The sequence below is a fragment of the Entelurus aequoreus genome, linkage group LG11, assembly GCF_033978785.1.
Source record: "Entelurus aequoreus isolate RoL-2023_Sb linkage group LG11, RoL_Eaeq_v1.1, whole genome shotgun sequence".
NCBI lineage: Eukaryota > Metazoa > Chordata > Actinopteri > Syngnathiformes > Syngnathidae > Entelurus > Entelurus aequoreus.
This window is the reverse complement of record NC_084741.1, coordinates 56,836,980-56,909,068: the sequence shown is the minus strand read 5'-3', so window position 1 is coordinate 56,909,068 and position 72,089 is coordinate 56,836,980. Positions and strand designations below refer to the sequence as shown.

Here is a 72,089-nt window from a genome sequence, read left to right as displayed (position 1 = left end):
ACTAGACTATATGCGTCATTTAAAAATTTTTCAATGAAGATTCGAACAGTCCGGCCCTCGGCTTGTAGCTAAATTTTTTATTTGGCCCTCCGTCCATTTGACTTTGACACCCCTGATCTACAGAGACACTAATCCTCACCACCATGGAGAATAAAAAAACGTTTATTTCAGTACCATTATCACAGGGGTGGTGGTTCCTCTCTTTAAGAATGTGGGATCTCACTCATCAGCTTTCCTGGTAAGGTTTATTGAGGTGTACTAGAGCGGAGGCTATGCTGGATAGTCAAACTGCGGATTCAGGAGGAGCAGTATGGTTTTAGTCTTGCCGTGGAACTGTGGACCAGCTCTGTACTCTGTACTCAGGGTCTTCGAGGATGCATGGGAGTCTGCCCAACTCGCCTACGTGTGCTTTGTGGACTTGGAGAAGGCCTTCAACCGTGTCCCTCCGGAAATCCTGTGGGGAGTGCCCAGAGAGTATGGGGTACCTGACTGCCTGATTGTGGCGTTCCGCTCGCAGTCAGAGCTTGATCTGCATTGCCGGCAGTAAGTCGGGCCCGTTTCCAGTGAGAGTTAGACTCCGCCAGGGCTGCTTTTTGTCAGCAATTCTGTTCATAACTTTTATGGACAGAATTTCTAGGCGCAGTCAGGGCGTTGAGGGGAGCACTCCTTCAGACATCATGTTTCCTGCGGACACAAAAGCTAGCTTATCTCTTGCCGTAGTTAGCTTTTACGGCTAATACCGAAGCATGCCAATGTGTTACTACGATAGAAATAGAGTTCCTCAGTGTTCGTTCTTACAATAACAATGTCGGGACAGTTTGGTCAACATACAGGTTACGGAACGTAAATGAAGTATTGTTAAATGCATTTTTAAAATGATGTAGAGGTAGAATTGATTGCTCCCATTAGCTGAATTGCTAGCCACCAAGAGCAAGCCGATTTTTATATGTTAATAATCCATCAATCCATCCATCCATTTTCTACCGCTTGTCCCTTTCGGGGTCGTGGGGGGGCTGGAGCCTATCTCAGCTGCATTCGGGCAGACAAGTCGCCACCTCATCACAGGGCCAACACAGATAGACAGACAACATTCACACTCACATTCACACACTAGGGCCAATTGTTCGAAATCCAAAAATAAAAAAATATATAAAAAAGCTTTTGTCTTCTTGTCTTGTCTTGAGGCAAAAAGTCAGACATGGGAGGAGTTCGGGGAAGCCATGGAAAACGACTTCCGGACGGCTTCGAAGCGATTCTAGACCACCATCCGCCGCGTCTTCAGTAATGCGGACGCTGTATCGATCCGTTGTGGTGAAGAAGCATCTGAGCCGGAAGGCAAAGCTCTCAATTTACCGGTCGATCTACGTTCCCATCCTCACCTATGGTCATGAGCTTTGGGTCATGACCGAAAGGACAAGATCACGGGTACAAGCGGCCTAAATTAATTTCCTCCACCGGGTGGCGGGGCTCTCCCTTAGAGATAGGGTGATATGTGAGATATGTCTCTGCCATTCGGGGGGAGCTCAAAGTAAAGCCGCTGCTCCTCCACGTCGAGAGAAGCCAGATGAGGTGGTTCGGGCATCTGGTCAGGATGTCACCCGAACGTCTCCCTAGGGAGGTGTTTAGGGTACGTCCAACCGGTAGGAGGCCCCGGGGAAGACCCAGGACACGTTGGGAAGACTATGTCTCCCGGCTGGCCTGGAAACGCCTCGGGATCCCCCGGGAAGAGCTGGACGAAGTGGCTGGGGAGAGAAAAGTCTGGGCTTCCCTGCTTAGGCTGCTGCCCCCGCGACCCGACCTCGGATAAGCGGAAGAAGATGAATGGATGGATGGTCTTCTTGTCCCTCAAAATGACTGTGAACGATAAGCAACATTTTTTTTTTAAAGTGCAGTTCCCCTTTTAAAAAAATGGAAATAGTTTTTAACCAGCTCCTTACACTTCAGCACTTCACACTTCACAGTAAGAAATGTTGTGTGTGGAAAATGTACAATTACATATCTGGCAAGCCCAAAAAAATGGAGACTTGAGGCAGCTAAAAACTTAAATGAGGCAATAAAAATATACTGAGCTCAACTGTTGGTAAAATAGGAAAATTCCTCAGCATTGCACTCCCTAATTATTAGATTATTCCAAGAAGTGCATCACACAAACAAAGCTACGCCATTGCAGATGAGGAAGATAGTCTTAAATCAGGGATGTCAAACGTACGGCCAGCGGGCCGGTTCAGGCCTGCGAAAAGGTTTTTTTAGGCCCGCGTGGGGAGTTTGCCAAGTATAAAAATTAGCTGCTTTTTTTTTTTTTTTAAACGAAAGAAACTGCTGTTCTAAATGTGTCCACTGGATGTCACAATAGCAATTCTGTTAGGCAAGCAAACGGTTTATACCGGGGCCAAACAAGAGGTACATGAAACTTTTATGTCTTCTGCTTCGAACACATCGTTATTTGGCACCCTTGTTGCCCCAAAATATCTGTCAAACATAAGAAAAGTGAACTTAACCCTTTTGAATAGTTTTTACCTCCGTTTCTTACGATTTGTTGAGTTAGCACTGGATTGATACATGGACATGACAAAGGAGGTATTTGATAGCTAGAAGAGTTTACATGTTGTGTTTTTTGTTCAATCCCAGAAAGACTGTGACTTAAAGGCCTACTGAAACCCACTACTACCGACCACGCAGTTTGATAGTTTATATATCAATGATGAAATCTGAACATTGCAACACATGCCAATACGGCCAGGTTAACTTATGAAGTGCAATTTTAAATTTCCCGGGGAACTTTATGAACGTCTATGTATGATGACGTTTGCGCGTGACGTCAATGGTTGAAACGGATGTATTCGGACACATTGTATCACAATACAAACAGCTCTGTTTTCATCGCAAAATTCCACAGTATTCTGGACATCTGTGTTGGTGAATCTTTTGCAATTTTTTTAATGAACAATGGAGACTGCAAAGAAGAAAGCTGTAGGTGGGGTCGGTGTATTAGCGGCTGGCTGCAGCAACACAACGAGGAGGACTTTGAGTTGGATAGCAGACGCGCTATCCGACGCTAGCCGCCGACCGCATCGATGATCGGGTGAAGTCCTTCGTCGCGCCGTCGATCGCTGTAACGCAGGTGAGCACGGGTGTTGATGAGCAGATGAGGGTTGGCGTAGGTGGAGCGCTAATGTTTTTATCATAGCTCTGACGAGGTCCCGTAGCTAAGTTAGCTTCAATGGCGTCGTTAGCAACAGCATTGCTAGGCTTCGACAGGCAGCACAGCATTAACCGTGTAGTTACAGGTCCAGTGTTTGGTTCGGTGTCTCCTGATAGTAGTATTGTTGATCTTCTGTCTATCCTTCCAGTCGGGGCCTTATTTCTGTTGTTTCTATCTGCATTTAAGCACGATGCTATCACATTAGCTCCGTAGCTAAAGTGCTTCACCGATGTATTGTCGTGGAGATAAAAGTCACTGTGAATGTCCATTTCGCGTTCTCGACTCTCATTTTCAAGAGGATATAGTATCCGAGGTGGTTTAAAATACAAATCCGTGATCCACAATAGAAAAAGGAGAAAGCGTGGAATCCAATGAGCCCTTGTACCTAAGTTACGGTCAGAGCGAAAAAAGATACGTCATGTACTGCACTCTAGTCCTTCACTCTCACGTTCCTCATCCACGAATCTTTCATCCTCGCTCATATTAATTGGGTAATCGTTGCTCTCTCGGTCTGAATCGCTCTCGCTGCTGGTGTAAACAATGGGGAAATGTGAAGAGCCCTTCAACCTGCGACGTCACGCTACTTCAGGTACAGGCAAGGCTTTTTTTTATCAGCGACCAAACTTTATCGTCAATGTTCTCTACTAAATCCTTTCAGCAAAAATATGGCAATATCGCGAAATGATCAAGTATGACACATAGAATGGATCTGCTATCCCCTTTTAAATAAAAACAATTCATTTCAGTAGGCCTTTAAAGTTTAATCCTGGCTTTGTAGATACACTGAGACCAAGTCTTAGCTCATGGTGTTTTTGAAGCTGCACCAATTTTCTCAGAATTTTCAACAAACTTGAAGTGTTTCGTCCAGAGGATTAGTTGTGAGTTGTACGTTTTCAAAATGTGCTTGTTCTATTTTTGTCCAAAGTAAAACACAGAAAACAACCTGACGTTGTCTCTATTTTAAAGTTATCATGCCATGAGTCATACCAAAGACTATAAAAATGGGACCCATTACCTCCCTGCTTGGCACTCAGCATCAAGGGTTGGAATTGGGGGTTATAATCACCAAAAATGATTCCCGGGCGCGGCCACCGCTGCTGCTCACTGCTCCCCTCACCTCCCAAGGGGTGATAAAGGGTGATGAGTCAAATGCAGAGAACAATTGCGCCACACCTAGTGTGTGTGTGACAATCATTGGTACTTTAACTTTAACTTTTATGATTTTACCATTACGGCCCACTTGGGAATAGATTTTCCTCCATGTGGCCCCTGAGCAAAAATGAGTTTTTAACGCCCCTGTCTTAAATGGAGTCGTGGTTTTAAAAAGACATCTGCTGGTGTTTGTGAGTTAATGAGTGATACCCAGATGTCATCCTCTGGGACCAGACTATCACTCTTCTAGACTGGGAGAGTTAAAAAAGAAGCAAAACACAGTGTGGCGTTCGTCAAAGAAAAGGAAAAAGGCTGCAAATAAGTGATTAAAAATGTTTACCTTCATTGGAAATGGGACGCTGGTGGTGTTCACTGTAATAAGCGGGTTGGTAGTCATCCACATTAGAGGGAATAGTCCTCTGTGTGTGTAAACCACTTCTGTAAGCTGTGTGTGTGTGTTGTCAATATTTGCGCTAAATGCGGTTAGTTGGCTGCGACTGAAGCTCGCTTTTAATCTGACAGGGAGTGTTCCCATTACTTGTGTTGAGTCTTATTATTATACCGTATTTCAAAGGCCCAACAAGTGCAACCACAAAGAGGAAATGACCCAGGCGGGGGTTGTGCAGTGACAGCAATCTGTGATGTGCAGCAGGTTGTACAGTAGTGCTCCTACTGTACACAGTGGACGACAGTAAGTGGATAAGACGAGGAGTTCAGTGCGCTCTGCTCCACGTTCCCATCCCCGTATTCTATGCTCAGTTTGCAGATGGGGCACAAGTGACACATTTGTTCCAATGTAGGCAGCAATTATCGGAGACATGTTTTCATAATTTATTGTTATAATGAATCACCTCTTTGGCCTTTGAGTTGACGGAAATCTGGACTTGCATTGGTCAGCTACGAGGCTCGGCCAAAATGCACGTCAAAATACTTTGGTTGAAAAAAAAATATTGCCATTTGAAGTCTACTCTGAATGAATTAATCTCGCATATACATGTTTTTTCAGTAAAAGCAAATCGTCTATGACGGTTATTTTGCCGTGCAGCCCTTCTTTTCTTTTTTTTAAAGGAAAAATAAAGGAAAAGGATATTGCAAAATAATTATGTGCAAGACTGGAAATACACCACTTTCTACCTACAGTCTTCACACATATATAGTTCAACATACCCGCATGCTCTCGTTTGTATTCGTATACTCTTACTCGTAGAGTTGTCACGATACCAGTAGTCGATACTGATATCTGGGAAGCTTCAATATTCCCAATACTTATTAAATACCACAATAAAAAATAAAAACTGAGCCTATGTACTTTAAAATTAACTATTTCATTTAAAAGTCCTTCAAACTGTCAAGTATTTAAGAACAATGTGCTTCAACATCTTTTTGCAAATACTTTAGATTGCAGTACAAACTGCCAATAGGTAGCAACACATTCATAAAAGAACAGCAGTGTTCTGTAGCCTCACTGTATATATATATATATATATATATATATATATATATATATATATATATATATATATATATATATATATATATATATATATATATATATATATATATATATATATATATATATATATATATATATATATATATATAGTCAAGGTTTCTGTGGTTTATCCATTAAACAGTGCTCAATATCGGGGTAGAGCGGAATATACGTTAGGTCAGGAAAACACACAGAGGCTATTTCATCCCTACAAGCCTGTTACGCAGGTTTCTCTGCCCTTCAGCAGAGAAAGAGCAAAGAAAACTGCGAAACAGGCTTGTATGGATAAAACAGCCTCTGTGTTTTTTCCTGACCTAACGTGTATATATATACACTACCGTTCAAAAGTTTGGGGTCGCATTGAAATGTCCTTATTTTTTAAAGAAAAGCTCTGTACTTTTCAATGAAGATAACTTCAAACTAGTCTTAACTTTAAAGAAATACACTCTATACATTGCTAATGTGGTAAATGACTATTCTAGCTGCAAATGTCTGGTTTTTGGTGCAATATCTACATAGGTGTATAGAAGCCCATTTCCAGCAACTATCACTCCAGTGTTCTAATGGTACAATGTGTTTGCTCATTGGCTCAGAAGGCTAATTGATGATTAGAAAACCCTTGTGCAATAATGTTCACACATCTGAAAACAGTTTAGCTCATTACAGAAGCTACAAAACTGACCTTCCTTTGAGCAGATTGAGTTTCTGGAGCATCACATTTGTGGGGCCAATTAAACGCTCAAAATGGCCAGAAAAAGAGAACTTTCATCTGAAATTCGACAGTCTATTCTTGTTCTTAGAAATGAAGGCTATTCAACAAAATGGTTTGGGTGACCCCAAACTTTTGAACGGTAGTGTATATATACAAGTTGCTAATGTTGCTCTGGAGAGGGAAGTCCGGGGGTCTCTGCTGGAGCTGTTGTCCCCGTGACCCGATTCCGGATAAGTGGTTGAAGATGGATGGATGGATATATATACCATATTTTCAGGATCATAGTGCGCACTGGATTATAAGGCGCACTGCCGATGAATGGTCTATTTTTAATCTGTTTTCATATATAAAGCGCACTGGATTATAGGGCTCCTTAAAGGAGTCATATTATTATAATTTTGTTTCTAAATTAAAAACACTTCCTTGTGGTCTTCAGAACAGGTATCAGTGGTTCTTTGGTCAAAAATGTTGCATAGATTATGTTTTACAGATCATCTTCAAGACACTTTCTGACAGTCGCTTCGTTTTGTGGGCCGTCTTATTTACGTGGCTCACCTTCAGCAGCGTCTTCTTCCCGTCATCTTTGTTGTAGCGGTGTAGCGTGTAAGGACGGGAGTGGAAGAAGTGTCAAAAGATGGAGCTGACTGTTTTAATGACATTCAGACTTTACTTAAAATCAATAACGGAGCAGCATCTCCTCATCCGTGGCTCAATAATGCAATAATCGGAAATGTGTCCCATTAAAAACCGTCCGACCGGAACTCTCTAATAACTAAAGTTCCGTGGGTGAATAATGTAAACTCACTACACCGGTATGTTTTAGCGCTTTCATGGCGAGTTTACTGACAGATATAAGTAAGAACTTTACATTACTTTACATTAGAAATGGCAACAGCAGAAGATGAATGTCACATAACAAGAAAATAGAGAAAAAGAAGAAGCTTATCGACTACGGTGTCAGCACGGACTACAAAGGCGGACGATCACAATTGTTCAGGTTTTATGCAGATCCCAAATACAGATCAGCAGGTACCAGAAGGTAAGAAAAGTTGCTTTTGCATAATATTGCGAAACAAAACACCAGATAATATGTCTTACCTTATTTACACACCATAATAATACTTGTATGTTGAAGCACAGTACAATCCATCAAGCGTTGCGACTTAATAGCTTACCAAAGTCGTACTAAAGCATTTTGATAGATTTTTGAGCGCCGTGTGTAAAGATCCATATTTTCAAAGGAACATATCAAATGTTGGTGTTGTTTACTTGAGTCATATTGCCATCATAGTGCAGTCTACACGTATCTCTTATGTTTGACTGCCATCTACTGTTCACACTTACCATTACACCATGTACCAAATAGAATTGCTTCGAGGTCGGTAAGCAAAACCAGAATTATTCCTTACATTAGGCACCCAGGTTATAAGGCGCAGTGTCGAGTTTTGAGAAGAAAAAAAAAAGATTTTAAGTGCACCTTATAGCCCGGAAAATACGGTGTATATATAAATGCATAACAAATATGCTCATAAATAACGATAGTCAGATATTTCACTTTTTAAAAAAACAGCAGTGGCATGGAGCCTTCAAGTATATAAATACTAACATTATTCTTAATATTGTCTTAATATAGTGGTGGCATGACACCATCATGTCATTTGTAATGGAGTAAGCCAATAATATGGCTGAAACATATTAAAAGACACATGCTTGTTATCAGTATTTCAGCTTTTTTCCATTACATTATGCCGTATTGCTCTATTTTTCCTGTTTTTATTTTGTTCATTTTATTTCTACCACGTGCCACAAGTCCATAAAAAGAGCTGTGTTCTGCTAATGGGGACTGGTCCACATTTTGAACAACCCTGGTTAAATATTTCACCAGGAAGGCAAAGTGTTGCCAAATGGGAACACATTATAGCTCTTATTGTTGTGTTGGCGTCATTGGTCTGGATCACAGGATGCAGAGACAGCAGGCGAAATGTATTTATTAACCCACATTTTTTTAAAAGTGTCCCGCAAGTGAAAGATGTCATTAGTGATCATGACACTTATAGATGTGATAGAGTTTGTGTACGACGGTGGCAATACACACTATGTGGGGTTGTTTTTTTAATTTATTTATTTAGCCTTTATTTAACCAGGTAAAATACCATTGAGATCAAAGATCTCTTTTCCAAGGGAGACCTGGCCAAGAAGGCAGCAGCAAGGTTACATTAAAAACAGTAAACAACACATAAAACATCAAATTTACAACATAAAAACTTGCTCATATGACACATGTGCATACAGACAAGGTAGACTGCAATCCTTTTACAGAAGCTTTAAACTCATTTAATGTAACAAGTGTTTAAAGTTGAAGATTCCATTGTAGGTTATTCCAAGCCTTCGGTGCTGAAAACCTAAATGCTTTCTTGCCCAGTTCAGTTCTTACTTTGTGGACGACACATTGCAGAACATTCATTGAACGAAGATTGTGACTTCCTTGTTTGTTTGTTAAAAGACAAGACAGATAAGATGGCGTGATACCCAGAATGGTTTAGTTGATGAACACATACCAATGATTGAGGCGTCGAGCACATAAAGACGTCCAGTTGTGGTGGCGGCTCTCCAATCTCACTCGCATGACAAATATTCAGCCTCTTGTGACTGCTTCTGTTTTTTCCACTGAATAAATACAAGACACAATCCTTAATACTTTTATTGCTTGTGTCTACTCAATACTTTGCTAATTGGCAACACAGATCCCTTCTGCTGTCTCCTATTCTCTAAAAAAACCGAGATGATGAATTAAAAGTTGTAATGCATACTGCCACACTTCCATCATCATTTGTTTATGAGCGAGGGCAAACCGGAAGCGCCAAATCGACATTTGTGATAGTGTGCCACGAATAAATCAATATATGGCATTGGCTGATTTTTTTTAAGAGAGCAAGAATTCTTCAGCGCGGACTACTCCAGAAATGTGCGGGAAAGGTGATCTACAGTAAAGCAGCTATCATTTTTTGATTGATTGATTGAAGCTTTTATTAGTAGATTGCACAGTGAAGTACATATTCCGTACAATTGACCACTAAATGGTAACACCCGAATACGTTTTTCAACTTGTTTAAGTCCGGGTCCACTTAAATTGATTCATGATACAGATATATACTATTTTCATAATACAGTCATCACACAAGATAATCATCAGAGTATATACAATGAATTATTTACATTTTTTACAATCCGGGGTGTGGGATATGGAGGGGGGTGGGGGGGTGGGGGTGTAGGATTGGTTGGTATCAACACTTCAGTCATCAACAATTGCATCATCAGAGAAAGTTAGTTTAGGGTTGAAGTTGCCTGGAGGTGTTGTTTTAGTGCGGTTTTGAAGGAGGATAGAGATGCCCTTTCTTTTATACCTGTTGGGAGCGCATTCCACATTGATGTGGTATAGAAAGAGAATGAGTTAAGACCTTAGTTAGATCGGAATCTGGGTTTAACGTGGTTAGTGGAGCTCCCTCTGGTGTTATAGTTATGGCGGTCATTTACGTTAAGGAAGTAGTTTGACATGTACTTCGGTATCAGGGAGGTGTAGTGGATTTTATAGACTAGGCTCAGTGCAAGTTGTTTTACTCTGTCCTCGACCCTGAGCCAGCCCACTTTGGAGAAGTGGGTAGGAGTGAGGTGGGATCTGGGGTGGAGGTCTAAAAGTAACCTGACTAGCTTGTTCTGGGATGTTTGAGTCTAGATTTGAGGGTTTTGGAGGTGCTAGGGTACCAGGAGATGCATGCGTAATCGAAAAAGGGTAGAACGAGAGTTCCCGCCAGAATCTTCATGGTGCTTTTGTTGACCAGAGAGGAGATTCTATAGAGAAATCTTGTCCGTTGGTTGACCTTTTTGATTACCTTGGTTGCCATTTTATCAAAGGAAAGATTAGCCTCTAGAATGGAACCTAGGTAGGTGACCTCATCTTTCCTGGTGATAACAATGTCACCCACTTTTATAGTGAAGTCATTGACTTTCTTAAGGTTGATGTGGGACTCAAATAGGATGAATTCCGTTTTACCTAAGTGTATGGATAGCTTGTTGTCAGCGAGCCAGGTGCAAATACTATAGAGTTCAGCACTGAGGATTTTCTCCACCTGTGACTTGTCCTTGCCGGATACCAGCAGGGCAGAGTCATCCGCAAACAAAAACAATTCACAGTCACATGCTGATGACAAGTCGTTTATGTATATTAGGAACAGTAAAGGCCTTAATATACTGCCTTGGGGGACTCCACAGCTTACTGAGAGGGGGGGTGACACGGTGCCGTTCACCTCTACCACCTGTTTCCTTCCCTCCATGTAGGACTGCATCCAGCTCGATGAGGTTTTATCAAATCCGATTGCTCTGAGCTTATCTAACAGTATAACGTGGTTAACGGTGTCAAAGGCCTTCTGAAGGTCCAGCATGACCAAGCCGCAGTATTTTCCCGCGTCTACCTCATGTTTGATGTGGTCGGTCAGATAGAGAAGGCATGTGTCATTGTATTTGGTATCAAAAGTATTGGTATTTCTTTTTGTCCGGAACTGACTGAGTCGCTTGCAGCGTGACCACGGGATGCAGAGACAGCAGGTGGAATACAGTTAAAAAGTATGTTTAATGAACAACGAGAATTTAGTGCAGCCAGGGAGTTCACACTCTGTTCATTGAGACTCTGTAGAATATTTGTCTTATATTTAGTTTTTTAGATGTGTCCTTTTATCTTAATTTTAGCCTGAGTTTATTGTTGGTATTCTCATTATTTAATGTGTAATGTGTATGTTTTTTTTTCTGTGAGCTACGAGAGATACCTGAATTTTCCCAAAAGGTTGTTGTATGTATGGATGTATGTATCAATCTATCTTGCAGATCACGGATTGATGTAGTAATTTTAGAGTATACAGTCAATTGATAAATCAATGTCGTGGATGAATAGTTACACCTATAGTTAATTGTGTTGAAAAATATATTTAATTAAGAGAGATGATGGATTAGTCTGCATTACTGTGTTAATTTTGACAGCCCTGGTAATAACCTGACCTACGTCAATAATTTTAATATGTGGGGAAGTGTTTCGGCGGTTCAGTTTTCTAACAGCAGGTGCATTGGGGACATGGGTATTTTTTATCACCATCCGTGAACATAAGGCATTGCTCACCAAAACTGGGGCACTGTTTTCTCATGGGTGCAATGAATTCTTTGCCCACGTTGCTCTGAAACCTGGGTTCCAAATACAACACATTAACTATTGTCCCCGTTCCCATGAGGGCAATCGAGTGGCTATGTCCTTCCACACAGGATGTGACATGCGAATTTGCCCGTATGCTTTATGACTCGGGCTGAATCGTACTACACACCTTAAAAAAACATTACAAGCCGGGCAAATATTCACTCGGAGTGGTGCTTTTAGAGCCGTGGGCACGGGCGTTATATTGGGCTGGTGATCCAGCTGGTGCGGACAAATCTACAAGGATTCTTTTTTTCCCCCTCCTGACTCTTTGGCAATTCCACTCCATTCATTCCATTTTTATATGTACCGAGTAGCTGTGTTACTACCGGTTTCCAGGGAGAAATAATCAAAAACAGGTCTTATTAAAGTATATTAGGACCATTTGAAGTGGATATTATGTGCTCACTTAGGGCTGGGAAGGGATGTATTTGCATTGTGGCTAACACTTGTGGCTTCAAGAAGTGGGTGTATATTAGCATTTCACCGGTTCCAGGGGGGATATTTGCGTGCGTAAATAGCAGATTTTAGTGTGTATTAGTAAAGTAGGGGGTAACGGAGGGTCTCATTGTTCTGGAATGTTTAGCCTCCTACTATTATTTATTCAGAGCCATGAGTCAGAAACACAGTTGCCTCCACTTAGGGGGTATGTTGAGGAAATATTCATTCATTTATTTACACACTCAAGGAGTATCCGCCATGGCAAAGCCTTGGTGATTGGTCCCAAGTGGAAGTGGAAGTGTAGAAACCAGGGTATTGTACTTAAATTGGATCACTTTTTTAAGCTCAGGCCTGCAATGCCCCCTTTGTGTTACAGCAAAGTCTTCATCAGCAGAGTTTATTGGTCAATGTGTGGGTTGTTCAAGTGTGTTGAATTAACTCTATTGCTGCAGAGGAAAGTCTTGCCCTCATGTCAGTAACGCTGATTGTGTCGCTGCGTAGGAGTGGATGGAGCCGGATGATCACCAGCTTTTGCTACGGAGTGTGACCTGTGGTGGAGTTTCTGGCGCACGGTCTGCTCCCGCCTGGTGCCGGTTGAAATGAAGGACGGTGCAAGAGTGATGACTCATTCGTCGGTTACAAGGCTGGAACTATTGTGGTGAAGCGCAACATTAACAGAAAGTCTCTTCCAAAGTTCTATTTCTGCATGTCAGCTATCCGGATTCATCCGGATGTATTATTTTCAAGGGTCTACGGAACTTTATTGTCATAACAGCACATATGGGACACATGAGATCAGAATCAGAATCAGAATCAGACTCAGAAATACTTTAATAATCCCAGAGGGGAAACTAAGATGTTCAGCACAATGCCATTCAAGAGCAGACAAACATTACAGGGAGACAGAACTGGATCGCTGACGGGTCTGCCAACTTCCAACGCCCCTTACAATAAAGGCGAGAAACAGGTAAACGCTGGGGGTAAGAAAAAAAAGAAAATCAGTCTAAGCCTGCGCCCCTGGAGATGGGGTCCACACTGAAGCCAAGGGAATAAAAAACTCAAAGCCATAGCGCACATAAACATGTGTGTAAGAGGGAAACATCAAAGAATACAAAGGACATTAAAGACATTAAAAGAGTAGAGCTGATGCAACCAGCCACTTCTACACACAGCTACAAAAGTAAAACAACAACAAAACAAAAAAAAACATATACACTGTGGTGGCCTCTGTGGTGTTCCACGCCATCGCCTGCTGGGGTGGGGGGAGCATGGCCAGAGACAGGAGCAGACCCAACAAAGCAACCAAGAGAGCCGACTCCACCCTCGACTGCCCACCAACTCTCGGCCAGTGTCCAGTCCGCATGGATGAGCGAGGATACGTCCAAGGAGACCGAGATGTCTAAAACTTGCTCTTTCAGCCAAGACACTGTGAAGCTTGTCCATCCCGGCGCTCAGCGCCAGCTCCGCAGCCCTGTCTCTTCATCCGCATCTCCTCCAGTCTCTCCAAACGGACTCTTGTGTGGCAGAGACCAAGCAGCTGGTCTCCATGACCAAAAGGCTCCAGGGAGGCAGATCCAGAAGTTCACAAAAAAGCACCGCAGAAGTCACGAAAGTGCCACCAAAGGGTCCCGAACCAAAAGGCAAAAAAAACAAAAAAAAACACATGAAAACAGGAGGGAAACAAAGTCTGCGGGCTACAGAGCGTTTTTTTATTCGGGCCCCAGAGTACCAGTAACGATTAGAGATGCTAATTCAGTGGAAGCATTTAAGTCCAATCTTAAAACGCATTGAAACACCTAAGCCTTTAAATAGCCCCCTTTTTAGACCAGTTGATCTGCCGTCTCTCTATTCTGCTTTGCCTCCCTCTGCTACGTGAAAAGATAATCAGGGGGCCACGGATCAGTTTCCACGGAGGAGGCGCTAGCTTTTCCAAGTCGGGACCCGGGACGGACCGCTCCTCTGCATCAGTTGGTGACGTCTCTGCGCTGCTGACGTGTCTACATACAAGATGATCCCCTGCTGGCCTCACTATGGACTGGACTCTCACGTTATTAACCATATCCACTTGGCATCCAATGTACCCGTCACCATCAGCGGTCTCGTTGGTTTCTCGTTGTTTCCAGTGGGTTGAGTCTTTTCTTGCCCTGATGTGGGATCAAAGCCGAGGATGCTGTTGTGGTTTGGGAAGCCCTTTGAGACATTTGTGATCAGGGGCTATATAAATAAACTTTTATTGATTGATTCACAGAAATAGATAAACATGCTTTAGCACTTACCACAAGGAAACGCTTTTGTGTCTCAGTCTGTGGGGTACAAATATGGAGCAGCGTGAGCGACGAGATTGAATACTGTTCTAATATTAGGCACTTTAAGAAATTGTACAAATCTAGCATTTGTGTTAGGTATGGTGAGATCTAGGCTTGTTTTTTTAAGATTAAGATTAAAGTACCAATGATTGTCACACACACACTAGATGTGGTGAAATTTGTCCTCTGCATTTGTCCCATCCCCTTGGGGAGCAGTGGGCAGCAGCGGCGTCGCGCCCGGGAATCATTTTGGTTTTGAATGTGATTATGAAGGTACTTTATGATATATTGAGCTATTGTAAACACTTTAATCTGAGCAAATCGGGTTATGTAAATCCAGGTAATGTGATAAAATGTGGTTCAGAGGAAACAGGATGTTAGAAGTTAAAGTTTAACTATGGAAAAGAGTTGGGATTCAAAAATGTCATACTTCTTCCCATTACCCTTTTGAGATAGGGTACATTTTTGTGAAACAATAAAACCATTGTTATTGAGCACTGTTCTCTTGATATATGTATGTATATTATGTACTACATGTATGCTATGGAACTGACTATAACATACTCAATAAACTGATTGATTGACAGATTGATTGATCCACAACCTTATATTTTTGGACTAAATATAGAGAGAACAAGCAACACGTTTTAAAAGCTGTGCTAAATGGATCCAAGCATCAGGCAGCAATATTGCTAAGTACTAAACAAGAAATAAAAACTACAAACAAAATGGAAATATGAACTGAACTGAACTTACTGTACAATGTCTGCTCTCACTGGGATGCCGACTGATGAGATGTTCATATATTCCCGTTTAGATGAAGGAGAAATCATGAAAAAAAACTAAAAGTTACCGTAGACAAACGTCTGTTCATGTCTTGCTTCCAATCTCCGGGTATAAGTTGGATGTCACAGATGAACAACTTCTCAGTTTTTGGCTACAACCTTCTTTTACCCAGGTGAGAGGTATGATTTATCATGTAGAATTAATTTAGAGGCGATCATGATGTTGTAGGTCAGTATGTCAATATGTCCACGCTGTAGCTGTAGCGTATGGTTCTGACTTATATCCCTCAGCAGACTCGATATGAAAGCGCTAAAAACAACAACATGGTTGACAGGGCAAAACACAGTCGAAGTGTAGCAACGTAAATAAGACCACAAATAAAATGGCGCATCCTGAAGAAAGTGGCTGGAAAACGGTCTGTAAAACATCATCTTTTCAAAATTTGGACCAAAGATCCACCATTAAATGTTATGTAGCCCGCAAGGAAGTGTTTTAAAAGTAGAAAAATAAGCACCCCTTTTAATTGATGCAAAGCTTGTTGTTTTTGCACCAATCCATCAGATGTTCTATACCTCTCTCTACTCTGACTCATTGTTGTCTTTGAGGCGTCCCACTACTGCTGTGTCGTCCGCAAACGTCACAATATGACAGCTGGGGTGTTTAACAGTGCAGTCATAGGGCAGTGGTGTGAAGAGGTGAGGGCTCAGCACGCATCCCTGAGGGGAGCCAGTGCTGAGGGGGATGTCCTGACAGTCTGATGGTCAGGAGTTTTATGACGAGGCTGCAGGTAGATTCTGTGAGATACATGCTCACAATGTTAATCAGACCCGTTTAAAAAGTTCTATGTTACCATCTTGAATATGTGTGCCTGCAATATTTTATAACCTAATCGTTTTAAGCATATGTGGTGTCTTATATAGTTCGTCTACATAATTAAATGTTATGAGACAACTGTTGCCAATTCAAATAAGCATTTCTCCTGGATTTGAATGAAATTATATAGGACACAAGTTACCAGAGAGAAAAGTTCCGATCATACCTTTACCCTTTAGAGATAGATAGTAGTGATGTGCGGGTCGATACTGAAATATTGATACCACCGATACCAGATCTTGATGCTATAATATCGATTCTCATATAAAAAAAATCTATATTTTTGTAGTTCAGGAGTGTCCAAACTTGTTCTACCAAGGGCCGCATACTGAAAAGTCAAATTATGTGAGGGCCATATTGATATTTTTTATTTAAAAAAATGCTAATAAGAGTTAGAGTCAGCTTTGTATTACTGGTTACCAGTGGCGTGCGGTGAGGTTAATGTCTGGTGAGGCACTGCATCATCACAGTCAGATTTACAAACATATGAACCCTAAAGAGTATCTTATTCACCATGTGACTGGCAGCAGTTAACGGGTTATGTTTAAAAGCTCATACCAGCATTCTTTACACAACTGTAGCACACAAAAAAGCACATTTAATAAAAAAAAACATTATTATGGTCTTACCTTTCTTGCTGGACATCCACACAGCCAGCCTTTGCGTGTGTACCACGCCGTTTGAAAAGAACGGGTCTACTGTCCCGAAGTCAAAAGCAAACCTTTTAGCTCCGGCGTTGGTCTACCTTAAATTATTACCTCCTGCTTCGATTGAAAGTCCAGTTTAGAAAACTGTTTTATTTTACATATGTAATCCTCCATGTTTTTAATAAAAGTCCAGGCGAGAGGAAATAAACAATCGCTTGCAAACTTTTTTTTTCTTTTTTTTTTTTTTCTTTTTTCTTCTGCGGCCGAGGAATGATCTCTGGGATCACTACCTCCCTCTACCACCAGGAGGCCGGATTACTGCGAGCCTCAACCAGTACGTCTTTTGCAGCAGATTTATGAATGCTCAGCACAAGAAATACGTTACACACATACAGTTTTTGACAAAATACACTGTACATTATATACCTCAGCTAACTAAACTATGCCATAGTTTAGTTAGCTGATATAATTCATATAGCAATACAGTCTCACTGCACAGCAGCTCAGCAGTTAGCCGAGTCATTGCGCACAATCCATGTTTAGGCACAAATCAGTGACGTGCCTCAACTGGCTGCTGATCACCGCACCGTCTCTTCTCAGTATTTGAACGGCAAATGTGAAAATAAAAATAAAAATAATCTAAAACTGGTGAAGTTAAATGGAAAATAACTTTAGTATAAGCACTGGATACATACAACAATTTAATTTTTCTTTTTTTCTTTTTACATTTTTTTTCTTTCCATGATGGCAGGGGAGGCCTCTAGTGACTGCACGCCACTGCTGGTTACTAAGTACATTTCAGCTTTTTCTCATTACATACCAAATGTTTTGCTCTTTTTTCTTACATTTTAATGTTCTTTTTCCCTAATTTAGATATTAAAACTACAATTGTTTAACTGCACAATCTAGTGTGTCAAAGATTCTGCGTGTATGAAAATATTAAAGTTCAGTTACACATTTAACAGTGTCTATTATAATTCATAAGTTATTTTATTTTATTTTATTTTTTTAAATTAACTAACTAAACGTTTTGTATATTTTAGGTATATTTTATTTTGATTTTGGTATTTTTTTATATTTTAGATCAGTGGTGTCTAATTTTTTTCCACCAAAGGACGCATACTGAAAAGTTTGCGGGTGGTGCATTTTGATCTTTTTTTTTTACTTAAAAAAAAATCTAAAAACAAATATTATACATATTTAAAGACTTTAAATATATAAGACTAAACACTTTATGTTGTAGGTGACTAAGTATATTATGTGCAAAATATCAGCTTTTTTTCATCCCATTCCAATGTTTTGCACTTTTCTTACATTTTTACTGTTTATTTGTTTAGATAAATATGGTATTATTTGAAAATACACAACTTTTTAAATTTTAGCAGACACATTTGGTATATTTGCACAAAGTATCTGTACTGGATATGTATCGCTGACACCAGCCTGAATTTTACTTGGTATCGCATCGGAATGAAAATCAGTGGTATCACACATCACTAATAGATAGCGATATGCAGTAGACTGGATTTATATTCCACCTTACACTTACATTTTAGCCAGCTCACCGGCAATCTCTGAAAAGTCTGAAATTATTCAAGCATAACATTTCCCCGATAAAATACATATTTATGTTCAGGATTCTTAAGCGGGGTACCCACAATGACAATCAGGCTGTTTTGTCCTGATTTTCCCCTTCTGACCAAAGACAGCAAACGCTCGGATATTAAATTGTCTTATAAGATTGTCTTGTTGTCTGAGGTGTGTTAAGAGCAAATGTGTCCCATTAATTGACTCTAAAACAGGTCAAGGCCGACAATCGTATACAATAAACCTATTCGATATTTACACACAAAACGCTTCATGTCTCAGTCTGACTTTAAGGAACGCCAACACCCCTCGAGACATCTCTCCGTGAATTGTGAAGGAGAGTAGCAAACCAAGAAGTTTAAAAAAGCATCGGGGATGTTGAACATTTACTCCCCTCTCGCTCGCACAGTAGATTCTAAAGTCTGTGTTCACACTGTCTCCATTATTTTTTTCCACAATCTTTTTTTGTTTGTTTTATTTTTCGTTTGAGATTACTGGGATTTGTGTAACGGTACAGTGGGAGAAGGAGACGCCACGGAGGCATGGACGTCTTTTGCTTGCAGCGTATTTATTGAAATAAATATATAGAAATCAGTGGCGTGCAGTCACTAGAGGCAGGGAAGGCGGGGCCTCACCTGCCATCATGGAAAGAAAAAAAAAAAGTAAAAAGAAAAAAAAATTAATTAAATTGTTATATGTATCCAGTGATTATACTAAAGTTATTTTCCATTTAACTTTACCAGTTTTAGATTATTTTTATTTTTATTTTCACATTTGCCGTTCAAATACTGAGAAGAGACGGTGCGGTGATCAGCAGCTAGTTGAGGCACTTGTGCCTCACCATGTATTGCGGACTCGACTAACTGTTGGCCTGCTGTGCAGTGAGACTGTATTGCTATATGAATTATATTATACATTTCCATAGTTTAGTTTGCTGAGGTATATAATGTACAGTGTATTTTGTCAACAACTGTATGTGTGTAACGTATTTTTAGTGCTGAGCATTCATAAATCTGCTGCGAAGACGCACTGTGAGAGGTTCGTCTCATAACCCCGCCTCCTGGTGCCAAGCACCTCCGCCGCAGAATGCACCGCCCGACGGGAGCGCCACACCAACCAAAGCCCACACCCAAACCCTCCACGTGCAAGACCGAATCCACCCCAAAAAAGTCACTTAACAAGAAGCCAAAAAGTGCAAAAACAACAATGCTCGCGCTGCAGGAGCCGCGAACGACCGCAGGGACACAACATTAGGTACACCTGCACTGCAGGTTCATATGTTTGTAAATCTGACTGTGATGATGCAGTCGTGCCTCACCAGACTTTAACCTCACCGCACGCCACTGATAGAAATGAAGTGTGTGATTAAACCAAATGTAAACGGTGTGACTATGTGTAGCAAGTATATGAGTGTTACCAGGTAGTGTTGAAGGTGCGTGTTGAGATCGATGCGGAAGTCCAGAAGGGGCAAGGCAGGCTCAGAGGTCCAGGGACAGACAGAAGGTCAGGGGCTGGAGCGAGGTGTTGTGGTCCAAAGGCAGGCGTGAGGTCCAGATCCAGGAAGGCAGCAGAGAGTCCAGAGAGGATCCAGGGAGACGAGACACACAGCTCGAAACCAGGGGATGACAGAGGGTTGCTGGATGACAACACAAGACAAGACATAATGAGCACGACGGAGGGGAAACACAAAGGAAGCACATGAGTAAGGAAGTAAGAGACGTGTAACGCAGGTACAAGTAGCTATGTTCTGGCACTGGAATGCAAGATACGCTGGCTTTTGAAGGCAGGAGACTCATCAGCATCAGGTGTGTTGATTGCAGAGTGAGCAGAGGAATGCCCGTGTCCGGCACAGCAGACAGAGAGGCGGCAGGTGTTTGAACCGTAACAGTAACCTATTCAATTTCAGTTCCCCCCTACATACCCTATCATCAATTTGAAATGTTTTGATTACAAATATAATACAACATAGGAGTGCTGTACGAATATCTTTAGTTTGTAACTTAATATTGTGTATTTTTTGTATGTATTTAATCATTTTTCATGGCACAAGTATACAAGAGTTAACAATGAACAGGCCTCTAATTGCTGCCTGGCTGTGTTTTGGTTGGTGTGTGCTCATGTGGTTATGAGTCAATGTATGTGTGTGTTGTGAGGCAGCTGAACAACAAAACCCCTCTCCTCTCCTTTACAATCTCGTTGTGTGGTTTGGCAGCAGTTGTGCTCTTGCAGAGGCGAATAACGTGCATCTGTCTGGGCGGAAGTCAAAGTCCCCCCCCCCCCTCCCGCGAGGATACATGAGTTTGGTAATGCAACAGGAGTCTGCCAGACTCCAGTCAAGTAAAGAGCATGTGGACATCGCGCAAATGAATGTGTGTGTTTGTGTGTGCGTACATGGACTTGTGTGTCTGCGAGTGAGGGTGAATTAAATTGCAATTACACCGGCTTAAATAGCAACCACAGTGTTGCCGTTGTTCAGCTTGTCACTTGCAATATTGTTGACCCCGTTCTGTGTTGTCTCACCATTCATAACTCCGTCGGACTGTCGGTGTCTGTGTATTCCCAAACACATTTCACATTTAGCCAACACCAAACCACGTATTTGACCTTTGCGGTGATTGTCGCTATGACAAATAGCCCGGTCATACTGAACGCAGCACTGCAGGGTTCGTACGGGTGATTAAAAACCTTGAAAATGCTTGGATTTTAATGGTGGTGTTGGATAAACAGAAGTTTACAACAGACATTCAACTTTCAAAACACACAAATGTGCATGAGAATTTCTGAAACTTGTGGACGACAGAGCAGACAGCAATAATGATAATATCAATAATCATTATGATAATAATATTAATACAAATGATATAATGATGATTATGACGATAATGATAATAATATTAGAACTATGCACCCATATGTGTGTGAATTGGCCACATGTGTAAACAATAAACATGCCAGCAGATGGAGCACTTTGTTGGTTAAACTATGCAGGTCTTTAAAGAAATACAATCATGTGTGCTTATGGACTGTATCCCTACAGACTGTATTGATCTATATTGATATATAATGTAGGAACCAGAAATATTCAAACAGAAATAAACAACCCATTTGTGCGAATGAGTGTGAATGAGTGTAAATGGGGGAGGGAGGTTTTTTGGGTTGGTGCACTAATTGTATGTGTATCTTGTGTTTTTAATGTTGATTTAATTTTTAAAAAATTAAAAAACAAACAAAAAAAACAAAAACAAAAACAAACAAACAAACAAACAAACAAAAAAAACAAACAAAAAAAAAAAAAAAAAATATATATATATATATATATATATATATATATATATATATATATATATATATATATATATATATATATATATATATATATATATATATATATATATATATATATATATATATATATATATATATATATATATATATATTAGTTTTTTATTATTATTTCTTGTGCGGCCCGGTACCAAGTGGTTGGGGACCACTGATGTAGGTAATACACTAAGCCAAAATTGACATTCTTTATGAATAAGAATACAATGATTTTAACTTGTATAGGCACATATACAATATCTCACAAAAGTGAGTACAAATGTCAACCATTTTTACTACAGACCACCTTTTCATGAGAGAATATTAGGCTTGAACATATTTTAGAGTAGTCAGTGTTGAGCTGATATACAATGAATTGAAAACAGAAGAAAAAAACGTTTCTATAGTAATACCCTTCAGGAGTATTAGTAATGTTTACTTGTCTTCAGCAGAAGGTTTTTTTTTTTCGTTTTTTTCTCTGATTTAAAGGCTAAAATATAACTTGTTGTGTTTTCTTTGCAGTAATGCACGTGCACTTTGTTGAGGCTGAATAAAACCTGTTTTGCTAATTTTGTGTGCCATGCTGGTCAGATGCTTTTCACAGTCTTTTTGTTTATACTTGTTCATTGATTACATTTTCTTCAGTAAATTTCCCTATACCAATTTACAATAATAATTACAGAGGGAAAATCAACAATTTATTGCAATTTTTACTTTCTCCCACGATTGTATTGCAACAAACACATAAAAAAAACCTGCACATTCCATTGCAATACATTTCTCTCATGTTAAAAAATGTTTGATTGAAGATATCTTAAGGATATTTTTTACTCATATAAAACATTTGATGAAACAAGTATTCATGTTATGTATTATTTGTATTTTATTTTGAGAGTTTATTATACTTTGTGATTATATATTAAATATACTGTATAATATAATATATCATATACTAAATTAGTTTTTTTTTAAATAAGGTCATCATGTATTTTGTTGTTGAAAAAGAATCAGATTATTTTATCTCATTGATGGGGCAGGACATTTAAGATTTTGCTTCTTTCTGCTCCTCTTCCGACAAACACCATGTTATTTTCTTTTTCCTTATCTACATTTTTATTGTATGGATGGAGAGTATTTTTTGGGTGTTCAGATCGAAATAAAAAAGATGTAGATAAAGCACATATTGTTTGATTCATTGAAATCCTGTTTTTTTGTGGAAGATGGTTACAAAAAAAAACCACTTAAAACATTGATTACAAATTCATATATCCACAAGCGGATGTAGGATTCATGAAAAAAAAGTTTTTGAAATTGCTGCTGTGAAATCAGACATTTAAGGTCACCACAATTTAAAAAGTCCCAGAGGGTCTGACTTTATGTTAAACTAAGTTTATTGTTTGACTGTTCTATGTGATAAATGACTACATGATTGCAGTAACGTCTGATGGGTTGATTGTTTTCTATATTCTTTAACCTTTCTTTGCCTTTCAAAGTTTTTTTTTTTTTTTTCAACTTTAAGTGACGTTTTAGTGTGACAAATCTTTGGTATTTATATTCCTTCCGGCTGGTTTTGCCTGATCATGGACATTAGAATGGGTCTAAATCACTCGGAATGATGCATGGAATGTGCTTTGGGATTGTTTATTCACAGAACAATGCACTTTTACTCATTGTAACAGGGAAAATAAACAAAATAATACGAGAGTAGATTATTACGTTGCTGCAAACCCACATACATTGCAGCATTTGTTTAATAAGCCTGTTTGTTTTATGGGCTGATTATCCTGATTTATGAAAGACACATGACCACTTGCTTGTCTACTGAGCATTATTCTGTTTCTTTACAGTTTTTTGGCCAAATGTGGTAAATGTGTTTCTTTCAGATGCAATTGCTGAAAGTATTCATTTGGAATTGCTTGGCTGGTTATGAACAGTATTACTGTCAAAAAAAAAGAAAAAGTTTTCTATTGACTTTATCATTGACACTGTTCTGCTTCAGTTACAACTTTATGTGCAATGAAAGTCATATGTCAGGTTCTTATGTAACTCCACACTTTCACACACAAAATCATGTGAACGTGCACGTAACAAATGACGTAATGTCAGTTAATAACCACATTTGCAGTTTTGTTTTTGTCTTTTCAACTTTAATTAGCCATACATATTGTTTTGATAGTCAAGACATCACCTGAACAGTTAGTTGGGATACAGAAAAACAACAATAAATGGGTAAGGCTATAACAAAAAGAATAAATAAAAGAATACAATAGAAAGAACCAACTCCTTACTTTTCATTTATGCAGTTACAGTAGGAAGGGGATCATATGGCACCATTCCTTGCGGTATACCTAACACATGAAACATGACGGGTGAGGGGGGGTGCACTATCCACTTTAGTCGCCAGATGGCAGAAGAGCGTTGCATATCTTAAATTGTGTTTTGTGGCAATTCCAACTTTGACCACAGTGTCACTTGCTATGTAGAGTGTCACTTTCCATCATTTTCAGCAGACTTCTTTGCAAAATGATTAACCCCCCCACCATCCTCTCACATGAGATCCACCCAGGAACGGGACTATATGAATCCCTTCCCTACTCTATCTTGTACACTTGAAGATGGTCTTTTTTTCTCCAAGCACACAACATTAGCTCCCTATTTGTCTTTTAGTACACTATTAATAATTTATGCAAGTGCATCCGCAACAACGAAACGTTGTAATTTCCGGACCACATGTAATAATTTCTTCTTCTTAACATTAGGATGTATCCTTTTGCAGATGACTGAAAGTGCAACAGCTCTGTTGACTCATTGCTCACTAGAGTGTACTGCTTTCAAGTTCTGGCCTGCAACACTGCACAAACTTCCCAGCATTCCTTTTTGTTCTCCAGAGCGGACATTTCCTGAAAGATCTGGTGTGTTTCCCTGCACACACCATGATGACAATACTAAGTTTTATTCATGAAATATATTTCATGAAACTCAAGAACACTGTACAGAGTGAGAAGACAACAGTTACATGTAGCATGCAATAAAACAAGGGGAAAATAAGATTAGAAATAAATAAAAAATAAATAAAATAAATAGTGCTGTCAAAGCTAACCCTTTAACTCATGCAATTAATCACAAAAGTGTGCGGACTAATCGTGCAGTTTATTTATTACGCAATTCATCCTGACCGCAAATGACCTTTTACCTTAACTAGTCATGGTTACCTGCACTGCAAAAAGTCAGTGTTCAAAAACAAGAAAAAAAAGAAAAAAAAATTAGGGGTATTTTATTTGAACTAAGCAAAATTATCTGCCAATAGAACAAGACAATTTGGCTTGTCAAGACTTTCCAAAACAAGTAAAATTAGCTAACAAATGAACTCAATGAACCCCCAAATACCTTAAAATAAGTATATTCTCACTAATAACAAGTGCACTTTTCTTGGTAGAAAAAAAAGAGAGACCTTTTTGCTCAATATATTGAAAAATATTCTTAAATTAAGTAAATGCTAGTGCCATTATCTTGACATAATGATATGCGCTCGGCATCATGATTTTTTTTTCATGCTTGAAGTAAGAAATTATTACTTTAAAAAAGTACTTTTATACTTGTGAGTGTTGATGACACAGCTTTGCAACAGTTGATATTCTAGTTTCAAGCATGCTTTACTCAATATAGGTCATAAAATCTGTAATATCTTACTGAGATAATTTAGGACCAAAACCCTTAAAATAAGTAAAACACTCTAACATAAAATCTGCTTAGTGAGAAGTTTTATCTTATTAGACAGAAAATAAGCAAACATCACCCTGATTTGAGATATTTAATCTTACTTGGGTTTCAGTTTTTGCAGTGTGAATAGTGTGTGTTGTTATACGGTCAGTGAACAGGTCAGTGCAAACGTGAGTAAAAAGACTGACTGGTGTGTTTGGTGGACGATCTCACTTCCAAATACCCCAACATAACTTTAGAGAACACTGTGACCATGTTTTGAACAACTAAATCATACATTCAAGTGAAATATCTTGGTGTATGACATTCTGCCCGTAAAATTGCCTTAGTGCCAATGTCTTTTTTTAAAGTTTTTAAGGAATAAATAACTGGGATTAATCGCTATAAATCAAAATGCAAAAGTCTGACTATTCTGATTAAAAATGTTTGACTAAAATAAACAGAAAATAAAGACTAAAAATTAAACAAGATACATTAGCATACTAGGATAACAGAGCATAAGTATAAGTCTCTCTCAGTTCACTTAAAGGTGCCATATGTAATAATTTCATGTCAATTCATCATTTAATAGCCCTGATATGTCAAAAGGCATTAATAAACCATGTACTTTTCGAATACCTCTATAACTGATAACGATAGTTCAGCCGGGATATGCTAATTTCAAAATTCGATTTACAGCCCCGAAATCTTGTTACTCTTTTCATTTAAAGGTCCCGCCCTCTACCGTTTGACCAATTAGAAAGTATGTGAGTGTGTCACATTCAGGTCACAAGCTAAACGCCGCCCTCTTCGTCTGGCTACTGACACTGGTAAAGTTAGTAAACATGTCAGACCTTAGTAAATCTGAAAGGCCTCGTTATAATTCTCAACTTATTCATGACAAAGCTAGGAACAAAATGAGGATTTGTATCGGGGATGCCATTGAAAGATGGATATGATTGAAGGCGGAGAAGATTTTTTCATCTGACACCAAACTTGCTAATTTCCTCCTTGATAGGTAAGTAAGGCATTTACGTTTTCTTATGACTTGTAATAAATGGAATTGGTCATTTCGTATGTAAACTATATTGTCTAATACAGTCTATGATCTTGTCTAACAAAGCTAGTATGTTCGTTCAACGAATGCTTAGCATGCTAGCCCGGTCAATGAGACATCGACATATAGGCTAACGGGGGAAATATATGCTTGTTAGCCTGTATGTCGATATGTAATTTAACTGACAGGGCAACAAATCTTTCGACAAGTAAAACCTATGTGGATATGGGAAATATCAGTACCTATTTCGTTCTCATTATGCGAATACGCTGAGGAAATGGGTTCTAATATTAGCATGGCTGTCATGGTAATGTGAAACGTATGGAAACAGCCAAATCACATGATCAAATAATTCTTTATTCGTGTTTTCATATTGTGGACTACATGTACCAAATTATATGGCAATCTGAAAGGTTTGAAACACGAACATATAGACATACCTGGGTAAAATGTCTCATCTTTAGTTTTGGGCGTACATTAAGCTGCTAAGCATACTCTACTTACTTTCACAAGTATAATCATTGCTAGTGTTGGTTGTAGTTTGTTTTAGTCTTTGTTTTCTGATAGTGCTGACAGTAACCATATGATTGTCATTTGTTGTGATATTGTACGCAAGTATGATGTACTTCTTCCTGAAAATAGCCTAATTTCTGTGTAAAATGTGTTGGTTATAGATTTGTTATTGACAAAACGTTTGTCTATTCAGCTATTATGGTACCAGCACCTCAACCCTAGTAAGAGGCAGTGTCAAAGTTATTCTAGATTATAAATCATACCTTTCATCCGGATAGTAGGAGGATTTAGCCATGAATCTAGAAGTTGTTCATCTGTAACGTTCAGTTTATACCCGGTAATGGAGAAACACACACTACAACAGTAGTCAACAGTGTCAGCAGGAACTCGTTTAACTCTTTGTCGTTTGGAATAAAATCAGTCGTCATTAAAGTAAGAGCAGACATTGTACAGTAAGTGATCGTTGTATTATGTTTGTAGTTTGTATTTCTTGTTTAGCACTTAACAATAGTGCTACATGATGCTTAGTGTGTCACTAAAGCTGGACCTGTTTAACAGAGCTTCTAAAAATTGTAGCTCACCCTCAAACATATAAGATTCTGGACCATTATTTGTCCCACAAAGTGTGTATGATTTGCATTGTTGCTGGTGGGGAAGGGATCTGTGGTTCCCACCTCTACGCCATGCGATCACGTGTCTGGCTAGCTCATTATCTCTCAAAAATAGCTCAGGTATCTCTGTGAGATTGATACTATTTTGATCAGATCTATTTATTCGCAAACTTTGGAAGTCGTTTGGTGTCATATATCAGATATATATTATAATAGCTTCAATATAGAGGCAACTTGTTTTTCCATTCTACTGGCACTTTAAAATGTAGACGTTTTCCCCCCTCATTTTGTACATGGTACGCAATTTAAAATACACGTTAAAAAGCCAGACAAAGGATATGTTTCTAGCTTGTGTTTATTATAATAAACAATCAAAGTCAGCATTTATTCTCTTGTTTGGTGGAAAAGTTGTACTTGACGTTATATATGTGTATAATGTAGCTTTAACGTAGCCAGCTACTTTTGCCATGTAGCTTGTAGTGTAACTTGCTACAATTCTCCGGGGATAGCTTCCCCTGTAGCCTAGCTACATTTAATTGAGAATAACTTGTAGCTGAGCTTACCACATTTCCCAAGTAGCTTGCCCATCACTGTACGCAACTTTGTGTTAGAAATGGCAACAGCAGAAGATCTATGTGCATGTAGGAGCCAGTCTGCCCCACAAAAAGATGATAACCAAAAAGAAGGAACTTACTGACTACAATGGCAGAGCTCTTCAGGTCATACGTTACCATACAGGGAGATATCTGCTGATGTCACACTTGGGAAAAATATCACATCCATTAGCCAAATTCCAATCGGCTCGTTTGGAGGAAATATGTTTCAAAATTGTTTTAAAAATATCTCTGCCCTGCCTCTAGTTAAAGTTAAAGTTAAAGTACCAATGATTGTCACTGTCACTGTCATTGTCACTGTCACTGTCAATGATTGTGATGACATGTGTCCTCTGCATTTGACCCATCCCTTGGTTCACCTCCTAGGAGGTGAGGGGAGCAGTGGGCAGCAGGGGTGGCCACGCCCGGGAATCATTTTTGGTGATTTAACCGCCAATTTCAACCCTTGATGCTGAGTGCCAATCAGGGAGGTAATGGGTCCCATTTTTATAGTCTTTGGTATGACTCGGCCGGCGTTTGAACTCACAACCTACCGATCTCAGGGCGGACACTCTAACCACAAGGCCACTGAGTTTGATTTGATTTGATTTGAAATTGTTGGGACTTATGCAGATCCCAAATACACAAAAACAGGTACCAATAGGTAAGAAAAGTTGGTTTTGCATAATAGGTCCCTTTTAATAAATAACAATACACAACCTCTATTTCAGCATGCTTTAAATATTATAATAAATGTTCTTTCTTTTGATGATTTAAAAGCAACCATGCAAAAAGTTGTATTATGTAAATGCTTTAAAGCCTGGAAAGTTGTTTTGATATCCTTTGGTACCGTTACCCTGGATGTAACAGTATTGTTTTTTGGAATAACAACTCCTGGAATTGTACTTTATCTTTAATTATCTTCTAGAAGCTTCACTTGCCCCACGTTTGTTGCCTAATAGTCTCTCAGGAGTTCCTAATCTGCACACTTTTGTCATTGCCAGATTATTACCTCCACCAAGCGCTACAAGGAGGTACTATCACTTTGTTTTTGTGCAAGATGATGCCAAAATGACTTCAAGTTTTGTTCAAAACGATGTGAAGGAGTACGGCATATGCCAAGGAAGGACTCCATTACATTTTGGCACAGAACCAAATAGCTGCTTCAACTTTTATTCATGGATTTAATCGATTTTTAGTAACAAACAAAAACAAGTTTTAAAGATCGGCTGTCTCGAGCTTCCTCTGCTCCTGCCTGCTTTGTTTCTCTTAACATAAATTACACAAGCACTCTTGGTGCCTTTTGTATTTAGCCTTGGTGGATATTTTACCATTGGAATCGAATCAAATTTAAAATACAGATGTTGGTTTTTTAATGTTGCAGTATGGCTGGACTGTATTGATTATCATTTATTTGGCACTTGTTCCATTTCATACACGGCAAATTATTTGCCACTAGCCAAGATTCAAAATGTTATTTTTAGAAATGTACCTGGTTTTAAGAGCTCATTACTTATTTTAGTCATTAACTAATCTTAATTTTAGCATGAACAATTGTATTTTTCTATTCTAAAATGTTTAATTCTAAAATCCTCAAAAATTTTACAATCGAGAAAATAATAATTCAGTAAGATATTTTGTTTTTTCCACATAAATTGTTTAAATATTCTGCAACATCTTGAGGATGCTTAATTTAAGAATTGCAAGTTAAATATTGCTTGTTTTCAGAATACAATACTTATTTGTAGCTTAAAAGTCCTGCTTATTTCTAGATTAATTTTAATCATCAAGTAAAATTGTCCGTCCATGCAGTGAGTTAATTTCACTAGATTTTAGTATTTTTTTTTCTGACATGTAGTCCTTTTATCTTAGCTCTTTATTGCAGTGTAGAAAGTCCAAGACTTATAATTACAATTTGACAAATCAATTTTAGATTAAAATAGAATTGCATTTGAGACCCTTGGTATCCATTGACCACACACTAAATGTATCGATAAATCAACGATGCAAGACCTTACTTGCTTCACTAAATTTATTATCACTCAAGTTAACACAGTATAGTCTATAGTAAATATCAGAGAATTGAACAAGATAACAAATAAACAAAGATCAGGAGAAATATGAACATAATTGCTCAGAATCTGCAACACAGTCCACAAACACCACGTCGGCAGCAGTTGCAACAGAAGCGACATTTGAAGGCCCTCTTCTGTCTGTTGGTATACGGCATCTGTGTAACAAAAAACAACATATGTGAATAAGGTGTTCCCTTTTGCTAACATGTTGGAGACAAATCCATCCAAGTTAGTCAACAGACCTTCCAGGATTCCTCAAAGTTCTCCTCGTATGCAACAACTGGACTGTCACTGTTCATCACCTCCTCCAGCTCTTGTGTCTGTTCATCAATTGAACATGTTCATAAATAAGCATGTCTACTTTTCTTCAATAAGTCATGTTGATACTCACTCCACTGGCTGAGCTCTCCTGAAGATAAATACAGGCCAGAATAATGGCCACTGCAAGAACAACACTGAGAGTCTTCATCTTGGATCGATTCGAGTTGTTCTACTCTGAGAGTAAAGCAAGTGGATTCTTCTGGTCTTGTTGATCCTGTCTGATGGAGGACTTTGCTGAACATGCTCCTATTTATACTCACTTTGACCATGGTTGCTTCATCACGGGCTGACCCTGCATCCAGGAATGAATGTGTGATTATGAGAAGCACACTGGGGATTTCTCACCTTATGACAGTGGATCATTCTTCATGCATGTGACCTGTTTTTATAAATAAACCTAATATACAGTGCAACATTTTAAATATTTAAATGTAGTGACTTAAAAAGAAAGACTTACGACTTGATATTTTGAAATCTAATGTGAGTTTTGAAATGCGATGCCTTCAGTGAAACAACAGGAACAAGGTGGTGAACTGTCCTAATCATCTGTGTAGAAATGTATTACGTTGTTGTGCAACCTGAGAAACCATCTTCACTTTGCCAACTTTACTGTTGGTCCACAACATTTTTGGTGATTTGTGTGTAAAAGCAGTGCCATCAATGTACAAAACCCGTGAAGTTGGCAGGTTGTGTAATTTGTAAATAAAAACAGAATACAATGATTTGCAAATCCTTCTCAACTTATATTCAATTGAATAGACTGCAAAGACAAGATATTTAATGTTCGAACTGAGAAACACATTTTTGTTTGTGCAAATAATCATTAACTTAGAATGTAATGGCAGCAACACTTTGCAAAAAAGTTGGCACAGGGGCATTTTTACCATTGTGTTACATGTCTTTCCTTTTAACAACACTCGATAAAACTTTGGGAACTGAATAGACTAATTTTTTAGTCTGAAGCTTTTCAGGTGGTATTATTTCCCATTCTTGCTTGATGTACAGCTTAAGTTGTTCAACAGTCCGGGGTCTCCATTGTGGTATTTTAGCCTTCATAATGCGCCACACATTTTCAATGGGAGACAGGTCTGGACTACAGGCAGGCCAGTCCAGTACCCGCACTCTTTTACTACGAAGCCACGTGGCCTTGTTGAAATAAGCAGGGGTTAACGTTGCTTGGATGGCAACATATGTTGCTCCAAAACCTGTATGTACTTTTCAGCATTTTTGGTGCCTTCACAGATGTGTAAGTTACCCATGCCTTGGGCAATAATACACCACAGATGCTGGCTTTTCTACTTTGCGCCTATAACAATCCGGGTGGTTATTTTCCTCTTTGTTCTGGAGGATACGACGTCCACAGTTTCCAAAAACAATTTGAAATGTGGACTCGTCAGACCACAGAACACTTTGCATCAGTTCATCTTAGATGAGCTCGGGCCCAGCGAAGCCGGCGGCGTTTCTGGGTGTTGTTGATAAATGGCTTTTGCTTTGCATATTAGAGTTTTAACTTGCACTTACAGATGTAGCGACCAACTGTAGTTACTGACAGTGATTTTATGAAGTGTTCCTGAGCCCATGTGGTGATATCCTTTACACACTGATGTCGCTTGTTGATGCAGTACCGCCTGAGGGATCGAAGGTCACGGGCTCAGCTGCAGTGATTTCTCCAGATTCTCTGAATCTTTTGATGATATTACGGACGGGAGATGTTGAAATCCCTAAATTCCTTGCAATAGCTCGTTGAGAAATGTTGTTCTGAAACTGTTCGACAATTTGCTCACGCATTTGTTCACAAAGTGGTGACCCTCGCCCCATCCTTGTTTGTGAATGACTGAGCATTTCATGGAATCTACTTTTATACCAATTAATGGCACCCACCTGTTCCCAATTAGCCTGTTCACCTGTGGGATGTTCCAAATAAGTGCTCGATGAGCATTCCTCAACTTTCTCAGTCTTTTTGCCATTTGTTGCAGGCATCAGATTCCAAATGAACTAATATTTGCAAAAAATAAAAGTTTTCCAGTTTGAACGTTAAGTATCTTGTCTTTGCAGTCCATTCAATTGAATATAGGTTGAAAAGGATTAGCAAATCATTGTACTATGTTTTTATTTACGATTTACACAACGTGCCAACTTCACTGGTTTTGGGTTTTGTATATTGTTGCTGTTGATTTTGTAGTTTTATGCCAAACATCAAGGCAGTGTTTATACATACTGGAGCTGAAGATCAGTGGTAAATGTCAAGAGTCTTTGTTGATTAACTATAGTAACCATAAAATACGCTAGATAAAGAGAGTTCCCTTTGGGTTATCAATGTTGCTAATTTTAGTGTTCCCCAATGTTCTTAACACTTGAATTCCACAGAATGCGGAAATGGCTGCAGGACGTCAGGGCCTCCGTGGCTGACTTTTCCGTTTTGCATCAGCGCACTAAGAATAAAATCAGGTAAGTCAAGATTTGAAGGCATAACTCTTACAAAAAACTAAACATTAACATGATAGGAATGCATGGTGTTGATAACTAACGACAAGCAACTAACATAGCGTTGGTACATTAACATATGATGGTTAGCTAGTTCAGCATTGTCAGCCATGTTGTCTTTGATCTAAGCCGTTATTATTAGTAAATGGTGGTCAAATACGAGTGAGAGTTAATGTTATTCACTAGGGCTAGGCTACTCTGTACTCGGACTCGGATATGGGGGCATACATTACGCTCTCGGGTACAAAGTAGCGGCCATAGGTAGTGTTGCTTTTTTTTAGTTTATACCACACTGTATTGATGATTTAACATGATTCTTACATGTATGTCTACTTAATGTGTATAATAATGTACTTTTCCTTGTGGGCTTAGTTTTACAGTAACTTCATTGTTAATGTTAGACACTTAATTATATATTCAATTTACAATTACCAAATTTCACATTCCATTAAAAAGTGTCCCTTGAAAGAAAATATATAACTGTAATTTTGTGTTACAGGTAAATGGTAAAAAAAAACATGGATGGCTGCAAGTATCAACCATTTCCTATTGCTGGGTTGCACAGTGACCCATACCTTCCATCTGAGAACATAAAATAAGGGGGGCAACCTCAAGGTCACTATTTGGATCCCAACAATAGTGCATGTAATAAGAAAGCCGTTACAATTTTTATTATTTTGTATAAATTGACCAAATGTTTTTCTGCATTGTTTCTTGCATATTTGGTGAAGCCAGGACAATCTTAGACTTACTGAATCATTTCTGAGATACTGATACTCAAAATACACATGTGATCTGTATGTGAAAAAACATTTTGTTTGAGTTCATTAATCTATTTGTATATTACAAGTTTCATTAACACAATTAAGTGTATTCAAATCATGGAATAAGTGTATCACTAATACAGTTATGTTGGTCCTGTAGGTTTCATGTACTGTTGTAGAGTAAGTTGCTGTTGTGAACGTTGTGGCTTTGTTTAGCCACTGTAAAATGCCCAGTCATGTACATCTGTAACAAAAACAACCTAACTTCATTACTGCAAGTTACTCAGCAACATAAGCATGTTGCTGATAAAGTTAGAGGTTTTAAAATTCACTAATAGTACACATACAGTTGGGCCTTCTATAGTGCACTAATGTAGTGATGTAAGACATTAAACAATATCAACATTGAAACTCTGAGACAACAACCAATATGGCCAAATAACAGCATTACCCAGCTGGCACTTTAACCTGTATTCCAAGCTGAAACAATGCTGAAACTCAAGGATCTGGATTCTCTTCCTCCCGATTTGGTCCAATAAACGCTTTCAACTGCTTCTTTCATATTGTCATTTTTAATGTTTCTGTCTGAGAATTATTGAGGGTGATCCTTCTAAGCAACATTTTTATTGATGCTAGCTGGGATGCTCCATCTTGCTCTCCTATTGTTTTTGTTCTTGTCTAATAATTGACTGTACTATTCTTTCCTACATGTTTGTGAGATGCTGGTTAGCTTGTTCAGCTATGTTCTGTACCTGTTTTCTGTCTCGACAGATCTTTGTGTTATACAGTAATTGTTCTACACAATATTTTTTTCTTGTTACAAACATTTTTCTGTCTCTTTGTCATCCATTGTTGATTGTTCTTCCCCTGCTTCTTACTAAGTTGTTTGTCATAAAGCATCATTAAAGCGGACGTGCACAGGAAGCATGGAAATGTGAATCATCCATTCTTGAAAGCAAACACAACAATTACAATCAACCAGCATCGAGGGGCAGGTGACACAGGGCTATACACCCTCTTGATTAGGCCTTCTCTGTTGCGAATCCCAAACTCTGGAACAGTCTCCCTCTCCATGTGAGACAGGCACCTTCTTTGGCTACTTTTAAGACCCTTCTTAAAACCCATTTTTACTCACTGGCTTTTAACCCAGCATGAGACTTTGAACTGTTTAAACTGTTTTTAACTTTTTAACTGCTTTTTATCTAACAAATTGCTCTTAAGATCATTTGTATTTGCTTTTTCTGTGTGTATTACCTCTTTTTAAATGTTATTTTTTAGTATGTCCTTTGCCTGTATTTATTTGTGGTGTACAGCCCTTTGTTCTTCAACTGTGGTTGTTTTTAAAGGGCTTTATAAATAAAGTTGGTATGGTAGGGATAAAGTCATTGCATGACAACGAAAAAGAAATAAGAGCACTGGACAGGAATTAAACACCAAACACATGAAAACACAAAACGCATGACTAAACTGTCAGGAGCAATCCTGACAATTATCAGACGAGAGAAGCACTCGGAAAGCAGAGACCTCGGTCATCTTCCAATATGAAGAATAATGCTTAAAAAGACCCTGAATCCAGATGGCATTCTGGATCACCCCAAAATCGAATCACTTGTTCTTCATCCCATTTCTGGCTCGTACATGTACATGCATCCTCAGTTGTTGCCATTTCTAATAAAAGGAGCATATACAGTACAGGCCAAAAATTTGGACACACCTTCTCATTCAATGCGTTTTCTTTATTTTCATGACTATTTACATTGTAGATTATCACTGAAGGCATCAAAACTATGAATGAACACACGTGGAGTTATGTACTTAACAAAAACAAGGTGACATAACTGAAAACATGTTTTATATTCCAGTTTCTTCAAAATAGTCGCCCTTTGCTCTGATTACTTTTTCGCACACTCTTGGCATTCTCTCAATGAGCTTCAAGAGGTAGTCACCTGAAATGGTTTTCACTTCACAGGTGTGCTTGAAGCTCATCGAGAGAATGCCACGAGTGTGCAAAGCAGTAATCAGAGCAAAGGGTGGCTATTTTGAAGAAACTGGAATACAAAACATATTTTCAGTTATTTCACCTGTTTTTTGTTAAGTACATAACTCCACATGTGTTCATTCATAGGTTTGGTGCCTTCAGTGACAATCTACAATGTAAATAGTCATGAAAATAAAGAAAACGCATTGAATGAGGAGAAGGTGTGTCCAAACTTTTGGCCTGTACTGTAGTTCGAACTAGTATCCGTCAGTAGACAACATGGCTGACAGGGTGGAGACGCAGTCGAAGTGGACGCACGTAAATAAAACCGCACAGAAAACGGCGCCTCCAGAAGAGACGGTCAAAAAGCGTCTTGAAGATGATCTGTAAAACATAATCTATGCAAAAGTTTGACCAAAAAAACACCATTACATGTATTTTAAATGTTGGAAAAAAATCATAATATGACTCCTTTAAAACACAATTGTATACAAGATGTATAAGTAAGGTGTTCCCGCTCAGTTTGGGGGTCCTTAGTCTGGAAAACGTTGAAGACTCCTAGTAAATAAGAATAAATAATCAGTAGGCCAGTATTCATATAGAATAACCCAGTATACATGTGTTTTTATTTAAGTGGTAGAAAGTATGGTTACGTTTTTTTGGCACACTTAAAAGTCATTTTGAGAAGAATACACGTTGAAAAACAAATCTTGATTTTTTTTTTGCCACTACTAGGTGGGCTAAACAGAATGTTACCCCCAGTGCCCTGGTCCACCTGATACCTTATTTAAAACCCACAATCACAAATCTTGGTTTTAAGTTTGACAATGATATTAAATTGGAACAGCAGATTAACTCTGTTGTACAATCTAGTTTTTATCGTCTAAGACTTTTAGCAAAAATTAAATCAGTTTGGCTTTTAACGACTTTGAGCGGGTAATTCATGGTTTTATTTCATCACGTTTGGACTACTGCAACTCCCTCTACGTTGGAACAAGGCTTCAATTGCTCGAATGCAGTTGGTCCAAAATGCTGCTGCTCGCCTTTTAACTGGCTCTAAAAAACATGAACACATTACCCCCATTTTAGCATCCCTTCACTGGCTCCAAGTTCATTTTAGAATTCATTTTAAAATATTGCTTGTTTTTAAATCTCTTAACGGATTAGCGCCACAATATATGTCGAACCTTTTAAAAATGTACACCCCCACCAGGTCTCTAAAGTCAACTGATCAGTTTTTTTCTTGTCGTCCCAAAAACACGTTTAAAATCCAGAGGTGATCATGTATTTTCTGCGGTGGCTCCAAAAATTTGGAACAAAGCATTAAGCCAATCGTCTGTCATCTGTATAAGAGCAGTGGACATAGAGTGGCCTGTTCTATATCAGTTGCTAGCCCATTTGATTGAAAGTAAGCTTCAATTTGTGCATACACACATTTCTCCAGTATTTTACTTAAACCAGGTAAAATGCTTATTGGTCTACAATTGCCCTCATTAAAAGCCAATTTGGTATCCTTATGTAGAGGAGTAACCGTTGCCACCTTCCATATCTTTGGACACAGGCCGACTTGTAAACATCTATTAAAAATATGACAAACAGGCACGGATATGATACCAGCAGTCATTCTCAGTAACTTACTATCCAATTTGTCTATACCAGCTACCTTGTTGTCCGGAAGAGAGTGTAGTAACTTCTCAACCTCGCTGACTTCAACCTGATTAAAATTGAATTCACAACCCTTATAATCCATTATAATATTCCTAATAAGGTCAGTTGATTTGTTGTTATTGGATGTATGCATACCATGCCTTAATTGAGATACCTTGTCAACATAATAGTTATTAAAATGATGATGGTTGGCCTTATTTTATCCTTGCAGTACTAATGTGTAAAGCAACTGAAACTAAAATATAGAAGATGCATAACACAGACCCAAATATATATTATTTTACAAAAGTACCAGTTCATTGATTGCACATGTACTAATCACATCTGATGTTGATGATCCAACAAAAACTATTATTCAACACAATAAAACTGTTTTAAGAAATGATGATTTCATAAATGTTGTTGCAGGACTTAGAACCTGCAGCACACTCCACAAACACCAGGGGTGCAGCAGCCACTCCGTATCCATGAATTGATTAACGTGGACCCCGACTTAAACAAGTTGAAAAACGTATTCGGGTGTTACCATTTAGTGGTCAATTGTACGGAATATGTACTGTACTGTGCAATCTACTAATAAAAGTTTAAATCAATCAATCAATCCAGTAATAGATGACATTACTCTCTGTGTGATGATGGGAAGTACACTGGGAATTTCTTACTTTAAGGAAGTTAAAAAAAAACAAAACACGTTTTACCTGTTTTTCCCTGATAATCTGTCCCAATGTCACATCTATATAATCACTAAAACAGAAAAACAGTTATAATCATATCACGTGTTCTATGTTTGAATAATGGTTAAGACAATAGAAAAAAATAAATAAAAGTTGTATATAGTATTTCACATTTTTGGCAACCATTTTTACTACAGTATACAGTGAGGAAAATTATTATTTGACCCCTCCTCCCACTGTGTCTTTAAATCAAACCCTTAAATCGCCAGAAACAGTCCAATATTTTTGAGTACATTTATTTTAACCAACACAACAGATTATTAATGAAACAACATGAAAACACAACAATTTGTGTTTGATTGACTGTAATACATATTTGATACTTAAGTAAAACAAGACTTTGCACTTTATGGACAAACTCTTGTTGGCAATCACAGAAGTCAGAAGTTTCTTGTAATTGTGTATATTTCTGTTCTGGTCCATATGTCTTGACACGAAATCTCCAATTTAATGTGTCCTTGTTTAATGTTGATCAAAACATATCATCCATCAATCCATTTTCTACCGCTTTTCCCTTTCCATATCATGTCTCGTTAAAATTAGAACATCCCAACATTAAGGAACTATCTTATTAGATATTCTTAAAGGATGATACAATAGAAATGAAATTATATTTTTCACATATTTAAGTAATACTCATACTATGGATATGAAGCCCTTCTCGGTGGATAGTAAGTCTATAATCTAAAATAATTTCAAGCTTAATTTCGATAGTATTGTCCATTGAGATACTTTGTACATTGTAATACCATGGTTGCTGTTATGTAAGGACTGTTCTCAGTCTTGTGAGGTATTACATTTGTTTAGATATCCAAATGTTTATTAAGTGTACATGAATTGACAAGATGTTTTATGGTTATTGATTTTTGTCTAGTTGAGGACAAAATGTTACTAACGGAACTGATATGATATTGGGAAACTGACTATTAGTGGATAAAAACAGATCATAAATATAAAGATCCTGATGTAGGATCTGAGGATGTCATTGTGGCTTGTGCAGCCCTTTGAGACACTTGTGATTAAGGGCTATATAAATACACTTTGATTGATTGATTGACTGAAGAATGATCCACTGTCTGTAGGTAAGACATTCCCGGTGTACTTCCCATCATCACACAGAGAGTAATGTAATCTACTACTGGATGCAGGGTCAGCCCGTGATGAAGCAACCATGGCCAAAGTGAGTATAAATAGGAGCATGTTCAGCAAAGTCCTCCATCAGACAGGATCAACAAGACCAGAAGAATCCACTTGCTTTACTCTCAGAGTAGAACAACAAGAATCATTCCAAGATGAAGACTCTCAGTGTTGTTCTTGCAGTGGCCATTATTCTGGCCTGTATGTATCTTCAGGAGAGCTCAGCCAGTGGAGTGAGTATCAACATGACTTATTGAAGAAAAGTAGACATGCTTATTTATGAACATGTTCAATTGATGAACAGACACAAGAGCTGGAGGAGGTGATGAACAGTGACAGTCCAGTTGTTGCATACGACGAGAACTTTGAGGGATCCTGGAAGGTCTGTTGACTAACTTGGATGGATTTGTCCCCAACATGTTAGCAAAGTGGAACACCTTGATCACGTCTGTTGTCTTTTGTCACACAGATGCCGTATACCAACAGACACAAGCGAGGCTTCAAGTGTCGCTTCTGCTGTGGCTGCTGCACCCCTGGTGTTTGTGGACTGTGCTGCAGGTTCTAAGTCCTGCAACAACTTTCATGAAATCATCATTCATGTGTCATTTTTTTAAACCACTGTCATTGTGTTGAATTGATGTTTTTGTTACATCATCAACATCAGATGTAAATTGTACATGTGCAATCAATAAACTGGTACATTTTCAAAATAATATATATTTGGGTTTATTTTATGTATCTTTTTATTTAAATTTCAATTACTTTACAAATTAGTGAAGCTAAAATGAAATAAGGCCAACCATCATATTTGCTTTGGGGGTCAGTAGAATGCTTACATTTGGATAAAATAAAAACAAACATGAAGATTGCTGTAATTTTGTTTGTATTTCTGTCTTTTAAGGTTAAAGTTAAAGTACCCATGATTGTCACACACACACTATTTTTGGTGATTTAACCCCCGTTTCCAACCCTTGATGCTGAGTTGATGCTTGTTTTTTGCCTTATTGTGCCAGAACATATTTTACATACATGGTGCTGGAGTACTTCTCCTCTTCCGAGTTTGTTGTAATTTATTTTATTGTTAATACGACTAAATATTTCAATACGATTTAAGAGGTGACAGACATATGCAATAGAGATGAAGAAAACCCTTCATTTAATTTCACCATCAAAGTTTGGCAAATTAGGTATTCAGTAAATATTCACACATACATGTTGCATGACATTTCAATCAATCAATCAATCAATGTTTACTTATATAGCCCTAAATCACGAGTGACTCAAAGGGCTGCACAAGCCACAATGACATCCTCAGATCCCACATCAGGGCAAGAAAAATCCTAACCCAATGGGATGACAATGAGAAACCTTGGAGGGGACCGCAGATGTGGGACAATCTTACCTCTTTGTACCTGCTGATGTGTATTTGGGATCTGAATAAGTCCTGAAAATTTTAAGTCAACGATGGAGGCATTGCAGAGATATTTATTAAACAATCTTGCCTTCCTTCATTCTTCCTCAAAACAAGCAGTTTTCCAAAAAAAATTATCGATATATGGTATAAATGTACTCAAAGTGCTTTGCGCGCGTCTGCCATTGTAGTCCGCGACCTGGTCGATAAGCTAATTTTCCACTATTCTCCTGTTGTGGGGAAAACTGGGCTGTACACGGACATACATCCTACGCTGTTGCAATTTCTTTTTTTTCTTCTTGCATTATCTTTTTCTTTTTTTTGGCCTGTTCAGCTACTAAGGCAAATCATATTGTTGATATAGATGCCCATATTTGCTGTACAGATGTACTTTACAAAAGAAAAGTGTGAGTTACTTCTCTTGTTGCTTTTTTGTATTTGACTTTTAATTTGTTAAATGGATTTATTAAATTTTTGGTGCAGGAAGGGATAGAAATCAGAACAAAAAAAAGGAAGACAGAGGGGGAAATTGCAGGGACAAGAGGAGGATAAGACAGAGAGACAACAAGAACAAAAACAACAACAACTTAACAGCATCCGGTAATACGATATGTACAATTGTGATACAAAAAATATATAGCAAAGAAGCAGTTAGTAAAGTTATAACATAGAAATAGCAATGGACATTATTGCACTACAAACGGAACAATAAAAATACCAATAGATAAAACACTATTGATAATGCATAATAATAATAATTACTTAAGTATCAACAATACAATAGTTTCAAAAGCAACAATACATTAATGCAATGAAAACTAATTGAATTGCTGTCATTTCTAGTACTAAGTAGTGTTTAGTTCAAACTTATATCTGTCAGTAAACTCGATATGTAAGCGCTAAAATCTAATCAAATCAAGTCAAACATTATCTATATAGCACTTTTCATATAGAGGCAAGTGGCAAACACTAAGTGTTGTACTAAAGAAAACAAAAACAAAAACAAACACACACACACACTTACAGCATTATTGACAATAACAAAGTAAAAACAAAACATGGCATACCACTGAGTATTTGAGGAAAAAACGCCACCTTTGAGGCGTCCACACTGGAGAATAACTAAAATTAACACCGTTCAAAAAACAAAAATATATTGAAAAAACATATGCCCCATGTATATATATATATATATATATATATATATATATATATATATATATATATATATATATATATATATATATATATATATATATATATATATATATATATATATATATATATATATAACTATTTATACAGTAAATAAGACCTCCCACCAAAAAGTGTGTAGAAGGTCTGTAAAACATAATCAATGTAAAATTTAAACCAAAGATCCCCATTACATGTTATGTAGACCACAAAAAAAGTGTTTTAGATGTAAAAAAAAAATCATAATATGACCTTTTAATACGCCTTATTATGTTATGTTAACCATGCTCCTGTTGATTCTTACATGGTCCCTGTTGCTTTATCAGGTACTGGATGTACTGCGCCTGCATGCAGGAATAGATTGCATCAGTGTCTGTGTTATAACACTGGGAATTCCTGGCCTTTGAGCAGGGATTTATCTTTGTTTCCCGTAAGAGTCTGTTTCCCTATATCCCACCAGTTCAATTAGTCACTTAAAACACCTATGTCAACCTATCTTAACCTATGTCAACCATATCACATGTTCTGCAATAATGATGGACGTGAAGAGTCAAAAAATGATGAAGAAAAGGTGATATGGGAATGGTGAAGAAAATTATGTTGTGCGATAACATAAATCCTGTCACTCCTGTTGGGGCTTTAGAGTATATAAAATATATATATATATATATACATATATATATATATATATATATATATATATATATATATATATATATATATATATATATATATATATATATATATATATATATATATATATATATATATATATATATATATATATATATATATATATATTTATATATTTTTTTAAAATTTCAAATATGCAAAAAAACAAAAAAAGAGCAAGCCTGATATCCAATACAGTGCTATAGCCTTAACAGCCATCATAACAAAATGAAAACAATGGAGAGTATGATGCAGGTTCTGAGAGGTTCCTGCTACAACCATATTAATGTTATTTATTGCGCTCAAATAAGGCAAAACCTTGCAAAAACTAATCAAAATTATAATATGCCTTAAGTGTTTTGTCTAAAACAAATGCTGCTAAGGCAACTGTCCCCAAATACCCATTTACCTTCTTCTCAAATTAGTTTTGCATCCTTCCTTGGCAGATGTCTGCAACCGCCGAGGGGGATTTCTCTGGTTTTGACTGTGGGCCACGTCTCCCGTGGCACAAGAGCAAAATGGACCGTTGACATCTAAATCATATTTTATTACGCGTATGACGCACAACATTGCTTCTGAGGACAAGCAAGACCTTAGCAAAGGGTGCACATGTTCAGTGGATGTAAATAAACTGGAAATCTTCCAAAAATTTGACAGAACTTTATGTGCCTCGTCCTAAAAAGATTAACTAATGAACAGACAAAACACGATTTAGAATATGGAAAGAAGTTTCGCTTGAGGAAATACTTTATTAATACTGAATGACTAATATTGTGATTAAAAGTTTCAGCTTACTATCTGTGCATCGTTTATAATTTTAATGTGCATAAGAACATAAGACACAAGGACATAAGAATTTATCGTGTTGGGTATTAATAAAATTCAGCAAAATAAACCAGGGGTTGGTAACTTTTTTGACCTCGGGGCAACAATCTTTCCACTACAGAGGAGCCCAGAGCCCACTCAAATTTGAACACTGAATTAGTAAGGTTTCTGCCCTCAACTATCAATCTTGGCGCATGTCCTCTTTTCATAATACCTGCTTCCCAACTGCTCTGTTTTGAAAAAGAACCATGTTTCTTTACACTGTATTGCAGATGACATTCAAATATACAGTCGTGGTCAAAAGTTTACATACACTTGTAAAGAACATAATGCTGTCTTGAGTTTCCAATACTTTCTACAATTCTTATTTTTTGTGATAGAGTGATTAGAGCACATACTTGTTGGTCACAAAAACATTCATGAAGTTTGGTTATTTTAGGAATTTATTATGGGTCTACTGAAAATGTGACCAAATCTGCTGGGTCAAAAGTATACATACAGCAATGTTAATATTTGGTTACATGTCCCTTGGCAAGTTTCACTGCAATAAGGCACTTTTGGTAGCCACCCACAAGCTTCTGACAAGCTTCTGGTGGAATTTTTAACCACTCCTTTTGACAAAATTTGTGCAGTTCAGATAAATGTGTTGGTTTTCTGACTTGGACTTGTTTCTTCAGCATTGTCCACAGTTTAAAGTCAGGACTTTGGGAAGGCCATTCTAAAACCTTAATTCTAGCCTGATTTAGCCATTCCTTTACCACTTTTGATGTGAGTTGGGGGTCATTGTCCTGTTGGAACACCCAACTAAGCCTCCTTTTTCATTGTCCCATTTAAAGCACCAGTTCCATTGGCAGCAAAACAGGCCCAAAGCATAATACAACCACCACCTTGCTTGACGGTAGGAGTGGTGTTCCTGGGATTAAAGGCCTCACCTTTTCTCTTCCAAACATATTGCTGAGTATTATGGCCAAACTGCTAAATTTTTCTTTCATCTGACCACAGAACTTTCCTCCAGAAGGTCGTATCTTTGTCCATGTGATGTCAGACATGTAACCAAGTATTAACATTGCTGTATGAATACTTTTGACCCAGCAGATTTGGTCACATTTTCAGTGGACCCATAATAAATTCGTAAAAGAACCAAACTTCATGAATGTTTTTTGTGACAAACAAGTATGTGCTCCAATCGCTCCATCACAAAAAATAAGAGTTGTAGAAATGATTGGAAACTCAAGACAGCCATGACATTATGTTCTTTACAAGTGTATGTAAACTTTTGATCGCGACTGTATCTGCCTGTAACAGCAAGTGATTGCCCGGCCACCATGACTACTCTGCGGAACTGTCTTTGCAAAAATCAAACAGTATCTTCAACGTGCTTTGTACCTCCATTTTGCATAGTTTTCCCGATGCTTCTTGTTCAGTATTTTTTGTGCACTTCCCTGCCGCACTATGTTAAATAAATAAATGATAAATGGGTTATACTTGTATAGCGCTTTTCTACCTTCAAGGTACTCAAAGCGCTTTGACAGTATTTCCACATTCACCCATTCACACACACATTCACACACTGATGGCGGGAGCTGCCATGCAAGGCGCTAACCAGCAGCCATCAGGAGCAAGGGTGAAGTGTCTTGCCCAAGGACACAACGGACGTGACTAGGATGGTAGAAGGTGGGGATTGAACCCCCAGTAACCAGCAACCCTCCGATTGCTGGCACGGCCACTCTACCAACTTCGCCACGCCATTTTTTTTGCACTTTGCCTGCCGATACTGACCAACAACACTCACGCCGATACATAACCAATACGAAACATAACAATGATTTTTGAAATAACTTCACTAATTTGTTAGAAGTAAAAAAAAACTGACAAACAACCCTTTGCATATTGATGTTTATTGGGATTATACTGATTTATGACAGCACTCATTTCCAGGAATCACCAGTTGCAGCAGAGACCACACCATCTCGGACCTTGACCACAGCAGTTACAGCACCAGCGGCAGGCTCTAACATTGTGCTGGAGTTTCTGTGTAATGGAAACATTCATCTGTGCAGATATGACATGAAATTAGACAGGTTATTTAACATTTATCATTCTATTCTATCTGTTCAATAATCCCAGCCTACCTTTGATTTGTCTGCCTGCATCTCAAAATGGTCAACATCGGCACCGCTTCTCGCTGCTGCTACATTGTCCTCCTATTTATGAAAGAGGAATATCTCAGAGTTGTGACAGAACTTTTGTAGGTCATTGAGAATCAGGATCATGCACTTACTTCAGAAAAAGACGAGGCATAGCTCTCCTGAATTAAACTAAACGCAAGAGCAATGATGACTGCAACGGCAATGCTGAATGTCTTCATCTTTGGGACTGCGAGGGGTTTGAATTGTTGAGAACGCAACAACTTGTAGTTTCTGCTTTTTTATGGCTAAGCTCGAATAAGTTTATTCCATTCAATATCTGTATATCTGCACACCGCTCGCAGTATTTATCCACTTCTACGATGGACTTTGCCTTGATCCTTGCTTGGAACTGGCAAGGGGATTTTTCTGGGTTTGACTAGGGCCATGTTGACAGTGACCAGGACAACAATTCAAAGGCGCCATTAAGCGGCAACTGCAGTTGAGGAGGGCCAAATATTTTTTTTTACATGCAGCCTAGAAGTTCTGGGGACCCACACACCCAGGGATGCAGATATTGCAGCAAAGAATAAGAGTGATTTAGAGCAGGTGTTCTTAAACTTTTTGACCTCATGGCCCAACCTTTCCACTACATTCAGTAGGGGCGCTGGGCCCACTCAAATGTTAGTAATCTTATTCTTGATTTTAGTTGTATTAAATAATGATATATAACTTACCTACAAATTAACAGGATAAACCTTGTAAAATTGTTTGAAAGCATGTAGAATAGAATAGAATACAATGCCTTTTATTGTCACTATACACAGGTGCAATGAGATTAAAAGCAACTCCAGTATCAGTGCGAAAGTCTACAAAATATGCAAAACATAGGAAGAAAAGAAAAAGAAAAATAGTGCAAAAGGAGGTAAGGTGCACAGTCCAGTCCTGAGAACGATTTATGTTCACTATTCACTGTGTTGTTTACAGGAAATAAATAGTATACTATATACATATATACAGAAGCATTCAGATTGTGGTTGGAAAGTAAGAATTGTACAAAGAGAGGTGCTACACTATATAATCAGTGCCTATGAGAGTTCACCGTGGTTATCACTTTAGAGAAAAACATTTTCTTGAGCCTGTTTGTCTTAGATTTGGTCATCTCAAAGATTATTACCAAGGCTTGGGTCAGGATTATTACAAAAATAAATGCAAGGACTCATAAAAGGCAGGTCTGCAAGTTTACACAGACATAAGTTGAACCTCGTAACGTAAACGTAAAGTAGCGTAGTAGAAATTATCCACATCAGTCCCAAAATGTAATAACTTTTTCCTTATCCCACTTCGAGCATTTCCTGAAAGTGAGAAGAAACCTTTTGAGTAATTTTGCTAACTAACTGATTGATTTTACATATGTTTGTGTTTTTGTCCTCCCAAAAAATAAACAAAGCTGCAAAGGAACAAATGGAGTTTTGTGATTTCATATTGATCCAAACTTGCATATTATTCAAATGTGACTGAACATCGCAGCACCATTAAATCCTCAATAGACTATTTTTATTAGCTCCCAAATCTTCTTTATTTGCTTTAGCTTGTGTTTTCATGCTAACGTGCCTTTCATTTCGATCAATATTCTCCCCAAACAAGTCGGGAAGCTCATACTCATCGACCTGTCTCGCCTGGTCTTGGTCACTGACCCCGTCTGTCCCTGTGTGTGTGCTTAAATTTAAGTCTGTCCTCTCTTTCCTAACTCATTTTGGATCCTTACCAACTTTAATTTTAACAAATGACCATATGTATGACAGCCTAATTGCTACTAAATCCACCGTATGAAATATTCCCAGTGATTATACGGTAATTTGGCCTCTGAGAAACAACATCCAGTCCCACAAGTAGCCTCATGTTTTGATTATCGCCTCCAAACCCTATGATATTGTTTCTTTGTGCCAGTAAACGTTGTATGTACTGTACAGCAGTATGTTCATCTTTTCGGAAGCTAATCCTGTTTAATAGTGCAAAACATTCTGAAACAATTCTGGGAACTTTGCTAGAACAGCAATAACATCCATTATGAGACCATTATAATTATAGCAATACATGTTTTCACTAAGTAATATAAGAAACACAACATGGCCTGTTATTGTACTGGTGGATTGTATTGCGAGAGATTATTTGGTTTCTTTAAAGGGGCATTGACCATTTAAAGAACATCCATCCCTCCATTTTCTACCTCTTGTCCCTTTCAGGGTCGTGGGGGGTGCTGAAGCCTATCCAACCTAGTATAATATCATAAAGATATTATTTCCCAATAATATTGAGATATGACTTCATGTTTGACAATGCACTGTACTGCAGCAATTCAAAAACCAATGTAGATGGAAGTGAGATACCTAAATGGAATGGACGCAGTAATTTTACACTTAAATACTGTCATGAACTCACATGAAAGTTTGGACTTTATTTTTAGTGTCTTTTTATGTGTATAATTTCCTGTCCAGTGCTCTTTTCTTTTTTTTTCCACTCCCCTTTTTTACTCTCTGACTTATTTTGTCTGAGGGCTGACTTCATTACTGTCCTTGATTGGCAAACAGGACACACCAGCCCCTGGTTGCCAAAAAAGGATGCTTCATTGTGGATCATTGTGCTTTGTACCTCCATGTTGCATAGCTTTCCCTACGCTTTTGTGACTGTTTAGCCTTCTTTGTGCACTTCCCTGCTACACTATGTTTTGTTATGAAATATATTTTACCTGCATTTTGCCTGCCCATCCTGACCAACAACACCCACACCGAAACATAACCAATTCTCCACACAACAATGATTATTTAAATAACTTCACTAATTTGTCAGTTGAAAAAAATCTTTGAGAAACAACCCTTTGCATATCCAGGTTTATTAGAATCATACAGATTTACGACAACATTCATTTCCAGGAATCACCAGTGGCAGCAGGCCGCATACAATGTCGACGTCTCGACAGCACTCATTTCCAGGAATCAAAAGTCGCAGCAGACACCACACCATTCCGGACCTTTACTACAGCAGTTACAGCACCATTTGCAAAGTCTAGCATTGCGCTTGAGTTTCGGTGTAATGTAATTGTCCATCTGTGCAGATAATACATGAAATTAGAATGATTATTTAACATTTTTCATTCTATTCTATCTGTTCAATAATCCCAGCCTACCTTTGGTTTGTCTGCTGGCATCTCAAAATGGTCAACATCAGCACCGCTTCTCGCTGCTGCTACATCTTCCTCCTATTTATGAAAGAAGAATATCTCAGAGTTGTGACAGAAAATTTGTAGGCCAAATGGAGCATCGGGATCATGCACTTACTTCAGCAAAAGACGAGGCGTAGCTCTCCTGAATTAAAATAAATGAAAGAGCAATGATGACTGCAACGGCAAAGCTGAAAGTCTTCATTTTTGAGAATGCAGGTGGTTTAAATTGTTAAGAACGCAACAACTTCTAGTGTCAGTTGTTTTATGGTTGAGCTCGGATGAGTTTATCCCATTCAATATCTGTATATCTGCGCACCGCTCGCAGTATTTATCCACTTCTACGATGAACTTTGCCTTGATCCTTGCTCGGAACTGACAAGGGGATTTCTCTGGCTTTGACTTAGGCAATGTTGACAACAATTCGAAGGTGCCAGCCACTCAGTGGCAACTGCAGCCAGGGAGGGCCTTTTTTTAAATTTCATGCAGCCTAGGATTTCTGACACTACCCATATCCACGTAGGTTTTATTTTTTGAAAATATACTTTTCCGTGTCAGTTATACTAGCTTTGTTAGACAATATCATAGACTGTATTGGACAATATAGTTTACATACGAAATGTCCATTTCCATTTATTACAAGTAATAAGAAAACATAAATGCCTGACTTACCTATCAAGGAGGAAATTAGCAAATTTGGTGTCAGATGAAAAAATCTTCTTTGCTTTCTTTTTTTTTTTTTTTTTTTTTTTTTTTTTTTTTTTTTTGTACAAATATGATGGTAAAAGTAATAGCAAATAAGCAGTTAGCGAAAATTAAAAAAAAAAAATAAAATACAGAAATGACAATGAGCATTATTACACTAAAAATGGAGCAATATGAATACCAATAGAAATAGTGCTATTGATAATAAACAATACCAGTACTTTACCTTTATTATCAACAATACAATTGTTCAAATGCAACAATACATATACGTAATGATAACTTGAGATACGAAAGAATGCAGAAAAATGGAGGGGAATAAAGAGAAGCAACCTTAACCTTGTAGATTGTTATAGTAACTATAGGTTAAGCTTTGTCAGTGTGCCATGTGTTATACCCAGTTTACCCTAGGGCAACAACGTTAATATATGTTTGCTGAAACATGATTACGTGCATGAGTGTATGTATGCATATGTACTTGTATATGTACAGTATGTGTATGTGTGCTTGTACAGTGAATGTATATGTACAGTATGTGTATACAGTATGTGTGTTTGAACAGTGAATGTATATGTACAGTATGTGTAAATGTGTGTTTGTACAGTGAATGTTTATGTACAGTATATGTATGTGTGTGTTTGTACAGTGAATGTATGTGTAGTATGTGTATGTGTGTGATTGTACAGTGAATGTATATGTACAGTATGTGTATATGTATGTTTTTACAGTGAATGTATATGTACAGTATGTGTATACAGTATGTTTGTATAATGAATGTGCGTGTGGATGTACGAACTTTGAGTGTGTAAATATGTACTGTATTTATTTGTATATGTATGTGGGAGCGTAGGTACCTACGTATGTCTGTATGTATGTGTGTGAGTATATGTGAATTTGCATGTACAATACATTTGACTCCCAGTGTGTGCGGGAGCCAGAGTACGGCCCCATCCTCCCCGAGAACCCATCCCACAAACAGTAGGTGTGGTGCCCAGGGAACCAGGGGCCACCGCCCCCACGCAGCCAAGCCGGACAGCGACAGGAACCCCAGAGCCTGGCCCACCGTGCCGCCCACAAGGGCCAGCAGCAGGCCGCAGACAGACGCACCCGGCAGAGGACAAGGCACGAGAAAAACAGGGGGAAGCCAGACCCCAAGCCAGCGAGAGACCACACCCCACACGGACAGAAAGGCGGGATGCCCCGCCCGAGGGGCCCGGAGACCCCCCGCAACCGGACGGGAAGACCGCCCCCACCCCATCGGCAACAGGGCCCCCACGAGCCCCCCCCCACCCCCGGAGAGCGCGGCGAGGCCAGCCCACGGCCACCCCACCCAAGCCGGCCGCCACAGGACCACCCAGCACGGGGCCACGGGAACCACCCACCCCACCCGCAGGGACCCCAACGATGGAGATGGAACAACCAGCAACCGCCCCGCCGAGTCCCCCCCCCTGAGGTAGGGGAATAAATAAATAAATAAAATAAATAAATACATAATAATAATAATAATAATAATATTAATACAATATATTTTTTTAAAAAAGGGGGAAAAAATAAATAAATAAATAATTAAATCTATTTATAAAAAAAATAAATAAATAAATAAATAAAAAAAGAATTAAAAGAAGATCACAGACATGCTGACACACAAGGTCGCTACCCCAACAACTGGCCGACTCGCAGCACCTCGGAATACCCTGCAGCACCAAGCCACCACAGTAGACGCAGGGACCAGACCCAGCAGGCCCCAACCAAGACGGGCACCCGGAAGGGATGGACGGCGGGACCCAGGAGCTCCAGACACGCAGTCCGGATGCAGTAGCCTGAGGCGCCGACCCCCACCCGACAGGCAGGCCCAGAACGTACCCCCAGAAATATACATACATATATATATATACATACACATAAACATACACATGTACACATACACACACATACACATGCATACACATACACATATATATACATACATACATACATACATACATACATACACACACACACATACACATACTTAAACACAGTTTGTCAGCCCCGACAACCACCACGCGCGCGCGCTGCCACCAGTCACAACATCAGCCACCCCCCTGCACCAGACCCAGCAGCCACGGGCGCCCACACCACAAACAAACGGCAGCAGAAACAGCAGCCACAACACCCACAGACAGCCAGCACCACCCAATCAAATCAAAGCGATCAAAAAAAAACCGCGACCGGCAACCACACGCCAACAGGATCACAGATACCAGCCAGCGCCAGCCCGCCAGCAAGCCCAAACGCCAACACGCAAACAAGAGACACCAACACCCCCCCCCCCCCGCCAAAAGACCCCACCACCCCAACCCAAACCCGCACAAACACACCACCGCCCAAACAACCGAGACACAGTATCCAGACCAGACACGGGCGCCGCGCCGCCACCACATCAAGTCGCCAACAGAGACCCCACAGCGCAAGGTCGGGCCACACGGGCACGGACCCCACCCAACAGGAAGCGAGACCCGCGCGACGTCACACACAAATAAATAATAAGATTAAACAAAAATAACAATAATTTTAAAAAAAATAAAATAAAAAAATAAAAAATAATAATAATAAAATGAAATACAAATTACATTAAAAATAACAAATACAAATAATTAAATAAAATAAAGTAAGTAAATAATAAAAATTATTTAAAAAAAATAAAATAAAATAAAATAAAAATAAATAAATATATATATACATATATACATACACACACATACATACATATACACATACACATACATACATACACACATACACACACATATATATATATATATATATATATATATATATATATATATATATATATACATACATATATATACACATAAAAAAAAAATAATAATAATAATAATAATAATAAATTAATAAAAGCCTGGCAGGCCACCAGAACGCAGTCCCCGGAATCCGCGCCGGCCGACGAGGCAATCTTCTTTGCTTTCAATAATCTCCATCTTTCAAAGGCATCTCCGATACAAATCCTTGTTTTTTTCCTGGCTTTGTCATGAATAAGTTGAGAATAGTAACGACGCCTTTTAGATTTACTAAGGTCTGACATGTTTAGTAACTTTACCAGTGGCAGTGGAGGGCGGGCCATCGAAATGAAAACAATTACAATATTTCGAGGCTGTAAATCTAATTTTGAAATAAACATACCCCGGCTGAACTACTGTTATCAGTTATAAGGGTATTTGAAAATAACATGATTTACTAATGCCTTTTGACATATCATGGCCATTTAATGATGACTTGACATTAAATGATTACATATGGCACTTTTAACATTGAATTAGTAATCTTGCTCTTGATTTTAATTGCATTCGATAATTATCTCTAACCTACTTACAGCGTACAACCTTGTCAAATGATAAGGAACCATGTATTAATCACTAAAAGTTATATTTATTTACCACATAAACCTAAGAGGCTTAGGTCAAGCTGATTACAAAAATAAGTACTAATCAAATATACTGCATAAGAAGGGACTCATAGATAACTGATGAAAAATAAATGTACATTCAATTATGTAAAATATGTCAAATAAATCAACTAAATTAATAATAAATATGTTTCTTAACTAAAGTGTCGATAAAATTAAATTGCAATTGAAAATAAAACTTCACCACTTTAGTCATAATTGTATGTCTTCTTCTGTTTGTTTGATATTGTCATTACTACCAAAAAGTGGTGGAAAAGTGTATTACAACTGAGTCCTGCTCCGGCTCATACGGACCATAGCAAAGAAACAGATATTTTCTGGCGGCCCTCTAAGGGGTGCTCGCGGCCCAACAATAAACCCCCGCTCTATCGTTAAGAAACACTGTTCTAGATAATACATATTAGATATGCTTTGGTGTAAATTTTGCTCCACGGTAACAAAATGAGTCAAAGAAGGAGTGGAAGACTTTACATTTAAACAAACTGTTGCGTCACAGTCCACACTATGGTGAGTTCAAGAACTGCCGAAATTAGTAGGACAAAACGATGTTCACCAAATAGTCTCATCAGTGAAGCATACACACAAACATATTAAACAGTGGGCTTTCTAACAATTGGGAAGGTTTGTGTCACGTTTGTCCTCAAACAAAAAACATACTAAAACAAAATAATCATTTCCTCCATCTTTTTCCATTTTCAATCATTTTTTAAAAATGCTCCAGGGAGCCACTAGCAGCATTAAAGAACCGCATGCGGCTCGAGAGCCGCGGGTTGCTGACCCCCGCATTAGGGTGTTGTCTGAGAGAAGTGGCCCCTGAGTTTAGGGTTGATTGTTTCACATGTGTTGTATACATGATGTAGATATTGTATGTAGACGTGCATTGTTTTGTTCAAGTGGTAAAAATCCGCTGCTACAGCCACAAGACTCTGCTACACACAATGGAAAATAGTGGAATCTGTATCTAGTTTAATGTTTTTGGTGTGCAATATGTGAGCAACTATATTGTTATTATTTATTATTTTTATTTCCCTCTTTTCAATGTATTACTTTTACCTCCTTTATAATTATTTTCTTATCAAGTCATGTTTACTGTTGAACTGTTCATGCCTCACGTACATTTACACTGTAATTGTAGAATTTCCCCAATGTGGGTCAAAGTCGATCCTATCCTAAGATCTATGCCTACTTTTAAATAATGATTTTTCCTTTCATTAATTCCATTTGGAACACAACATTAAAAGTATTAAGATCATTTTCAACAAAATAATGATACTAAAACAATAGAACAAAAAATTAAAAGGAGGTAGCAAGCAATGTGCCAAATACTTACAATATAATACACTGTGATTACACCTGTGATGAGGTGGCGACTTGTCCAGGGTGTACCCCGCCTTCCGCCCGAATGCAGCTGAGATAGGCTCCAGCACCCTCCGCGACCCCTAAAGGGACAAGCGGTAGAAAATGGATGGATGTATATTTACAGTGTTTAGCACTTATCTCTCAGTATAAAGGTTCAGGATTTATATTTCCTGTTCTGTGCTCCAAACAATAATCAAAAAGGCAAAAAGTATTGCCAGATCTCGCAAAACATTTTTTTCCCCCCATGTCCCTTTAGGGGCTCCGTAGATTTCCACCTCGGAAAGTCGGAGCATTCACACTTTCCCCAAGTTTGTTTCAAAAATGGCTGCTCTGTATGTACCCATTGATGTCCGCTTCTATAATTTCCGTTATTAACACTTCTGATTTGTTTTTGTCGCAGTAAATCAGACATATTGTCCGCCCTGAGATCGGTAGGTCATGAGTTCAAACCCTGGCCGAGTCATATCAAAGACTATAAAAATGGGACCCATTACCTCCCTGCTTGGCACTCAGCATCAAGGGTTGGAATTGGGGGTTAAATCACCAAAAAAGATTCCCGGGCGCGGTCACCGCTGCTGCTCACTGCTCCCCTCACTTCCCAGGGGGTGATCAAGGGTGATGGGTCAAATGCAGAGAATAATTTTGCAACACTTAGTGTGTGTGTGTGAAAATCATGGGTTCTTTAACTTTAACTTATATACAATGTATTGTTGGACGTTTGTATATGGTACCGTCACTGTAGTGTAAACTACATTTTTATTTCATGTGGTCTATCCGCTGTAAGTCACTAGCAATATGTTTCCTCTTCATCCACCATGAAGGTTGCAGACAGAGTCCATATTTTGTCCATCAGTTGTTCTTTTAAAAAATAGCAACCGTGGATGTGGCTAAAGTGTATTACAACTGAGTACTGCTCCGGCTCATACGGACCATAGCAAAGAAACAGATATTTTCTGCCGGCCCTCTAAGGGGTGCTCGCGGCCCAACAATAAGCCCCCGCTCTATCGTTAAGAAACACTGCTCTAGATAATACATATTAGATAGGCTTTGGTGTAAATGCCTGACTTACCTATCAAAGAGGAAATTAGCAAGTTTGGCGTCAGATGAAAAAATCTTCTTTGCTTTCAATAATCTCCGTCTTTCAAAGGCATCCCCGATACAAATCCTTGTTTTGTTCCTGGCTTTGTCATGAATAAGTTGAAAATCGTAACGTCGCCTTTTAGATTTACCAAGGTCTGACATGTTTAGTAACTTTACCAGTGGCAATGGAGGGCGGGGCATCAAAATGAAAACAATTACAATATTTCGGGGCTGTAAATCTAATTTTGAAATGAGCATATCCCGGGTGAACTACTGTTATCAGTTATAAAGGTATTCGAAAATAACATGATTTAGTAATGCCTTTTGACATATCAGGGACATTTAATGATGACTTGACATTAAATTATTAAATATGGCATTTTCAAACATTGAATTAGTAATCTTGCTTCTGATTTTAATTGCATTCGATAATTATCTCTAACCTACTTACAGCGTACAACCTTGTCAAATGATAAGAGACCATGTGTTAATCACTAAAAATTATATTTATTCACCACATACACCTAAGAGGCTTAGGTCAAGCTGATTACAAAAATAAGTACTAATCAAATATACTGCATAAGAAGGGACTCATAGATAACTGATGAAAAATAAATGTACATTCAATTATGTAAATTATGTCAAATAAATCGACTAAATTAATAATAAATATGTTTCTTAACTAAAGTGTAGATAAAATTAAATTGCAATTGAAAATAAAACTTCACAACTTTAGTCATAATTGTATGTCTTCTTCTGTTTGTTTGATATTGTCATTAATACCAAAAGTGGTGGAAAAGTGTATTACAACTGAGTCCTGCTCCGGCTCATAAGGACCATAGCAAAGAAACATATATTTTCTGGCGGCCCTCTAAGGGGTGCTCGCGGCCCAACAATAAGTCCCCGCTCTATCGTTAAGAAACACTGTTCTAGATAATACATATTATAAATAAAATGATAAATGGGTTATACTTGTATAGCGCTTTTCTACCTTCAAAGTACTCAAACCGCTTTGACAGTATTTCCACATTCACCCATTCACACACACATTCACACACTGATGGAGGGAGCTGCCATGCAAGGCGCTAACCAGCACCCATCAGGAGCAAGGGTGAAGTGTCTTGCCCAAGGACACAACGGAAGTGACTAGGATGGTAGAAGGTGGGGATTGAACCCCAGTAACCAGCAACCCTCCGATTGCTGGCACGGCCACTCTACCAACTTCGCCATATTAGATATGCTTTGGTGTAAATTTTGCTCCACGGTAACTTTTAAATTTCATCTGTTATTATGTGTATGCCAAGATTAGATGAAAAATGTACTCCGGCTTCCTCCCACTTCCAAAACACATGCACCTGGGGATAGATGGATTGCAGTGGCGGGCCGTGCGTTTCCCACCTAGGCCTTAAGTGATCTCCGACTTCAATGATTACCTCTTAAAATACCATAATTGATGTCACCACATGATCATTGCTGGAGAAATACTAAACAGGAACACATTTACACCTTACTGGGTATTGAAACACATCAACAGTATACAAAACGGGTTATTTTCAGGCGCATTTAAAAATCAATTAAAAGGCATCAGCAATTAAAACATATACCGTGAATTTCTCTGCTTGGCTCATGCACCTTCCGGTCAATAAAGTTTGATTCAAAGTGATTATACGGTAATTTGGCCTCTGAGAAACAACATCCAGTCCCACAAATAGCCTCATGTTTTGATTATCGCCTCCAAACTCTATGATATTGTTCCTTTGTGCCAGTAAACGTTGCATGTACTGTACAGCAGTATGTTCATCTTTTCGGAAGCTAATCCTGTTTAATAGTGCAAAACATTCTGAAACAATTCTGGGAACTTTGCTAGAACAGCAATAACATCCATTATGAGACCATTATAATTATAGCAATACATGTTTTCACTAAGTAATATAAGAAACACAACATGGCCTGTTATAGTACTGGTGGATTGTATTGCGAGAGATTATTTGGTTTCTTAAAGGGGCATTGACCATTTAAAGAACATCCATCCCTCCATGTTCTACCTCTTGTCCCTTTCAGGGTCGTGGGAGGTGCTGGAGCCTATCCAACCTAGTATAATATCATAAAGATATTATTTCCCAATAAAATTGAGATATGATTTCATGTTTGACAATGCACTGTACTGCAGCAATTCAAAAACCAATGTAGATGGGTGTGAGAAAAATGGAACGGACGCAGTAATTTTACACTTAAATACTGTCATGAACTCACATGAAAGTTTGGACTTTATTTTTAGTGTCTTTTTATGTGTATAATTTCCTGTCCAGTGCTCTTATTTATTTATTTTTCAATCCCCTTTTTTACTCTCTGACTTCTTTTGTCTGAGGGCTGACTTCATCACCTGTCCTTGATTGGCAAACAGGACACACCAGCCCCTGGTTGCCAAAAAAGGATGCTTCATTGTGGATCATTGTGCTTTGTACCTCCATGTTGCATAGCTTTCTCTACGCTTTTGTGACTGTTTAGCCTTCTTTGTGCACTTCCTGCTACACTATGTTTTGTTATGAAATATATTTTACCTGCATTTTGCCTGCCCATCCTGACCAACAACACCCACACCGAAACATAACCTATTCTCCACACAACAATGATTATTTAAATAACTTCATTAATTTGTCAGATGAAAAAAATCCTTGAGAAACAACCCTTTGCAAATCCAGGTTTATTAGAATCATACAGATTTACGACAACATTCATTTCCAGGAATCACCAGTGGCAGCAGGAAGCACACAATGTCGGCGTTTCGACAGCACTCATTTCCAGGAATCAAAAGTCGCAGCAGACACCACACCATCCCGGCTCTTTACTACAGCAGTTACAGCACCATTTGCAAGCTCTAGCATTGCGCTTGAGTTTCGGTGTAATGTAATTGTCCATCTGTGCAGATAATACATGAAATTAGAATGATTATTTAACATTTATCATTCTATTCTATCTGTTCAATAATCCCAGCCTACCTTTGGTTTGTCTGCTGGCATCTCAAAATGGTCAACATCAGCACCGCTTCTCGCTGCTGCTACATCTTCCTCCTATTTATGAAAGAAGAATATCTCAGAGTTGTGACAAAAAATTTGTAGGCCAAATGGAGCATCGGGATCATGCACTTACTTCAGCAAAAGACGAGGCATAGCTCTCCTGAATTAAAATAAATGAAAGAGCAATGATGACTGCAACGGCAAAGCTGAAAGTCTTCATTTTTGAGAATGCAGGTGGTTTAAATTGTTAAGAACGCAACAACTTCTAGTGTCAGTTGTTTTATGGTTCAGCTCGGATGAGTTTATCCCATTCAATATCTGTATATCTGCGCACCGCTCGCAGTATTTATCCACTTCTACGATGAACTTTGCCTTGATCCTTGCTCGGAACTGACAAGGGGATTTCTCTGGCTTTGACTTAGGCAATGTTGACAACAATTCGAAGGTGCCAGCCACTCATGGCAACTGCAGCCAGGGAGGGCCTTTTTTTAAATTTCATGCAGTCTAGGATTTCTGACACTACCCATATCCACGTAGGTTTTATTTTTTGAAAATATACTTTTCCGTGTCAGTTGGATGACACATCGACATACAGGCGAACGGGCATACAGTATATTTCCTCCATTAGCCTAAATGTCGATGTGTCATTGCTAGCGAGCATGCTAAGCATTCGTTGCACTAACATACCAACTTTGTTAGACAATATCATAGACTGTATTGGACAATATAGTTTACATACGAAATGTCCATTTCCATTTATTACAAGTAATAAGAAAACATAAATGCCTGACTTACCTATCAAAGAGGAAATTAGCAAGTTTGGTGTTAGATGAAAAAATCTTCTTTGCTTTCAATAATCTCCATCTTTCAAAGGCATCTCCGATACAAATCCTTGTTTTGTTCCTGGCTTTGTCATGAATAAGTTGAGAATAGTAACGACGCCTTTTAGATTTACTAAGGTCTGACATGTTTAGTAACTTTACCAGTGGCAGTGGAGGGCGGGCCATCGAAATTAAAACAATTACAATATTTCGAGGCTGTAAATCTAATTTTGAAATAAACATATCCCGGCTGAACTACTGTTATCAGTTATAAGGGTATTTGAAAATAACATGATTTACTAATGCCTTTTGACATATCATGGCCATTTAATGATGACTTGACATTAAATGATTACATATGGCACTTTTAACATTGAATTAGTAATCTTGCTCTTGATTTTAATTGTATTCGATAATTATCTCTAACCTACTTACAGCGTACAACCTTGTCAAATGATAAGGAACCATGTATTAATCACTAAAAGTTATATTTATTTACCACATAAACCTAAGAGGCTTAGGTCAAGCTGATTACAAAAATAAGTACTAATCAAATATACTGCATAAGAAGGGACTCATAGATAACTGATGAAAAATAAATGTACATTCAATTATGTAAAATATGTCAAATAAATCAACTAAATTAATAATAAATATGTTTCTTAACTAAAGTGTCGATAAAATTAAATTGCAATTGAAAATAAAACTTCACAACTTTAGTCATAATTGTATGTATTCTTCTGTTTGTTTGATATTGTCATTACTACCAAAAAGTGGTGGAAAAGTGTATTACAACTGAGTACTGCTCCGGCTCATACGGACCATAGCAAAGAAACATATATTTTCTGGCGGCCCTCTAAGGGGTGCTCGCGGCCCAACAATAAGCCCCCGCTCTATCGTTAAGAAACACTGTTCTAGATAATACATATTAGATATGCTTTGGTGTAAATTTTGCTCCACGGTAACTTTTACATTTCGTCTGTGTATGCCAAGATTAGATGAAAAATGTACTCCGACTTCCTCTCACTTCCAAAACACATGCACCTGGGGATAGATGGATTGCAGTGGCGGGCCGTGCGTTTCCCACCTAGGCCTTCAATGATCTCCGACTTCAAAGTTTACCTCTTAGACTACCATAATTGCTGTCACCACATGATCATTGCTGGAGAAATACTAAACAGGAACACATTTACACCTTGCTGTGAATTGAAACACATCAACAGTATACAAAACAGGTTATTTTCAGGTGCATTTAAAAATCAATTAAAAGGCATCAGCAATTAAAACATATACCGTAAATTTCTCTGCTTGACTTATGCACCTTCTGGTCAATAAAGTTTTATTCAAAGTACACACTTCTCAAATATATATCAACTGCCCTGACCACATGATGGCGACAAATACACATGTAACAATGTTAATTAAATGACAAGCATGACAAACTTTAACAACAAGAGTTTACAACTTCTAGTTGTAACAGAACAGCTACTGTCAACAACTTGTGGTCTGATTGGCTATCGCAACTGTCTCTCAACTCTATGTGTTCGCAAATTCTTCCGCTAACGGTCCCGACGAGTATCCAATCACAGGACGCGTAAATGTCACGTTCAACGTGAGGCCATCTAGAAGGCCTTACTGACAACAACAACTCGTGATTTGATTGGCTATCGCAACTGTCTATCAACTGTATGTCCCCGTTCACTTACAGTGCACGGACGCCCGCATTATTGATTCTGAAGGCCCAGGCAGATTTGGTACAGCATGGCAACATAAGCTAGCTGAATTCTGATTGGATAAAAACTCTATAAACTAAAAACAACAGCACTGGAAGGAGCATAATATGACATGAAGAGAATATGAGTACTTTTGGATATTTAGGGAAAGTAGATAAAATAATAATTGTGCCCTGACGGCACACCACTGGTGGATTGGCAACACTAAATTGGCCCTAGTATGTTAATGTGAGTGTGAATGTTGTCTGCATTTGACCCATCACCCTTGATCACCCCCTGGGAGGTGCGGAGAGCAGTGAGCAGCAGCGGTGGCTGCGCCCGGGAATCATTTTTGGTGATTTAACCCCCAATTCCAACCATTGATGCTGAGTGCCAAGCAGGGAGGTAATGGGTTCCATTTGTATAGTCTTTGGTATGACTCGGCCGTGGTTTGAACTCACAACTTATCGATCTCAGGGTGGACACTCTAACCACTGCGTCAGAAAAGATCAAGTTTACCATTGGTCCCCATTAAAGTCGACTCTAATATGATAAACTTCTCAATCAATCTATGAAAGTCAAGTCGATGTCGACTTGTCACTAATGACATCATTCATATTTTCCCCGTCATAAATAAAAACACTGGAGGAGGCAATGCTTTTGCAACAATGTTTATTCACTGCCAACAATATTTTCAGTGTATTCTCTTAAAGATTTCAGAGCCGGCAAAATACAGCAGCTTTAATAATTATTTATTGTGTTGAGACTTCAAGATGATTCCTAAAATCTCCATTCGCAGCAGAGCCCACAGAACCCCCTCCTTCCACAGCAGTTACAGCAAAAGCGGCACCCTTTTGGGTCGCTATGGCGTTTCGGTCTGTTGTTGCTGCTTTGGTCCGCCATCTGCGTCAACGATTAAAGCCATGAGCAAAGCTGTACACTGTCACTTATCCTGCTTGATTTATTCTCTTATCATACCTCCAATTGCTCTGCTGGCATCTCATGAAATTCTTTCATTGCATCAGTCAGATCCTTGTTCTGGTCCTATGAATGAAACAAATAGCTGGATCTAGCAAAACAACGAATACAATCTTGTTCTTACCACATCGTCATGAAGTGAGAAGGCGTAACCCTCCTGAATAAGGATCAAGGCGAGCAGAGTGATGACAGCCACTGCAAGGTTAAATGTCTTCATCTTTAGAAAGTTTGTGGTTGTTGAGTGTGTTCGTAGATTTGATCCTGTTGGAATTGCAAAAAAAGTCTGGTATATATAATGACCGAGAATACTTTGTTATCATGACTTGACCTGCCTCTAGAATGGACTTTAGGTCCCTCCTCAAATGATGGTTGGAACGGGCAAGGGGAATTTTGCAGTTCTGACTGTGTTGCACACATGCAAATCCCGCCATGTACTTGCAAATATAAGTCCATCAAGATATTTATTAGCGTTTGTTCATTTTTTACCACGTTAAATAATATACGGTCCTGGGAAAGCTGGAGTCTGTCCAAGCTGACTTTGCCACAGCCAAGACTGCCAAAGCCATGATGACTTTTTAGCTTGTGTTAAAGGCCTACTGAAACCCACTACTACCGACCACGCAGTCTGATAGTTTATACATCAATGATGAAATCTTAACATTGCAACACATGCCAATACGGCCGGGTTAACTTATAAAGTGCAATTTTAAATTTCCCGCTAAACATCCGGTTGAAAACGTCTATGTATGATGACGTATGCGCGTGACGTCAATAGTTAAACGGAAGTATTCAGACACCATTGAATCCAATACAAAAAAGCTCTGTTTTCATCTCAAAATTCCATAGTATTCTGGACATCTGTGTTGGTGAATCTTTTGCAATTTGTTTAATGAACAATGAAGACTGCAAAGACGAAAGTTGTAGGTGGGATCGGTGTATTAGCGGCTGGCTGTAGCAACACAACCAGGAGGACTTTGACTTGGATAGCAGACGCGCTATCCGACGCTAGCCGCCGACCGCACGGATGATCGGGTGAAGTCCTTCGTCCTTCCGTCGATCGCTGGAACGCAGGTGAGCACGGGTGTTGATGAGCAGATGAGGGCTGGCGTAGGTAGAGCGCAATTTTTTTTATCATAGCTCTGTGAGGTCCCGTTGCTAAGTTAGCTTCAATGGCGTCGTTAGCAACAGCATTGTTAAGCTCCGCCAAGCTGGAAAGCATTAACCGTGTATTTACAGGTCCATGGTTTAATAATATTGTTGATTTTCGGTCTATCCTTCCAGTCAGGGGTTTATTTATTTTGTTTCTATCTGCATTTAAGCACGATGCTATCACGTTAGCTCCGTAGCTAAAGTGCTTCGCCGATGTATTGTCGTGGAGATAAAAGTCACTGTGAATGTCCATTTCGCGTTCTCGACTCTCATTTTCAAGAGGATATAGTATCCGAGGTGGTTTAAAATACAAATCCGTGATCCACAATAGAAAAAGGAGAAAGTGTGGAATCCAATGAACCCTTGTACCTAAGTCAGAGCGAAAAAAGATACGTCCTGCACTGCACTCTAGTCCTTCACTCTCACGTTCCTCATCCACAAATCTTTCATCCTCGCTCAAATTAATGGGGTAATTGTCGCTTTCTCAATCCGAATCGCTCTCGCTGCTGGTGTAAACAATGGGGAAATGTGAGGAGCCCTTCAGCCTGTGACGTCACGCTACTTCCGGTACAGGCAAGGCTTTTTTTATCAACGATCAAAAGTTGCGAACTTTATCGTCGATGTTCTCTACTACATCCTTTCAGCAAAAATATGGCAATATCGCGAAATGATCAAGTATGATACATAGAATGGATCTGCTATCCCCGTTTGAATAAAAACAATTCATTTCAGTAGGCCTTTAATTGGAAACATCAATGTTGCATAGAGTGTATAACCAAGTTACTAATAGAGTCACTATAAAGGAACTGGGGAGACATTGCGTTAATCTGCGATAATATACACTGTATTATTGGGAAATGAGAAGGGTTATGTTTTAGAAGAGCAAAATAATGCCATTGAATTTGGTTTCATGTCACAGTTGAAGTGCAATACTGTATCTTTACAAGTGATCAGTACCTTTTACATTTTAACCAGCACTTGCTCCAAATCGGTACTTGTAAAATTTGGCTCTTAAAAAATGGAAAACATACACATTTTTGTTCAAAGGCAATGCTTTGATATCTTAAATTCTGATTATTTTTTTTTATCGTATGAAACTCTTCCTTGTGGTCTACATAACATACAATGGGGGGGTCAAAATCTGTCAACATTTTACACAGATGATGTTTTACACACAGTCTTCAAGCTGCTTTCTGACCATTTTCTTCAAGACGCTCCATTTTGTGGGCGGTCTTATTTACATGCCTCCACTTTGACAGCGTCTTGTCCCCGTCGTCCATGTTGTAATTTTTAGCGCTACCATATGGACTCTACTGACAGATGTAAGTTAGAACTATACGCTACTTTGTATTAGAAATGGCAACAGTAGAGGGTGCATGTGCATGTACAAGCCAGTCTGCCCCACAACAAGAGGAAAAAGAAAAAGAAGGAACGTATTGACTACAATGTCGGGCTACTATGGTGGAGTTCTTCAGCTAAAATTTGACCTTATATGAAGAAATCCACTGATGTCACCAAATGGACAAATGTCACAAATTGGGCCAATTCTAAAAGAGTCGTTTGGAGGAAGTGTGAAGGAAGGTAAGATTGTCAGATTGAGGCATAATGATGCAATATGTACATACAGCTAGCCTAAATAGCATGTTAGCATCGCAGTCATGCACTGACCAAATATGCCTGATTAGCACTCCAACATGTCAATAACATCAACAAAGCGCACCTTTGTGCATTCACGCACAGCATGAAACTTTTGGTGGACAAAATGAGTCAAAGAAGGAGTGGAATATTTTACATGTAAACAAACTGTTGTGTCACAGTCCACACTATGGTGAGTTCAAGAACCGCCGAAATTAGTAGGACAAAACGATGTTCACCAAATAGTCTCATCAGTGAAGCATACACACAAACATATTAAATAGTGGGCTTTATAACAATTGGGAAGGTTTGTGTCACGTTTGTCCTCAAACAAAAAACATACTAAAACAAAAAAATTATTTCCCCCCATCTTTTTCCATTTTCAATCCTTTTTTTAAAATGCTCCAGGGAGCCACTAGGGCAGCATTAAAGAACCGCATGCGGCTCGAGAGCCGCGGGTTGCTGACCCCCGCATTAGGGTGTTGTCTGAGAGAAGTGGCCCCTGAGTTTAGGGTTGATTGTTTCACATGTGTTGTATACATGATGTAGATATTGTATGTAGACGTGCATTGTTTTGTTCAAGTGGTAAAAATCCGCTGCTACAGCCACAAGACTCTGCTACACACAATTGAAAATAGTGGAATCTGTATCTAGTTTAATGTTTTTGGTGTGCAATATGTGAGCAACTATATTGTTATTATTTATTATTTTTATTTTCCTCTTTTCATTGTATTACTTTTACCTCCTTTATAATTATTTTCTTATCAAGTCATGTTTACTGTTGACCTGTTCATGCCTTACGTACATTTTACACTGCAATAGTGGAATTTCCCCAATGTGGGTCAAAGTCGATCCTATCCTAAGATCTATGCCTACTTTTAAATAATGATTTTTCCTTTCATTAAGTCCATTTGGAACACAACATTAAAAGTATCAAGATAATTTTCAACAAAATAATGATACTAAAACAATAGAACAAAAAAATAAAAGGAGGGAGGCAAGCAATGTGCCAAACCTACTTACAATATAATACACTGTGATTACACCTGTGATGAGGTGGCGACTTGTCCAGGGTGTACCCCGCCTTTCACCCGAATGCAGCTGAGATAGGCTCCAGCACCCCCAGCGACGCCTAAAGGGACAAGCGGTAGAAAATGGATGGATGGATATTTACAGTGTTTAGCACTTATCGCTCAGTATAAAGGTTCTGGGTTTATATTTCCTGTTCTGTGCTCCAAACAATAATCTTATTAATATTAATATTAATAATAGTTTTAATAATAAAAGCGAAAAGGTGTGTAAGTCTCACAAACTGACTCAATGCTTGCAACGTGACCCCAAAATGCAGAGACAGGAGGTGGCGTGCAGGTAATATGATAATTTATTCGGCCAAATAAAAAACCTAGTGCCGCCAGGGAGAGCACAAAAGCATTTACCCTTGTTGAGGTAGTAGTAACAACACAAACAAAACTAGTGCAGCTTGGAAATGCATAGAACACAAACACCTGTCCACAAAACAATGACTAATGGCCCGACTAAAGGAATGTGGCTAGAATATTGATGCGTTCCACTTGGAATTTCTGCTGGAACGCCCCTCAAGGTCGGATTTCTACGGAGCCCCTAAAGCAGGGGTCTCAAACTCAATTTACCCGGGGGCCACTGGATGCAGAAACTCGGTGAGGCTGGGCCGCAAGAAAAGATTTTTTAAAAAATCTAACGTGCACTTTTTAATGAATTCACCTTCTTCGAATGGCTATCCCGCCCTAGTAACATACTTGCCAACCCTCCCCATATTTCCGGGAGACTCACGAATTTCAGTGCCCTTCCCGACAATCTCCTGGGGCAATTATTCCCCCGAAATTGTCCCGATTTTCACCCGGACAATAATATTAAGGACGTGACGTGATAGCACTGCCTTTAACGTCTTCTACAACCTGTCTTCGCGTCCGCTTTTTCACCATACAAACAGCGTGCCAGCCCAGTCACATGTTGAATTTGGCTTCCGTACACACACGTAAGTGACTGCAAGACATACTTGATCAACAGCCATACAGGTCACACTGAGGGTAGCCGTATAAACAACTTTATCACTGTTACAAATATGCGCCACACTGTGAACCCACACCAAAGAAGAATGACAAACACATTTCGGGAGAACATCCGCACCGTAAGACAACATAAACACAACAGAACAAATACCCAGAACACCTTGCAGCCCTAACTCTTCCGGGCTGCAAAATACAGCCCCGCTACCACCAAACCCCGCCCACCTCAACCAACGCACGGGAGAGGTATGGGGGGGTGTTGATGTGTGGGGGCGCAGATGGCTGCTCTGGATGTACCCAATGATGTCCGCTTCTATAATTTCCGTTATTAGCACTTCTGATTTGTTTTTGTCGCAGTAAATCAGCCATATACAATTGTTGGACGTTTCTATATGGTAACGTCACTGTAGTGTAAACAACATTTTTATTTCATGTGGTCTATCCGCTGTAAGTCGCTAGCAATATATTTCCTCTTCATCCACCATGAAGGTTGCAGAAAGAGTCCATATTTTTTCCATAAGTTGTTCATATTCAAAAATAGCTTCCGTAGATGTGGCTATCTTGATTTCCAACCTCGTAACTGGAACGGTTCGCAGCCGAGTGTGAAGCGACTGGGATGGGAATCAGCACCTCCAAGTCCGAGTCCATGGTTCTCGCCCGGAAAAGGGTGGAGTGCCATCTCCGGGTTGGGGAAGAGATCTTGCCTCAAGTGGAGGAGTTCAAGTACCTCGGAGTCTTGTTCACGAGCGAGGGGAGAGTGGATCGTGAGGTCGACAGGCGGATCGGTGCGGCGTCTTCTGTAATGCGGACGCTGTATCGATCCATTGTGGTGAAGAAGGAGCTGAGCCGGAAGGCAAAGCTCTCAATTTATCGACCGATCTACGTTCCCATCCTCACCTATGGTCATGAGCTTTGGGTTATGACCGAAAGGACAAAATCACGGGTACAAGCGGCCGAAATGAGCTTCTTAGAGATAGGGTGAGAAGCTCTGCCATCCGGGGGGAGCTCAAACTAAAGCCGCTGCTCCTCCACATTGAGAGGAGCCAGATGAGGTGGTTCGGGCATCTGGTCAGAATGCCACCCGAACACCTCCCTTGGGAGGTGTTTAGGGCACGTCCGACCGGTAGGAGTCCACGGGGAAGACCCAGGACACGTTGGGAAGACTATGTCTCCCGGCTGGCCTGGGAACGCCTCGGGATCCCCCGAGAGGAGCTGGACCAAGTGGCTGGGGAAAGGGAAGTCTGGGCTTCTCTGCTTAGGCTGCTGCCCCCGCGACCCGACCTTGGATAAGCAGAAGAAGATGGATGGATGGATGGTAAGTGGAACGCTCACAACTTGACTGTTATGTAATTCCCAGCTACGACTTCCAACGTCATAGGTAAATGGAACGCAGCATAAGAACACTGATTGGCAACCATGAGCAAGTGTGCCTTGACTTCCGATCAGGGACAGGTGTGGGAGCCTGCGTTCAGTGACAGAGAAGGAAAGCACACAGGAAGTGGAAACTAGAAGCAAGAGTGCTGCAAAAGGAAATAACACCAAAACAGTATAATAATAAACCTCAATCCAAACTGTCATGGAGGGTCATGACGGTAGGTAATACGCTTTTTATCAGTGGCGTGCAGTCACTAGAGGCAGGGGAGGCACGGCCTCACCTGCCATCATGGAAAGAAAAAAAAAAGTAAAAAGAAAAAACATTTATTAAATTGTTATATGTATCCAGTGATTATACTAAAGTTATTTTCCATTTAACTCCACCAGTTTTAGATTATTTTTATTTTTATTTTCACATTTGCCGTTCAAATACTGAGAAGAGACGGTGCGGTGATCAGCAGCCAGTTGAGGCACGTCACTGCGTTGTGCCTCAACATGGATTGTGCGCAATGACTCGGCTAACTGCTGGCCTGCTGTGCAGTGAGACTGTATTGCTATATTAATTATATTATACATTTCCATAGTTTAGTTAGCTGAGGTATATAATGTACAGTGTATTTTGTCAACAACTGTATGTGTGTAACGTATTTCTTGTGCTGAGCGATCATAAAACTGGAGGCTCGTCTCATAACCCCGCCTCCTGGTGCCAAGCATCTCCGCCGCAGAATGCACCGCTCGACGGAAGCGCCACACCAACAAAAGCCCACACCCAAACCCTCCACGTGCAAGACTGAATCCAACCAAAAAAAGTCACTTAACAAGAAGCCGAAAAGTGCAAAAACAACAATGCTCGCGCGGCGCGCCGGAGGAGCCGTGAACAGGGACACAACATTAGGTACACCTGCAGACTGCAGCGCGGATTTCATATTTCATTAATTCACAACTCCTCCAACACGAACACCACTGTTCCCGCACTTATAAGTAAAGGTAAGACCATAATAACGTTTTTTTTATTAAATGTGCTTTTTTGTGTGCTACAGTTTGTAAGTGTAAAGTTAAAGTACCAATGATTGTCACACACACACACTAGGTGTGGTGCAATTTGTCCTCTGCATTTGACCCATCCCCTTGTTCACCCCCTGGGAGGTGAAGGGAGCAGTGGGCCGCAGCGGCGCCGTGCCTGGGAATAATTTTTGGTGATTTAACCCCCAATTCCAACCCTTGATGCTGAGTGCCAAGCAGGGAAGAATGCTGGTATGAGCTTTTAAACATAACCCGTTAACTGCTGCCAATCAAATGGTGAATAAGATACTCTTTAGGGTTCATATGTTTGTAAATCTGACTGTGATGAAGTCAGTGCCTCACCTGACATGAACCTCACCGCACGCCACTGCTTTTTATCATAAGTGTCACAACTTATTTTCAGTAATGAATCAATAATATGATATAATTGGACATTCTTCATACTTCATACAGTTTAGACAAATTATTTATTACCTCTAGATTGCAATATCAGTGGGGTCAACATATTCTTTGTTGCATAATGTCTATTGAAATGCAACATTAATACTAAATTTAGTTTATTTTATTATTATTTTACAAACGCACAAGGGAAAGTGCAGGTCACTTGCATTATTAATAACACATGTTTTTTTTGTCCTGTCCAGCTACTCAGGCAAATCATATAGTTGACGTAGATGCCCATATCGGCTGTTCAGATTTACTTTACGAAAGAGAAGTGTGGGATAGTTCTCTTGTTGCCTTATTGACTTTATTAAATGTATTTATATTATCATTTGGTGCAGCCGGGCCGGAGCAGGAGGGGATAGAAAGGGGAAAAAAAGGAAGACAGAGGAGGAAATTGTGGGGACAAGAGGGGGATAAGACAGAGAGACAAAAACAACAACAGCAAACACAACAACAACAACAACAACAACAATAGTACAACATTAGCAAATACGATATGTACAAATATGATAGTTAAAGTGATAGCAAAGAAGCAGTTGGTGAAATAAATAATAATACAGAAATGACAATGAACATTATTACGCTACAAATGGAGCAATACATAAACCAATAGAAATAGCACTATTGATAATGAATAATAACAGTAGTTTACCTCTATTATCAACAATACAATTGTTCATATGCAACAATACATATATGTAATGATAACTTGAAATACAAAAGAAAGCATGTAATACAATAATACTCAATACAGTACAAGTCAATAGGTACACACCCATCAACCAGTTTTGACCGGTCATGGTCACTGACAAGCTCTATCCTTGTTTGCACTTGAATTTATGTCTGTTCTCTCTTTCCTATCTAAGTTTAGGCCCATACTTACTTTATATTTAACAAGTGACCACAAGTGTGACAGCCTAATTGCTAGCAAAGTCACTATATAAAATATTCCCTCTGCTAATCCAGTCATTTGGCCTATAAGAAACAACATCCTGGCCCACAAGTATCCTCATGTTTTCATTATGATAAAATAGATATTCAAACATGTTTGCACTGCAAACGATTTCTCGACCTCCTGTCCATCTAATCCGTCCTTGTGAAGAATTTTACAAGAGTGTGTCTGTCTGTGCGTGACTGTGGCCAAAATGCGTAATGCAGGAATAACATCCAATGGGAGACTGTTGTAATTAGTCCAGTAAATGTTTTCACTTTCGTAAAGCAGGTCCTATTACATGACACAAGTTTGTGAATGAAGTCATATGCACAGGGTTGCACTGCAATGATGATGTTTTACTAGAAATTCTGTAAAAACCAGCATAGTGATTATGACAGCTATTTAGTTTTGACTTGAGTCTGACATTTAGAACATTTCACACTTCCTTGCAGTCTGGAACGCAGTATCTTTCAGATTACGTTAATGGGTGACAAATGTCTGTCTCAGTCAAGAGAAGACAAGGAAACTGTGACCATCTGTCACTTCAATCAATCAATCAATCAATGTTTATTTATATAGCCCTAAATCACAAGTGTCTCAAAGGGCTGCACAAACCACAACGACATCCTCGGTTCAGATCCCACATCAGGGCAAGGAAAAACTCAACCCAGTGGGATGACAATGAGAAACCTTGGAGAGGACCGCAGATGTGGGTGGAGAAGGAGACGGCACGGAGACAGGGACGTCGCTTAGCTGGAAGCGTATTTATAAATACTGAGGAATTATGTGTGTAACTAATCCAAATATGTGTGGTGAGAATATGTGAAGCGATTACCGTATTTTTCGGACTATAAGTCGCTCCGGAGTATACGTCGCACCGGCCGAAAATGCACAATAAAGAAGGAAAAAAACATATATACGTCACACTGGAGTATTAGTCGCATTTTTGGGGGAAATTTATTTGATAAAATCCAACACCAAGAATAGACATTTGAAAGGCAATTTAAAATAAATAAAGAATAGTGAACAACAGGCTGAATAAGTGTATGCCATATGACGCATAAATAACCAGAGAACGTGCCTGGTATGTTAACGCAGCACATCATGGTAAGAGTCATTCAAATAACTATAACATATAGAACATGCTATACGTTTACCAAACAATCTGTCACTCCCGATCGCTAAATCCGATGAAATCTTCTTCCTCGGTGTCGCCTCTGGTATGCGCCCCGCTAGCGTCCTTTCTTTCTGCTGCTCGATTGCTGTTCTCTGCTGCATATTTCACTACGTCCAGCTTGTAATCTGCAGTATATGATTTCCTTTTCGGTGCCATTTTAGTTCAGTCCTTCTCAGTTTTTATAAGTTACCGCCAATGTTGATGTGATCCATTTTAATAGCTCCGGAAGTAGCGTATAGCATATAGCAGTTAGCATATCATCACCCACAATCCACTTCTGCCAAGACCCGCCCCCGCCAAATTCTTATTGGTTGGCGTGTGAGTGACGATTGCTGA

At 38.9% G+C, this 72,089-nt stretch overlaps 5 protein-coding genes across 5 annotated transcripts; 1 reads left to right on the top strand and 4 right to left on the bottom strand.

Annotated features, from left to right (window-relative positions):
* Positions 1-30,239: 30,239 nt before the first annotated feature.
* Positions 30,240-30,857, bottom strand: LOC133660269 (hepcidin-like). The gene is made up of 3 exons (XM_062063585.1): positions 30,692-30,857; positions 30,543-30,620; positions 30,240-30,455 (listed from the first exon to the last, which is right to left on the bottom strand). Exons 1-3 carry the CDS (start codon positions 30,767-30,769, stop codon positions 30,360-30,362), a joined length of 252 nt encoding a protein of 83 aa, XP_061919569.1. The 5' UTR covers positions 30,770-30,857; the 3' UTR covers positions 30,240-30,359.
* An 8,623-nt stretch (positions 30,858-39,480) lies between these two features.
* LOC133660270 (hepcidin-like) lies at positions 39,481-40,080 on the top strand. Its single transcript, XM_062063586.1, has 3 exons — positions 39,481-39,619; positions 39,691-39,768; positions 39,856-40,080. Exons 1-3 carry the CDS (start codon positions 39,542-39,544, stop codon positions 39,949-39,951), a joined length of 252 nt encoding a protein of 83 aa, XP_061919570.1. The 5' UTR covers positions 39,481-39,541; the 3' UTR covers positions 39,952-40,080.
* Positions 40,081-45,370: 5,290 nt separating this feature from the next.
* On the bottom strand, positions 45,371-45,975 carry LOC133660268 (hepcidin-like). Its single transcript, XM_062063584.1, has 3 exons — positions 45,770-45,975; positions 45,621-45,692; positions 45,371-45,540 (listed from the first exon to the last, which is right to left on the bottom strand). Exons 1-3 carry the CDS (start codon positions 45,854-45,856, stop codon positions 45,430-45,432), a joined length of 270 nt encoding a protein of 89 aa, XP_061919568.1. The 5' UTR covers positions 45,857-45,975; the 3' UTR covers positions 45,371-45,429.
* Positions 45,976-58,129: 12,154 nt separating this feature from the next.
* LOC133660735 (hepcidin-like) lies at positions 58,130-58,800 on the bottom strand. Its single transcript, XM_062064317.1, has 3 exons — positions 58,595-58,800; positions 58,444-58,515; positions 58,130-58,363 (listed from the first exon to the last, which is right to left on the bottom strand). Exons 1-3 carry the CDS (start codon positions 58,679-58,681, stop codon positions 58,253-58,255), a joined length of 270 nt encoding a protein of 89 aa, XP_061920301.1. The 5' UTR covers positions 58,682-58,800; the 3' UTR covers positions 58,130-58,252.
* A 2,863-nt stretch (positions 58,801-61,663) lies between these two features.
* LOC133660734 (hepcidin-like) lies at positions 61,664-62,699 on the bottom strand. Its single transcript, XM_062064316.1, has 3 exons — positions 62,097-62,699; positions 61,973-62,038; positions 61,664-61,897 (listed from the first exon to the last, which is right to left on the bottom strand). The coding sequence occupies exons 1-3, from the start codon at positions 62,187-62,189 to the stop codon at positions 61,775-61,777; spliced, it is 282 nt and encodes a 93-aa protein (XP_061920300.1). The 5' UTR covers positions 62,190-62,699; the 3' UTR covers positions 61,664-61,774.
* Positions 62,700-72,089: the final 9,390 nt, after the last annotated feature.

What these genes read in the sequence shown, in the direction of transcription:
- LOC133660269 (XM_062063585.1), bottom strand. Translation starts at nt 30,769, where the DNA reads ATGAAGACTCTCAGTGTTGTTCTTGCAGTGGCCATTATTCTGGCCTGT. An exon ending in AGGAGAGCTCAGCCAGTGGA is followed by an intron (nt 30,621 to 30,691) that starts GTGAGTATCAAC and finishes ATTGATGAACAG; the next exon opens with ACACAAGAGCTGGAGGAGGT. An exon ending in ACTTTGAGGAATCCTGGAAG is followed by an intron (nt 30,456 to 30,542) that starts GTCTGTTGACTA and finishes TTTGTTACACAG; the next exon opens with ATGCCGTATACCAACAGACA.
- LOC133660270 (XM_062063586.1), top strand. Translation starts at nt 39,542, where the DNA reads ATGAAGACTCTCAGTGTTGTTCTTGCAGTGGCCATTATTCTGGCCTGT. An exon ending in AGGAGAGCTCAGCCAGTGGA is followed by an intron (nt 39,620 to 39,690) that starts GTGAGTATCAAC and finishes ATTGATGAACAG; the next exon opens with ACACAAGAGCTGGAGGAGGT. An exon ending in ACTTTGAGGGATCCTGGAAG is followed by an intron (nt 39,769 to 39,855) that starts GTCTGTTGACTA and finishes TTTGTCACACAG; the next exon opens with ATGCCGTATACCAACAGACA.
- LOC133660268 (XM_062063584.1), bottom strand. Translation starts at nt 45,856, where the DNA reads ATGAAGACATTCAGCATTGCCGTTGCAGTCATCATTGCTCTTGCGTTT. An exon ending in ATGCCTCGTCTTTTTCTGAA is followed by an intron (nt 45,693 to 45,769) that starts GTAAGTGCATGA and finishes TTTCATAAATAG; the next exon opens with GAGGACAATGTAGCAGCAGC. An exon ending in TGCAGGCAGACAAATCAAAG is followed by an intron (nt 45,541 to 45,620) that starts GTAGGCTGGGAT and finishes ATATCTGCACAG; the next exon opens with ATGAATGTTTCCATTACACA.
- LOC133660735 (XM_062064317.1), bottom strand. Translation starts at nt 58,681, where the DNA reads ATGAAGACTTTCAGCTTTGCCGTTGCAGTCATCATTGCTCTTTCATTT. An exon ending in ATGCCTCGTCTTTTGCTGAA is followed by an intron (nt 58,516 to 58,594) that starts GTAAGTGCATGA and finishes TTTCATAAATAG; the next exon opens with GAGGAAGATGTAGCAGCAGC. An exon ending in TGCCAGCAGACAAACCAAAG is followed by an intron (nt 58,364 to 58,443) that starts GTAGGCTGGGAT and finishes TTATCTGCACAG; the next exon opens with ATGGACAATTACATTACACC.
- LOC133660734 (XM_062064316.1), bottom strand. Translation starts at nt 62,189, where the DNA reads ATGAAGACATTTAACCTTGCAGTGGCTGTCATCACTCTGCTCGCCTTG. An exon ending in TCTCACTTCATGACGATGTG is followed by an intron (nt 62,039 to 62,096) that starts GTAAGAACAAGA and finishes TTTCATTCATAG; the next exon opens with GACCAGAACAAGGATCTGAC. An exon ending in TGCCAGCAGAGCAATTGGAG is followed by an intron (nt 61,898 to 61,972) that starts GTATGATAAGAG and finishes TCGTTGACGCAG; the next exon opens with ATGGCGGACCAAAGCAGCAA.